Genomic DNA, 72,089 nt, shown 5'->3' with positions numbered 1-72,089 from the left:
TTACAATGCATCAATCAATTACAATTAATTATGCCTTTTAGGAAAAATATCAATAGCCAATTTAACAATAAATGTTTTTAGACATTCATTGGCTGCATTTGCTGACAAAATCATATGAACCACCAAATTCAAGTTATTCAAGATTTTGAATATGTTATAGTTTTAAGACTTAACAGATCAACTGACAATAATGAAATCTGAAAGAGTCTGAGTTTCAGGAACTTTTGGATCATTCCCATGGTGTTCATGACTGGACTGTTTTATCTATAACAATAAATTACAGAACACCACTGATGAAATGTGTCCCTCTCTAAAGATGTTTTGCCATGACTATATAGCGACTCAATCTGGGAGGACACAAGCATATTCCAGCTGAGGGTAACTGTGTCACTTACACCTGTCATTCAAAAAATATAAAGAAAATGTACCAAATTTCTAAAATTACACAGACCAATCTTTTGTAGAAAACTGACTGAATGTTCCATTGTGTATACTTAACCTTTGAAAAGAAAGAATTGAACTGATTAAATGCAGAAATGCTCTTCACCAGATATCCAATTAAATTATTAGAACCAAAAGCCAGTTTGTGTCATAGACTAGGTGCAGTCTGTGATAACTCAAGTTGGAAGGACCTTTGTTTGTTGTCTGGCCCAAACTGCCACTAAAAGCAGAGACAGTTGAGGTCAGGTAGCTCAGGGCCTTTCCCATCAAGTTTGAAGTATCCCCAAGGACAAAGTTTCCAAAACTTCTCCAAGCAACTTGTTCCAATGTTTGATCGATTTTATTGTGAACTTTATATATATCTCTCTAATATGAACTTCCTGTGTTTCAACCTGTATCTGTTGCCTCTTGTCCCACCACTGTGCACCTCCAAGAGGAATCTAGCTCCATCTTCACTATACCTTTCCATTTGGTAGCTGAAGAAACACTAAGATCTCTCTTAGTCTATCTCAAGATCAAACAAAGTCCGTTCCCTCAACCTCTCCTCACATGTCATCTGCTGCAGGTGGTGAGTCAGTTCCTCAGATTGTCATTTTTGCCTTTGAAAACTTCAAGTCATAAGGAATCTCCTCTAGTCACCACAGCCTTTCAAAGATGATAGCAAGAGGCTTCACAATAACGTGAGCAAATATGTAGTCCCTAAGAAAATTAGTTGGATTTGCATATACAAAACATCTATGCAGCTTTGACGTTCCTCACATCTCTCTGTACGCTTGTCCCAATAAGATTAATTAATCATATAATGATTTCACCTATCTTGTCATAAATTATAGTAAGAACAACTAACACTTCAATTAAAAAAAAATTCTCCTTTGATTTTTTGATCTCTTTGGATATAAGGTTCCTTGACGTCCTTTTAGACATCAGAATGGATTTTTGCTTTACAATAATCTGTAGAAATAATATCTTAATATGTTTAGATTTCTATACGATAAGAAATAACTATAAGAAATTATACAGTCTGTGGAATTTTCAATTTGATACATTAATTTTCAGTAGCAGCAAAAATCTGTTTTCATTGTGATGACCAAAGGGAGCAACCCAAGGTAGGTAAAAAATAAATCAAGCCCAACATTTTCCTCAATTTACCACATTACCATTATCGAGATTCACAGGACTAATTAAACAAATTAGAAGTTCATTTAAATTTTTCACATTGATGAACTTGTATATCTTTACTCTCTATGCAGTAGAACATGTCACAGATTTCACGAGACAGAAATAGACCTGACATACATGCATTGTACAGGCTAGGTTCATGGGTGAAAAAATTTATCTACCATTTTATATTATTTCTCTTACCTAAATTTTTGATGAAATAAAAAATTGTCTATCTGTTAGTCCCATGTGTGTCCTTGAGAAAGGACGTAGTGACCACCAACAACCTGAATGAGTTTTAAGTAGTTAATTCAAATTTTGAAGGTAGTTGCAAATCTGTGAGCGCATGAAGTATATGGGATCTAAACACCAACAGAGTGGTAAGAATTGTCACTATTTGACTTAAGGTGTTTTTTGCTAAAAGGAATCCAGATTTTGCAGATTCTTGTAGAGTGCTGTGGTGTTCATAGATGATTTAATACAGTAGGTGAAGTTCAATCAGTTAATGGCTCACTGAGTATATATTGTAATCTGGAGGATTAGTTTGGTTTTTAGACACTTCTAGACATTATGTTATACTCTTCATAACTGTAGTAATATTTTTAAAGAGATTATCAGCTATATGCTTTCTTCTAGCCTTTTTCATAAGCTAGAGTTCATTTATTAGATATTTAGCTTGATTACTGTGTAGCTGTTTTCTTTTTCTACTGTTTAGATACTTTTTTTGGGCACAAGACATTTTTCAAGATAGATTTTTGAGATAATTTAAGTACTTTTTTTTGGTATTCAAGTAATTTGAAAATATTTTAAGATTAAGTTCGCCATAAGTAAATACTCACTCTTAGCCCATGTGAATGAGTCCTTTCACAGAGTATGCCTGGAGCAGACTGACATTCGTGAATGATGATTGTCTGTTTTATTTGGGCATTTTTATGCTACTGACATATGTCAAATAAGATCAGAGGTTCTTCTATCTTTACAGCTATTCTTGGCAAAAAAAACACCTCCCACATTTCTTAACTACAGTTCTCCATCTTCAAATTTTGTAGATACATTCTGCACTTCTTTTGATAGTATAAGATTTTATCTTTGTTTACATTCTAGTGATTTCCGGAGTCCAGTGCTTCAGTTACAGTGTCATATAATAACTGGATTACCCCTTGGATGTTCAAAATTAACTTTAGGTTATGAATTCCACCTGATTTCTATAAGTAATTACCAATGAGGTTAACATGATTTCTTGCCAGGATAAGGCCAGGAGCATTTAGCTCCTTGCATTTAGTTTATTACTCTTGTAGGCCAAATTTATGTTGCTGACTTAGTAAGGCAGCTAGGCACATAATGAAATATTACTAAAGTAAAGTTCATACTTAAATGTACTTAGAACCCCAGAATTAGGACCTCTTCCCTGATTTCAATTTTTGTTTTTCTTTCATGCTGGCCTTACTCAATACTTCATTAGCAGTATACATACTTTGAGTCATCCATTTGCTTCAAAGATCTGCCCAGTTCTGTTTTCACCTAAGAATAAGTGAAGCTTTCATGTTTCTATCCTTCCAGTTTGCACAGCAAACCCAAACACTGCAGGTCATGGGTTTTTTTAGGTGGAATAGGTTCAGATGAATGTTCAATAATTATTTAAGGTTTATTCCCATTTTTGCTAAATTGTTCATAAGCCAATCTTATTTAACTGGTAGGAACTATCAACATTTTCAGATTTTGTAGCATTTGCTATAACATTGTGAATACTGTATTGGATGCATCAGATGTTATTTAACTAACTCTGTGATGAACATATTTATGAATATGTCTATATCTGTCTCCCCCAGACAATTCTGTGGTGTTATTAAAACACAATATCAGTGGTTCATCTGTTTCACTGTCGTGCTTTCTTGTAATTCAACTGAAGAAGAAATGTATTAGCTACTCTATTGTTCTTGATTTCATTACAATTTTTGTAAGTTTCTCTATTGTTCTTCTTGTCAAAATTTTTAATCCAGAAACAAGTTCAGTAACAAATCTTGCCTTTGTTTACTCAAGCAGTGCTGAATTTGCAACACTGTAAAACTATAAATCTTATTATTAGTTAGTACATATATGTACGATACCTTGTGGTCCCTTCCTTTTACTTCACTGGAAGTGTAAGATCAGGTGTGCATGGACTGTATCATATTTCTAATTTTACTGATTTATGAATCAAAGGGACATCTTCATTTGACAAGTAACTGTATCAGCTATCTAAACATAGAAACCTACAAGGGTACCCATGAAAAGCAGGACCCAATCCTCAAAAGGAGCATTTTGAAGTCTTATACCTTGACTTTCACTGTAGAGATGAACTCCTGACTGACTGCACAGAGAGAAATAGGAATTACCCCTTAATAATGGATGCATGGGTTTGAGCTCCTTTGAGTAGCAATGGCCTAATATTCCAAAGGAGCACAAAAAGCACAGTAGAGCCCTCAGATTCACTGGGGATAAGCATAATATAAAGATATATGCTTACGTTCCTTTGGCAAAGCAGTCTGTAAATCACGGAGGCCAAGATGAGTTGCCTTTCTAATTAGGTGTCCTATGTGACAATTCGCTCAAGCATCAATATAAAGACTGTGCAACCAAGGAGGATGAAGATGCTTGGGGTGAGGAGGGGAGGAAACTTGGTCCTGAGGCAGAAGAGTCATGTGCCGGGGCTAGTCCGCCGCTGCAGTACACTGAGGCTGTAGATAGGCTTGTATCCTGCCAGCCCCAGGCAAGCCTCATGGGCAGTAGCACTCAGTATGCTGAGGTCTCTAGACTGAAAAAGAAACCCTTCTCTGTCTTCCTTTGGGCAGGCAGGAATGCTCTTTGGTCATCACATCAACCTAGCAGTAATCCTATTGCCTTTTTTAATGTGTAACAAATGTGTAACGGATGTTTCTGCATGGGACAGAGTAATGGTTAAATCCATTTCTGTGGACTTCATTTCATGAGCTGGTACCCAAGGCATAGCTGTGTTACACAGCGGTGTCAATCTCTTCCCTGTTAAAGGACCTGCCACATGATGCCAGGAAGATCTAATATTTCCTGAAGGAACTGAATTTGTTCTGCATAGTTGCCTACAAAAGTATAATTCCTTAAATGCTTCCTTGTTGCCCTCAGAAAAAAGCTAGGCATGTGCAAAACACTCTACTTAGCCTCCTTCAGGTCATGGTCTGAGACCCACGCAGACATGGGCAAAGAGCAGGTTGTGCGTCAGGTGAATTTTTCTATTGAACTTCCATCCTTCTTTTGATATCCTATATGCTATGGGATATCATAGTCACATCGCAACCACCGTGTTTTCTAAAACAGTGGCATTTTGATTCATCAGTCCTGCATTTAGTCCTCTACAAAACCAGCTTACTCACATGTTGCGTAAAGAAGAAAAGGTCAAAATGGTCATTTGAATCTGACGTTTTCCATTTAAAATGCACAACTTATTCTATTGGCCTTAATTTTGGTAGGAAAATCTTGCCTAAAACTTCACAGAGACCACTCAAGTCTAATTATTTTTGCCAACTGAAGCAATAATTTTTTATCTCTTCATTAATAAGGAAATTATGGCAAACTTCTTCTTAACTTTAAAAATCTGTAGAAAAGCATCTTTTGAATGAACCGAGAATGTTTGTGTAGATTTTTCCTTTTTCTAAAATGTACATGTACAGCAAATGAAACTGATAAGATCGTGGCTGTTACTTTTTTGGGGGGGTCTGGTGTTGTTCATAGTGGTCTGTGCCCAAAGTACTGCTGATGACGTGGATGAAAGTCACAGTTCTTCACTTTTTTTTACAGATACGTGATCTATCAACCCTGTTCTATTTTGTACTATAGTGGCTCTGAAAAAGGGCATTTTATGAGGTGTCCCTTTTAGGAAACATTGCATCAAAGTGGGATTAATTTTGGTGGTAGGAACAATATGATTATTAAGTGTGAAAAAATATGGAGTCTTAATTGCAAGACAAAACTTTCTTTTACTGGCTTCATTTCCTAGTGCACAACTTCTTCCTCCTGTTTAACTGCAAAAGAAAAAAGCTGATGTAAATGAACAATATATTATATTCACATCATCATTTTAGAATTAACTGTACATAGAGATTTTGATAAAATCATTCAACTTTTGGTGTAAGTACACATCTGCTGAAATAATTCCAAAACAACACAGAATAGAACATGACTGATGTTGAGGGTCTTTTGAAATTATATGCTTTGCAGTGTAATTAATTATAATTGGCTTCTTTGGTCCATGGTTCTTGACATAATTTAGGTACAACTGTGTGTAAAGTGATACTCCCACTTAATCAGCTATTTCTTCTTATTGCTTTTTTTTTTCCTTCTTTTGGGGAGGATAGAGACAGAAGGAGTGCATAGTTGTTATTTTTATAGCCAGTAAATGTTTTTCTTCCTCTGCTCTTCCTTATCTAACTGCTCCAGGGTTGCTGTAAAGGACTTTCAAGCAATATCTCCTTAGTTGTCTTCCCTCCTTCCTTCTTTCCTTCCTTCCTTTCTGAACAAAAAACTTTGCTGCCATAAATATGTTCCTCCCAATTTTTTTGGTAACATGCTCTGCCTGATAAATACCACTTTTGGCCAAAGCTGGTAATGCGATTATTACATTTCTCTCTTGCATTAACGTAATGTTGATTGTATGATGCCCCTATTCAAGCCAAGTGTTTTTCTCTATCATGTTGTTTCCAAAGTTTGCAGAGCTATTTTCCAGGCCCAACAGAGATATATTAGGCACTTTTTTTTCTTTTTTTTTTCTTGGGGGGGACAAAAGTTTTAAATTAACCACCAAACAGAAAAGCCCATAGGAGCTAGGCATATATTACTAATCTACTGGTTTCTAAAAATTGCATTTTGTAGGCAATTTGTTGAGAGGCCTTTGAGAATTTTGTTATTTATAAGAATGTTACAGTTCATTTATATTTTATGCAGACATAAAATATCTTATTCCCAATTGCCAAAAAGGAAAAAATATAAACCAAACAACTTACCCACTCCCACTCCTCTAGGCAACTGATGGTAATAGTGTCTTGTGTATTCCTTAATTTTAACAGAAATCCATTGAAAACTGTTTGTTTTGCAACTTCCGAGATGATATTCTAACCCTACTGAATTTACAAAAACCATAGTAGTTTATTCATTTTTCTTGGAGGGAGGGCTTGTTTCATTGGTGTTTGTTGTGTTTGGTTGATTTGGTTTGGTTTGGTTTTTTTTTTTACATTTTGGTTTCTAAAACAGGCTGCCACCAGAATTCTGGACTTTTAGCTGTGCTATCAATATGTAATGTTTCTGATACTTGTTTTTATATATATATATATATATTAGTGAGAGTTCTTTCTTCTAAATGGAAGAATATGAAATAATCACAAGTCAAACAGTCTTTTAGACCTTTCTACTGGTGGTTTTAAGGTCTTCGATGCCTGTAGAAGTAGATGCGCAACTAAGTCAGTGTACTGGGTCTGGCTGGAGTTAACTGCCTTCACAGCAGTCCCTGTGATGCTGTGCTTTGCATTTGTCGTTAAAGCAGTGTTGATAACACACAAATGTTTTGTCTATTGCTGAGCAGTGCTTTCACAGCCTCAAGGCCTTCTCTGTTTCTCACTTTGACCACCCAGCAAGTCGGCCAGGGGTGGGCAGGAAGGTTCATAGAATCATAGAATCACAGAATGGTAGAACAGTTTGGGTTGGAAGGGACCTTTAAAGGTCATGTAGTCCAACCCCCCCAGCAATAAGCAGGGACATCTTCAACGAGATCTGGTTGCTCAGAGCCCCGTCCAACCTGACCTTGGATGTTTCGAGGAATGGGGCATCTACCAACTCTCTGGGAAACCTGTTCCAGTGTTTCACCACCCTCATTATAAAACATTTCTTCCCTATATGCAATCTAAATCTACCCTTTCAGTTTAAAACCGTTGCCCCTTGTCCTGTCACTACAAGTAAAAAGTCTTTGTCTTTCTTACAAGTCCCCTTTATATATCATAGGCCACAAAGAGGTCTTGCCAGAGCCTTCTCTTCTCCAGGCTGAATGATCCCAACTCTCTCAGCCTTTCTCCACAGGAGAGCTGTTCCAGCCCTCTGACCATTTTTGTGGCCCTCCTCTGGACCGGCTGTAACAGGTCCATGTCTGTCTTGTACTGGGGACCCCAGGGCTGGATGCAGTACTCCACCTGGGGTCTCATGAAAGTGGAGTAGAGATGGGGAAAATCACCTCCCTCAACCTGCTGGACACGCTTCTTTTGATGCAGCCCAGCATACAACTGTCTTTCTGGGCTGCGAGCACACATTGCCAGCTTATGTCCAATTTGCCACCCATGAGTGCTGCCACGTCCTCCTTTGCAGGGCTGCTCTCAACCCACCCGTCCCCCAGCCTGTATTGACATTGGGGATTGCCCCTGCCCAGGTGCAGGACCTTGCACTTGGACTGTTGAACTTCATGAGCTTGTCATGAGCCCACTCTTCCAGCCTGTCCGGGTCCTTTGGGATGACATCCCTTCCCTCAAGTGTACTGCCTGCATCACGCAGTTTGGTGTCATCTGCAAACTTGCTGAGGGTGCTCTCAATACCACTATGTCATTAATAAAGATATTAAATAGTATTGTTCCCAGAATGGACCCTTGAGGGACACCACTTGTCACCGTTTTCCACTTGGACATTGATCTGTAAGTCTTTGGATGCAGCCATTCAGCCAATTCCTCATGAGTCTAACAGTCCATCTGTCAAATCTATATGTCACCAATTTAGAGGTAAGAATGTTGTGGGGGACCCTATCAAAGGCCTTACAGAAGTCCAGGTAGATGACATCTGTTGCTCTTCGTTTGTCCAATGATGCAGCCGCTCCATTGTCAAAGGCCACTGAGCCTTACTGAACACTGAGGTGTGGCTGAATGGTCAGCAGTTCTCAGGGTCCTCCTTTTTACCCTTTTTAAAATGGGTATGGTATTCTCTTTCCTCCAGTCACTGGGGACCTCGCCAGCTGGAAGGGGACACAGCCAGGATGGCTGACCTGAACTGACCAAACAATGCTCCATACCATATGACGTTGTGCTCAGGAATAAAAGATCGGGGAAAGGAGGAAGGGGATGGTTATGGTGTTAGTCTTCTCTGTTATGTGTGCTGAGGTCCTGCTTTCCAGAAGTGGCTGGGCATCTGCCTCCCAATGGGAAGTAGTGAATAAGATCTTTTTGCTTTGCTTGCACAAGCATCTTTTGCTTTCCCTTTTAAACTGTCCTCTCGTTCCATGAGTCTTCTTGTGTACCGTCTATTTTTTTCCTCATCCTGTGGGAAAGGGGAGTGAGCAAGAAACTGGGGAAATGTTTAGCTGCTGATCAGCTTCAACCCACCACAGTTGGGGATCAAAAAACAGAAAAAAAAGTGACATCTTAAAGAAATTAAGCCTAATATAGGTTACTTTAATGTATGCAAACTATAAAATACTCCTTCTTTTTAGCATATATGTGTGCATATCTGTAAACATCTGTGAATTATTTTTTTTGTTTTTTGCTTTTTAAAAAAATTAAATTTATTTCTGCAATATTTTATCATAGTGATGCCTCTTCTTCAATCGCTTTGAGATTTTCAGCTTGAAATAGTGAACAAAACACAAATTGCTGCCACACCAGCTTCAGCATTAATTTCCAAAGCAGTGACTATCTCCATTCTCTCCAAGGACTGGGTCTGCAGATTGGTAGAAAAAAAATCTGACCTCTGCATGTCTCAGTTTCCTTAATGTATGTCCTGCTCCATTCCCAAAGGACAGCAAACAGGACATAGAAAAGGAACTTTCAAAACTGTTTGAATAATATTGCATAAACAGGTTGTTTTGTTTTTTCCCTTCATTTCTGTAACTTCTTCAATTAGTGGGCATTTTCAAATTATTTGTGAATGAACAAATATCCATTTCCTAACCTTCTCTATTAAAATAAATAATTCTATCCCTCACATGCTATAGCCTGACCTCATTAAGAAAGATTCTTTTTCTCCATTGAGTATTTATCACCTCAGAAAGCATTACAAAATTCTCTATTTAAATGACACAACAAAGAATCTCTTTGCAGATCTTTGTGATGCGAGCTCTCAAGTAGTTTAAGGATGAAATATTATTCTTCTTCTGAATGCCAAAGGATTACCTTGAGTGCAAGGTAAGCAACAGTGACAAATCCAGGGAAAATACATTTTTTTCAACAACTTGTAAAAATGCACAAGTTATTAGCACCTTTGGGGATTATCAGCACACTAAGATAGAAATTGTATGGTCCCATAATTCCAGCTGCAAGCTACCAGAAATTCTACAAGGGTGAGAAGAGCTAATGTAGGTCTTGGCATTCAGTCTCAGTAAAGACTTGATTGGAGTTTAGTTAGCCTGCTTGCCATGTAGGTCAGATATTCTGCCAGCTGATTTCTCTTTTTTACTGTTTTGTCATATAAGAGATGAAATTTATCTTCAGGGCATGAAACTAAATCCCAGAATGGTTGATCTGCAGTGACATGGTGGCACAGTTGCCAATGGGGGTTAAAAAAAATAATCTCCTTCTGTGTCAGTTTGAACACAGCAACAGGTTCCAAATAATCCCATTTTTTCAGCTGATGTGTCATCCCTGAGCAAGATCAATCAGATATGAGCTGTGTTCATGTAAAACATTGCACTGACTTTTCTTCTGGCTTTGATGATGGACCTTTTTTATTTGCTTTTTAAAAAGCACTTTAGAACATTTCAAGAAGATTAGCAAAATCTTTCAGCCCTATTCATTTTGTACATATGTGTTTAAGGTAAACATATACTGTTGAATAGTGCTTATAAAGGTAGTAAGTTGCTGAATTTGAACTGTCTTTGACTTCACAATGCAATAAACTTTGCAACTGGCAATTTGAAATGGAAAAGAATGTGAAATTCTATGAAAATAATTTAAACAATATAGAATTATTATTTAAAATAATAAAGATATCATTATTGTAGTCATCACTGTTGTTTTCAAAGTCTTGTCCTAATTTCTACATCTGAGTGAAGCTATCTGTTAAATTTGATAGTATGTCTTTCTAATTCCATTAGAGGACTTTAAGCCCAACTGGGCTTTTTCTAAAAAACATTCAAACCACTCTTTTTAGTATGAATAAAGGAGATTCAAGTTTACTGCAGATCTACATCACCTCTGGCAGAGAACTGCTACCTGCTTGATCCCCATTAGTATGACTCAGTGTAGCATATGTACTTCAGGTCACACTGGCACAGTAGCAAAACATCAATCATGTATTTCCACTCTGTGGTCTCACACACACTTGATATTCACCTTCAGAATTGTTAGATGTAGACCCTGTACTTCCAACGAATATGCGAAACAGAACTTTCTGAAATAGCTTGTTACAGGAAAGAGAACAAAAACAGGTCTACTTGTCAAAGTCCTTTACTTCTGCCCACAATCTCACTGTATTGGTGGAATTCCTACTATTCCAGAAGTTAAGTATGCGTGTGCCTAATAGAAAAAGGAAAGTAAGACAGTTTTTTAAATTAGCTGCTGGGAAACAAGAATTCATCAGAAAATAAAATGCAAGTTAATTTGATCTGAGCAATAATAGAAACCATGACATTCAGAAGTCTCTTGATGAGACTTTACAGTAGACTAGAAGTCACACTGGCTTGCTGTAAGCATTAATATAATCAATGACTGTTTCTCATTACTGTATATCCATCATACCGTTATTACTTTTCAACTTAAACTGTATTTATATAGGAATTATTTATCTCCTAGCTTTACAGTTCAGATGAAATAAGCTACACAGTTCATAGTTCACAGATGACCTATGCAGGAAAGAACTGAAAATCCCCTAAAAATATTTAAAGTGTGGAATATGTAACCTCATTTCAGGATTTGGCCTCTACCTTAACAATATCTGGGTCAGAAGAATGGAAGATACACAGCTTTATATTGGTGAATTCATAAGGCAGCTGCAGCTCCAGTGCTATTGCGGAGACTGCACAGTGGCTACAGTGCTGCATAAATACCTAGGAAAAACATCTTTGTATTTGTAACTGGAAACACGTCGGCAAAGAACTGATTATGTTGCTGTACCGAAGCAGAGAAGCAGCATGTTTTGTTTATGAATTGTGTGCTTATTTTCCTTTCATTTATTTTTTGTATATTAGTTCAAACAAGTCTATATGTTCAGTATTAGAAGGGTTTTCTGCACATTCCTTCCACTCCAAAGTGGAGTTTTCTTTCCAAGTTCTTATAGCATACTTGAATTTCCTTGTGTATTTTTCATCCAATGTTATTTGAACAATCTGAATTAGAGCTCTGTTGCTTTTCCACTCTCGTGGTTTGAATAAATATTTGGGATAAAAAATAAATTAAATTACAGTGTATAATATATTAAACCAAACCATACTGTTTAGCAAAATTTGGCTACTACAGGGTAAAAAAAGTCATTCTACGTTATCTCACAAAGGGTAGAAATTAGTATTTTGAAGGAATTGTTTTTCTGGAGAAAAATTACAGTTCTGTTGAGATTGATTCAGCTCAGAAAACTTCTGGTGCATCTGCATTTGGAAATCTCATTTAAACTGAAATTATAATGACCAGGTTTTCAGACATGAATCTACATTCTGTAGAGAATAAGGTTAAATATGATATTTACTTCACAAATCTTTGTTACAGGTATGATATTAAAGCCTGAGAGTGAATTTCAATCTATTAAAATACAATGGCCACATGAACTTTGTCGTTATGTTTTACCGGTCATAATGTGACGATTCCATGGCTAAACTGGCACACACTTTCCAAATATTTACAAAGTCTACAGATTTTTTTTTCAGACAGGACAAATAGAAAAATGAAAGGAGGAAAAATGAAAGACAGCTTTGGCAATAATGGATGCGCATGCAAAACAGGTAGCTCCTGCTGAGAGAATATCTGTCATGACTCTACTAATTTTCCCCATCACTAAGAATGGAAGGACATATTGTAAATAAAAATGAGGATGACCTGGAGGGGAAGAGAATCTATTCTGCTGAAACTGATGTGGAACAGATAATACTGTTATTTGGAAACCAGGTCAAAGAATGATAAGCATAGACTAAAATGACTGATGTATGAACATCAGGAAAAATAGATTCTTCTAATTGTAACCATTTGTAATGAGTTTTTTACTGGAATCACATTCAGCATATTAATGGAGGTATTTGATTTTTAAAATACTGAAGGACTTGCTATATATTTTTAACAAGATTATCTTGGCACTGTTATAAGAACTCTAAGAGAACAGTATAAAGTGAAATTTACCATTTGCTTTGACACTGTAGGGACTTTTTTTGTAGCCTTACACCCTTTCCTTATCTAAAACAGATCCCTTACCTCTCTTCTAATTTTCCTTCTTTATCTGTGTGTTAAGCTTTGAAAGGGATAGAGAAACTCAGTTTAAAGCAGAATTGGTGTCAAACTATTGCAAAAGGAAAATTTTCAGCAAAGCATGTTTCCTTTTAAAACATATTATTATTATTTGTAAACGGGAATATGTATCAAACATCCTAAACTTTCCCTGAATCAAAGACAGGATTTTCATTGAAAAACTACTAAACTGAAGTGGATTGCTGAAGGACTCTGATATCTTCTGATTTGGGCCTCTGGAGCAGTCATGATAGTATACTTCTAGGCTTGTGGTCATGAACAAAGTTCTGAAGTTTGGAAGTCCTGGGTCAGACTCTGAGTTTGAATTGGAGTTAGATTTGGAAAGCATCTGGGTCCATGACATAAAGGGGCTACCTTTAGAACATAGGTCCCAGTGTTTCTGGAGCCTTAGGGAGAACCTGGTGTCCAAAAGCTCTGGAAATGTCAAGTTTTTGCAGTGCTCACTGTAGAGTTGGTCTGAAATTAGGAAGTCTTTAGACTGGTCAGGACTGAGGAATCAGCAAATCTTAAAATCCCAGCGGTGGTCTCCATGAGCAAGAGTGACTTGAGAAGAAAGTAATTAAGATTAAACCAACAAAAATGCCCATTTCCCCGGGATTTCTACAGGATTTTCTCCTTCCTTGAATTATTTTTATTTGATAAATTAAAAGTCTGGCCCCAAATCAAATTTAAAAACCAGATGCCTTTCCATGAACTGGAACGCTATCTTTCAACCAAGTCTATCTTCATGTGTCTTCTGAAAACAGCTACTGAAAAAAAATTCAGCATGACCTGGACAGGCTGGAGAGTTGGGCAGAGAGGAACCTTACGAAATTCAACAAAGGCAAGTGTAGGGTACTGTACCTGGGACGGAATAACCCCAGGCATCAGCACAGGTTAGGGGCTGACCTGCTGGAGAGCAGCTCTGTGGAAAGGGCCCTGGGAGTCCTGGGGGGCAACAGGATGACCATGAGCCAGCAATGTGCCCTTGGGGCCAAGAAGGCCAATGGTATCCTGGGGTGCATCAAGAAGAGTGTGGCAAGCAGGTCGAGGGAGGTTATTCTCCCCCTCTACTCTGCCCTGGTGAGGCTGCATCTGGAGTACTGTGTCCAGTTCTGGGCTCCCCGGTTCAAGAAGGACAGGGAGCTGCTGGAGAGGGTACAGCAAAGGGCTACGGAGATGATTAGGGGACTGGAACATCTTTCTTATGAGGACAGGCTGAGGGACTTGGGTCTTTTCAGTCTGGAGAAGAGAAGACTGAGGGGGGATCTTATTAATGCTTCTAAATACTTAAGGGGTGGGTGCCAGGAGGATGGCGCCAGTCTTTTTTCAACAGTGCCCAGTGACAGAACAAGAGGTAACAGGCACAAACCTGGTCATAGGAAGTTCCATCTAAACATGAGGAGGAGCTCCTTTTCCTTTGAGGGTGACAAAACACTGGAACCAGTTGCCCAGAGAGGTTGTGGAGTCTCCTTCTCTGGAGATATTCAAAACTCGCCTGGACACATTCCTGTGCGACGTGCTCTAGGTGACCCTGCTCTGGTGGGGGGGTTGGACTAGATGATCTCCAGAGGTCCCTTCCAACCCCCGTCATCCTGTGATTCTGTGAGTCTGTGATCTGACCTGATTACATAGACATCAACAGTACTTTCTAGGTGTCTTAAACAGGAACGGGTTTGAGCCTTAAGTGGGTCATATTTGTAAAGTGGTAAATGTCATAAACTCCTTGGGGTCTCTTCTTTAAACTGATTAGAAGGATGATACTTTGAGAATAGCACCATGCACAATAGCACAATTTTTTAAAGACTGAATGTGTTTTCTAACAAGATAATTAATGTCCTTGAAAAGAGGAAGCTCTAAACCCCCGTTTATATGCACTGTAAGACAGTAAATTACTTCATGCAATATATTGTGTCAACACAGTAGATAAACATTGCTGCTCACTTAGAGGAACCTGCATTCTCTCTTTTAAAATGGTTTTACAGCTTCAGTCGTTTGCATGATCTCAGTGTTTCTAGGTGCACTGTTGTACATGAAAGAGGCCAAAAAAGGAAGGTTTTTCTGTTTTCTTTGGTTTATTTTTGGGTTTACAAAATAAAGCCCTCTAGTAAAAGCTTCATGCTTAAGCTCTCTCTTTCTGTAGTGCTGTTAACTAACACAGCAAACCAGGTAAGAGGAAGGGAATTTTCTGTCCTTCGGAGAGTGGGTGAAGGAAATCTGCATAAGCTATATCACCAGTTTGACTTGTTGTGACTTTTCCTGATAATTAATGTCGCTGCAGAACAGGGATCAACAGGTTGTATACTTCAGAGATAATCACATCTGTGTAAGTTTCAATTTCCAGGAGAAGACATGACAATTAACGCTCCTAATAAGCTTGAGAAGCTTAGTATTACAACAGAGTGTATATTTTTAAACAACTTTTTCTTGAAAAGACTTTTAGCCCTGTTCATGGACCATATTGGCACCTAAGAACCATCTGTAGCCAATACTGGTGGAGAGAAACTGTTTTCCAGTTCAAACTCTTTTCTATAGAGCATGTTTATATTGTTTATTTCTGTAATTGTTTCCAGTTGCATTTAATTAGCACTGGAAAATTATCACTTTGGAGGTTAAGTACTTAAAAGCCAATATGTTTCAGTGGAAACCATTTGTTCTTCAGAGCAGATAATTGAACACAACCTTAAAGAAAATAAAAATGAATGTGTTCATATAATATGTTTTGCACTGATTTGATGATTAAAAAGACAGATACTCACAGCACCTAATTTCAGACAGTGAAACTTGTAAACCTGTGAAGCTCATAGGACTTCTGTGAGATTTGTGGCAATGCAAATGTGTTCCAGCCTTCACCTAAGTAACCTGCCACCAAACCATAGTTTATCTACCTTTTTTAAAGCTGAGAGACTTACGCCACCATTACTTCATGTAATGTGCTTTATAACTGATTTTGATACTCTGAGTGTAGCCTTTCAATTTTTCTAGCTATTATAGCTAGGTGACAGGGATTAGTCACATTTTAGCAAATTCTGTTTTCAACACTTACAAAGGAAAAAGGTCCATTTTGTCCTCCATGAAATGCAACAAATTTAGTGGCATAATACTTCCTTTTTCTTTTTTTTTTAGATAGTTTCTTCTAGCTGCTATTCCAAGAGCTAGTATTCTGGATCTTTCTATTAACTGTTTGTGCCACTCTGCATTGTGCCATTTGAAGAGTTTGATTCCTGTGCTTTCTTAATTCTGTAACCACTGTTTTGTCCACCATCTTGCATGGATAATACTGAAGGGTTTAGAATTTTTCTTAAGGAAATGGAATTTTACTTAAGGAATGGTTGAATAAAAGCCAGATATTTTGTTTATAATTCAGTAAATATTTGGCACATCTCATTTGCTTCAGGAAGATTATTTCCATGGAGGCTGAAAATGTGCTAACTCCTTGGGGAGGAAGACACAAAACATAATTTGTAAATCAAAATCTTCTGCAAATGTAAACAGAAATCGTCTAGCATGTTTATGGAGCAAAACCAATTAAAGAATTCCAACTAATCTCCCTAGGAGCTCAGTCCTTTTGGAAAATGCTTGTCTTTTAAGTGTCTAAAATGGTCACTAACAGTTGGATACTAGGTTATGCACTTTTTGGAAACACACTTTATGCACATCCCTTGCTCCCAATGGGTGCTAAGCTGAATGCGTTGTTCTGTGATTTTTTGTACAGTTGCTCATTACTCTGTGAAACAGTATTAAACAAAAAGAAGATTTTTAATGCATAAAAGCATGCTAATCAGAGCTGCTTTATTACATTTCTGTGGAGTAAGTGTGCTAATGACTGCATAATGTGTTTGCACTGCAATGTGATTTCACTTCAGTTTGTTTGAAAGCTTAATTGTGCACAGCTGCCTGGGTTTTCATGACGGACAGATGATACTCAGTGTCTCCCTGCTAATCGAGTGTCCAGGAGGGACTTGCGGTGTATTTTAAATTGTTTACTTCAATTTAGTTCCGATAAAAGGTATTGTGCCATCATCAGCCACTGATACACCTAATGAATTGGTGCTGTGATTTTACTTTGTGTGCCAATTAAATGCTAAATGAATGTGAGCCAATGTCAGGATTGTGAAACATTTATTATGCATATTAAATAAGAGTGCATTATTAATATAATTCTATGTTTATAAAGCTTCCTTTGTGTAGGGATCTCAAATCCACTTTAAAAGTTTAGGACATTCACTATCATCAAGGCGCTGAAGGGAAACGGAGAGACACTGGAAACAACTATTTAAATTTATGCAACTAAATCTGAACCTAAATCTATGTATCCTGAGTTCAGACTCAAACTTCAAACATCAATCATATTTCCAAAGTCTAGAAAATTCTAAACTTGCTATGTGCCATAGATTAAGCTTGTTGTTAAATTGAGTCATCAGAGTTAGTCTGATAATAATAAAATGTGAAGATATCCCGTGTTATGTGGAAATACAGTGGAAATAAAACTGTGATTAATGTTTCTTTAAGATTTTGTGATTTATAAAGTATAGGGAATTCTTGTCTAGTCCAACACCCAGGTACAGTCAGACTCCCGCAATATATGTCAGGTCAGCTATGGAAACTGATGGCAAAGCCTTTAGCTAGCGATTGTTAGTTAAAACATTTTAGTTTCAATACCTACCACCGAGGATAAAGTAAAACATTTCACTTTTGGGGGAGGGGTTGTGTATGATTGCACAAGAACAGTAACTTGGCAAATCATCATTAGTCAATTGTAATTTGGATTTGACAATGTCTTCAGGGGTATATTTTTTAAAACATTAAGTAGTCATTGAAAGGGTAGTAAGAATTGTCTTTGATTGACATACCAATTGAAGTGGACCTCAGCTAAATCTTTAGTTAGAATACATAGACATGCAGAGATGCTCACTTTCTTGTTGTTTTTGAGCATTGTTTCGATACCTTTTCTCAAATAACCGGATTCATCTGTCTGCTGAAGCACCACTTTCCCCAAAGATGTAACTGTAAGCATCATATTTAAGGTGAGCAACCAGTTGATAGCAGTGTAAATAAGTGTAAAGCAATGTAAGAGGTGTAAAATAAGTCAAATAAAGAGCAGATATAAGTCAGTCTATCACAGAAAACTTTTACTAGAGAATTACGAGAGAAATCATTACTCAAAAATATTGGATTGATACAGAAATGCCTCAAAATGCAGCCAGTAAAAGTTAAAGGAAATTATAATCGCTGTATATTCAGTGGCTCATTTGACCTGGTATAGCTTTATTGCAACAGACGGAAACTGAAGAAATACTAACGTGGCTACAGTGCTGATGAACTATTAGACAGAACTACTTTTCAGTCACAGAATAATTTAAGCATGCGAGTTATTTGCTAGTAGTATGCTCAGTCAGTAGGTATGAAAACAAATTAAGTTTCATTTACTTTAGGCTGATATATAGCATATGCTAAATAAGCAAGATGCCAGACATGATGGCTAGTCCAAGCATTTTTCAGTATATTTCAGATATACTCCTGAAATTCTTGTTCTGCTTCTAGCTGATTGCTGCACCACACTGGTGTTGGTGTCTTTGTGGACTTCAGATATGCAACTGAAACAGAAGAATCCTTTGTGAGGTAAGTAATAATGTTAATTTGTTGTCACATCTTCGTTTCTTTGAATTTCTTGGTTTCTTGCTGTATGTACTTTTCAATAGCCATTGGCTAGACTCATTTTGAGCCAAAATGCTGATCCACTGTCAAGGTACAGGTCTCTAAGAGACAATTTGCTTAGCAGTTTGGTTATATAGAGTAACTGAGATTACAGGATAAGCACCTCCAGCTTTTTTATTTCCATGAGCTTTCTGGCAGAACGCCTCTAAACTGATTGTCTCTGAAGCCGAAGTCCAGAAATGAGCTCAGAAAAGACTAAGCCCTCAACAGGATCTTAACTTTTTAGATGTGAGGCAGACAAAAGGACATATCTGCTGGCAAGATATCATCCAGATAAGACCTTGGTAACACTTGCCCATCTCTGGCTGACTAGATTATTCTGGTTTGAAGCTCATATCAGCGGTGGACAAACTTTGCACTTTTTGTAACACGTTCAGGGAGGAGACCAGAGGGTAGGAAAAACCTCTGAAGCAATTAATAATTGGATTTAAATATGGAGAAAGTCAAAGAGATTGGATCAGCTGTGGGATCAGAAAAGCCATTGGTAGGTATCCATCCATTAACCTCAATCAGATTTGTTTCTGACTTGCACCTGGCCTCTGGAAAAACTCTTGTTTAAGATTCTGCATTTAAATGCAACAATCAGTACATGATTTTTATTCTTCCAGCGTAACTATTGAGATGTAAATGAGGACTGTCTGTATCTACCTGTATGTCTGAGTTTTGTTTTTGCATATTCTAATTCATTAGGTTAAAAATAAATGACAGTACTCCATTTGCTTCAGCAGATTGGGCATATTAATTCACCTATTCTATGACAGTTACCGGTAAATAACATTGATTTGCTTTTCATTTGCATAGTGAAATATTCAAGTAGCTTGTGGCTACTAATGATTCTTGAAAGGAGTTGAAACTGTGGTCAGTACAGTATTTTCTTTCTTACTGACAGTTCAAGTGTCATGAACATGCACTAATATTTATTGAAATTCAGCTTGACTCTTCAAGAAAGAAGTGGAAGACCTGCTACATTTCTGTACCTTTTAAAACACTACTTCTTTGTTCCTTTGTCCTGGGTACGTGTGACATTTTCTTTTTAAAGCTGAAACATGGGAAGGCAAATGTACCCTGTAGACCCGGTACTAGTCAAAGAGCTGTCTTCTTTTTGTTGTTTCTTCCGGAAACGATGCTTTGAAAGAAATCACTGTTGTAGAACCAATTAGGTTCTTTAAGTGGATCATTTCTCAGTCACTGGAATAATGAATTCCCATTTGCTCAAAGAGTTGCATTCACCCTTCAGTGGCAAAACAAACAGGAATTCATTGCCACAGCTAGGCAACCAGAATTATTTATGCATTCTTTTCAGAACCTTTCTTTTTTCATCTTTATTGGAATTCACCATAAAGATTATTGTTTAATGAGGGGGAAGTTCAATTGGAGCCAAACGAAAAGGGACGAGCCTTCTAAGCCAGAGTACATTTTTCAGAAGTGTCTTATTTGTCAGGCTGTTGCAAATTGGCATTTGGTTTGGGGTTTTTTTAGTTAAAACACAAATGAAACATTTGTTTTCTGGCTTTTTACATTTTTTAAAAGTGTTTTGGACAGAGAAAGATGAAACTCTGTTCCTCAGAACCAATGAATTTTAAAGTGTAATTTAAAGGTGTTCACAGGATGAACCACCACTGTGGTCCTCAAACCTTTCCGCTTTTTCCCATCGTAGCCCCGATAAGCACATAACTGTCTACTATACCTGGTAAGATTTATTGGGAAAACAACCCTCATGGCTATGTCAGGGTTAATTGAATCATAATCAGACTTCTTCTGGAAATCAAATTTATGCCTGAACTGCAGTCATCTGACCATCTGTAATAGCTATCTAAATGCTAAAATGAAAATGTAATTGTAGTGTTTGCTTCTTTTCAGCTTGTTATTTATACATATCATTTATGAGTCAGAGTTCAGAGAATACGTAGTTAACAGCAAGATCACTTTATAACATTAGTGTCTTTTGCATCTACCTTGCAGCTGAACTTCCCAGTAAATTCAGTTAGGTAGAGTAGCCACAGAAAATACAGCAAATTATATTTGTTTTCTAATAAAGGTCAGTTTAATTTTGAAACTTATTTAAAATATCTTTCTGTAGATGCTTTTGTATAGCTTGATATTGTCTTTCTGTCATTTTAATTTAGGGATTTATTTAGAATATTGTAACAAATCGAGGTCATAGGGGCTTTTGTCCCATTTCCTAGACAGCCCTTTGGGATATGGCTGTCCTGACTATACCCAGTTCAGGTAAGTTAGCTAAGCTCCAAAATTAGACTGGAAGTATGGTTTATAATTTAGAGAAACCATACAGGAAAACTCTTGTACTCTGAATATGATCATATGGTTTAACTTTTTAAATTCATTCACCTGCAAGTTATCTGCCAATATTCTGCAGAAACTAAAGAAAGAAATTAAAGTTAAGGAGCTATGGAAAGAGTGTGTAAGGTTTTAACTCAGCTGCTGTTCTTTAAGAAATGGTTGCCCCTTTAACAAATACTTTTAGAGACTAAACACTGTTGAAAAGGACTTTTTACAGATGTACTGCGTCCTTTGTCATGAGAAAACACAATTATTTTAAAAGTTTGTTTCTTTTCTTTTTTTTTAAGGAAATCTTTCAAATGTTTAAAAACAAATTCCATGTGGACGGAAAGAGTGAATATATTTTTTGCTCATTGACTAGAAGACAGCAAGCTTACCTGAGCGTTGATAGTCCTGTTCACATCTCTCGACCCTAAAGAAAACAATATTTCCCTCTTGTGTTTGATGACACAGAATTTTCTTCCAGTCTCCTCATTCAGGAGTTTATAAGTGTGACAGTGACTTGTCAAAGAGCGTGCAAGATGCTGTCATCCTATATCATCGTCATTCATTGGTTCCAACTCAGTGAATTATTTTCCCAAAGTCTTTTACAATGTTAAACAATTTCACATAGTGCATCCATTTGCCAATTACATCTTTTACTTCCCCTGCATTTGTTTCCCATCACTTCTTTATGTCAAATGACCCCCCTTGCTTTTGAGAGGAGTAATTGTTTTCTCAGTAACTGTTGTTCAGTACCAATCAATGAAAGGCTTCTGCCCTGCATTCTTGATTAAGCATTAGTTTCCTATTGGAAAAAAAGTGTTTGCTTTCCTTTAACGTTTTCACAGTTTATTAGTGGGATTGAACTAGGTTAATAAGAGCGTGTTATGAATCCGGACAGTCCTACTACATGACTCCAGCACACAGATGATACTTCTCATAATTTTTACTGATGTGCACAACAGTATTTAGATGAAAGAGGCAGGTAGACAAAAATGTGTGACACTGCTCCTCTGATGAAGAATTAAAAAACATTTTTAACCCCCCAGTGTTTGATGGAAGAGAGCCATTCCCCACATACTCTTGACAGCTGTATATCTCCATGTGCATAGTTTTTCAACTTCATCTGTCATTTGGCCTCTGCTAGCGCTTTTTTTTTCTGACAGAAAAAAATTATACCAAGGGCATGTGTATACCACTAATGATAAAATAAATTTGAACAGTCCAAGTCAAGAAATAGGGTTCGTTCATTAACTTCCACAGATAAAAATTAAGTAGACAGTGTTCATCAAAAGAATATGAGATAAATTTCTCTCAGTTGAATTATTCATTATTTTTATACAATTGATTTTTTCTCCAGCCGTATGACTGGAGAAGTCTCTGTGACTCTGACATTTCCTACCATGTCAGTGAGAAAACAAAGCAGAAAAATCCCCATTTGGAGCCCCACAGCACACTGGGCACCTTCCTCATGTCATCACTAGACTTACCATACCATCCTCACAAAAGGCAATTTGTCTGTATGGTTTCTCTTGTTTTCTAACTGTACTTTTTTGTTGTTTGGTGAGAAAATGTTGAAGGACTGTCAGAAAACCTGCTCATGTGTTTTGTAAACAGTGTAAAACATAGCAGCCATATGCCTGCCAGGGATTTTAATGGGACTTGAAAGGCTAAAATAGTTTCCTTCAAACAAGCCTAAAATCAGTTAGTGGAAAAAAAAAATGAATTGTTGAAGAACAGTCTAATCTACTGCTTACTTTTCAGAACTCTTGATAAACTATGTTAATTTATTAAATTACAGGTGAAGACAAAAAGCCTTCCAGTTACAAAAAGGCTCCTGTAAACCCTCCCACAGACTCAGAAACCACCATGAGCTCTGTTTCTTACATCTTCATTATCCGCCTGAGAGCAGTGTCCTCCTTACTGTAAATGGATTTGCATCCTACAACACATGTTGCAATAGTCAAGAAAGATGTTATGTTTTTCAAGGCCATGTACATTGTTCCAAATATTTGCTTTCTGGTACATTCAGCATTTTGCTAATTCTAATTGCTGTGGAGGGTCTTATTTTGTTAATTACACATCAAGTGTAGTTCACTGCAAGAATTTTTCTGTCTCAGACAAATGTGGAATCAAGGAAAGGAAATCTATAATCAGTGTCTTCCACCCAGGGTGGGGTAAAGAATCACATTGGTGTGTTTTAAATCCCATATGAGAGCAACGTTACTGATGAATTCCAACAAAAAGCTATGGTACAGTCTTTTGTTAAAATGCTGTGATGAATCTCAAAGCTATTTAGAAGTGGGGAGGATTCATGTGAAAAGCTGATAGACACCAAGATTTAATATCCCATGATTAGCAACACATTTAACAATAGTGGGAGAGCAACTACAACTTTCTATAGAATTTAATATCCTCTCATCCCCTTTGTAAGCTATAGTCAGGAGCTCTCATTTCCTTTCTGCTATATATAAGAAACAAATTTTCTTGGTTCATCTTTTATTATAATATCCATATGGTAAGAAGAAAAATCAATATCAGAACAATAATAAAAAAAAAGAGTCAGGAAGAATCATACAAAGACAGTTAATGTCCACATTATAGTAGTTTGTGTCTGCATTTGAATATCAATTTTTGTAAAAAATGATTTCTCACTTCTTATGAAAATCTTTAAAAGTTTTCTGCCATGTTAGTCAAACCACTCTTGTGAAGGGTGAAGCAGTTAGGGAAGTTTAGGTACACATCTTACTTAGGAAGGAAAAAGAAAAGAAATTATCAACTAGGAACATTTGAAAACATTAATCTAAATGACAGTCTAGAAACCACAGTTAGTGCTTTGCCTCACTGTGATTGTCCATGTAGAAGTGTTACCACTCCTTTTCCCCATGCTAAAACTGAGAAGGATTTCCCCTTTTTTTTTCTTGTAACATTATGAAAACGTGAAAAAAAGGTTTTGAAATATGAGCTATAGACTGCTTAGGAATCCTTTTGACTTCAAAGATCCCACAAGACTAACGGATTCCGACCTGCTACTACTATTTTTTGATTACATTTCAGTTCTCTTACAGTGGTTGGTTAGAGAAGAGGGTAAATGAAATTTACAGCCCAGCTGGAGGTTCTTCTTACCACACTTGATTTGGCCTTTTTTGTTCTTTTCTGCATGTATTTATTATCTTGTTGGCTTTCTAAATACAGTAGTAGGCTATTTAAAAAAAGGGAACCCCCCCCCCAATACATAAACTTAGTATGTTGTTGAGTACCGTCTCGATATTAATGTCTGAACTGCAAGACAAAACCTGTGTATTAATATATAAAGAGCATGATTAGAAAATAATTTATCTGTGTATAAGAAGCAGCTAGAGTACAGGAAAAAAATTGGTTTGAAATAACACATTTAATCCATTTGTTATTCAAACAAATATTAGACTTTAAAGGTCTGCAGTGCTAAGTGAAGTAAGTAGCCACCAAATGAGTAAACAATTATATTCAAGCTTCATTACCCAACCTTCTTGGGAATTCGGTACAGCCTATTTCTGAAGGATAAGGTTGACTCTTTACATTTATTTCTTGGCAGCAATGCAATAACTGAAATTATTAATGATGGCTTTCCATGCATGTGCATGTTCAACAAGAGCAGAACTGAATTTGCCAGTGGCAAAACTCAAATTCTTTTGTTGGAATAACCTATGTGCCGTCTATTGTCCATCACAGAAAATTACAGCGACAATGAGAATAACATGAGTCTCAGAAGTATAAAGATAATTTGGTACAATAATTTAATATGGTTATTTGGACCTTAGTTTCGATGATATAATCAAACAAAAAGGCTAAATGCCTATGAACATTTTTAGAAGATTCCTTTTATCTTTTTTTTGATGCATGGGTATTAATGTTCCTGCAGAGACCTGACCCAAGCTCTACTGAAGTTGATTTAGGCACTTTTTTTTTCATTTTCTTTGGTTCAAGCCCTAAAAGGACAATAGTTAGTGGGGGAAAAGCTATTTTTCTTTTCCCTGAATTGTTTTACTGTATCTCAGGTTCTTTTACTTTACCTCATACATGTTTGAATTTTTTAATAATGAAGATTACTGATCTGTTTGGGGTACAATTATGTCTGTCACGATGCATTTGCAGGCAAGTACACTGGAGAGGAAATGCAGAGAAAGGTTTGTAACTGGATAATGAAATCATGACTTAAGTCTAGAAGACATGGACTATGAGTTGGATTATTTATAGCTTAGTTTACAGTAATTTGTGGCTTTTGAGTGAATTTCAAGAGTCGCAAATCAAAAAGTATAAAACATCCTTCTAGATAGCTGTCATAAAACAAAGTGAATGACATTTCACAGTCCTTTTAACATATTATAGAAAATCAGTATTTTGGAAGTTTAAAGCTGTATTTCTTCCCCATTGGAGTATTACATCAAATAATGTATAAATAGAATTTTTTATTTAAAAAGAATGAACTAAAAATTTGTGCAAAAGACAAAAATCCTACTGCATATTCAAACAGTAGGAATGAAACTGAGTTTTTTTCAATTTAATAAAATAAAAATGTCCATTTTATAATTACACAAACAATGCAGACTTGTTGAAGAGCTAACAAATATAGGATACTGTAAGGTCATGTTAAAATAGTACTTTTACTCTGCTAGTAGTAAAGTAATGGGAAAATTAGAAAACAGTGATATGTGAGATCACATATAATTTAGGCCTAACTCTTTGAAATCTTAATGAGCTAAATTTACCCTCTAGATAATGGGAGGCTAAATTTCAGTCAGAATTATAAAACTTAAATAAATACTATTCTTCTGGAATAAGTAACTTCATTGCTGGTTGCTAGAATTTGGACAAATCTCACCTTTCTTCTTCTTTAAAACTATTTGTGGAGAAAAACTTGAAGTATTAGATTTCTGTAGTAAAAATCATTAAAAGAAATTAAAAGATGTTGGTTTTAAAGACTTGTGATTGTTAAGCTGATGCATGCTTGATGTTCATTTAAGTCCAAAACCAAGTTTTTTAGGGAAGGGAATTAAACTGCTTCTTTGTTGTGCTGTATTGTTCAGAAGACTGAAAGGAATAAATGAACGAATGACGGGTCTTTAAAAACTGCTGCAGAGTTTGGTCACACACTAGTTGAGCAGTTAAACTCTTTAATTTCTATGAAGATGCAGATAAAGACATTTATTATGGAGGCTGCTCAAATGTGCTCAAAGAGAAATAGAAAACATGCAACTTCTAATCTTACAAGAAATACATAGAAACAATGTAGTAAAAATATTAAATCACAAAGTTTTATTCCTTTCCTCAAGAATGCATTTGGGAAAAAGAAATTTTAAAAAAGGTAAATCTAGTTCTAATGAAAAGATGATAAATCGTATTATTTTAAAGATGAGCTGAAAACTGAGATCTGGGTTTTTTTCTCTGTTTCCATTGGAATACTTGGATGCTGTGTGATATTTGAGGTCTTCCTAATTCTTGCTGCATTTGTTCTAGATCAGTTGTGATAAAAGCAGGACTAATGAGTACGATAAGGTGTTTAGAGAATAAGTGGGGATGTTATTTTTATTTTCTACTTGAGGGGATTGTGTTTCCTCCGGCTAAGACAGTGCCTTACTCTTCCCATGCCCCATCCATACACAAGCTGTCTAGCTTATGTTTCCGTGATCTTCATTTTCATCCTCATAGCCCCATGAAAAGGAATATAAAAATCCTAAGACATGTCAGATCCTGACAACTAATGTTTTTACATGAATGATCTAAGTGACAGAGAGTTTGGGGATCCTTTCTAATTCATTAGAATACAAAACAAATTCAACTATTCAGTACAGTTAAGAGACAAAACATTCGATTTCAAGTTTATGTGCTTAATAGTATCAATTTTTAATTTTTGTATTCTCCCTCAAGAATTCAGCTCTAAGTATGGAAGGCTAACTATATAAATATGTATATCTGAAAAAAAAAATTTAAAATATGCAGACCTTTAGGAGGGGTTGGTGAAAGAAACTCTGCAGCTTCTATGATAAAGACAGGAAAAAATCTGTATGTCTACTGTCCTTGTCTCTGCAGAATGTTCTTCTCTCTGGTGAATAAACATTAATTTGGCTGAACTACAAGAAGATTTGCTATAATTTTAGAAGTTGTTAGTTGAGCTGTCTGGAAAAGAACAGAGATGCAGAAGCAAAGTGGTGTTTGAAAACATCTTCAGTCTGCATTAAATTGAGGCCTGGGCCTTTTGACGAAGAAAAATAAATCCTAAACCTTACACAAGCTCTCAGAACAGCCAATAGTCTAATAATTAGAGCATGCACCTGCAACCTGGATTCAAGTCTCTGTCCCATTTGCTTTAGAGCAAATACCTCCATTCAGATCCTCCATATCCCATGTAAATGTTCCATACTCCTAGCAGGTTTCCACTGAAAAGCCTTCTTACCAGAAATGCCATCCCAAGCTGGCAGTGAAAGATCCATTGAAATCAGACACTTACACAAAGTGGTTTGACACTTTGGTAATTTCTAAAATAAATAAAAAATCATCTCTGTGTATTATATAGATATTGATATATTTTAATGTATTTCAATTTTACAATTGATTTCCACATTTGCTTCAGTTACTTCCATTTGTATTATCAGCTGGATCCCAGTTTCTTTGGGCCAGGGATTATTTGGGTTGTATTGCATGTGTGTACGTTCAGTATCTTATGCAAATTGAGCTATCATAAACAGTAATGAACTGTTTGAAAAATAGTGACAGGAAGTAAGTCTTTATGGCATAAAAAGTTGTGCTTTCTTTTTATCTTATCAGCCTTACCAATAAAAAGAGAAGTCTGTTCTATCAACTTTGTGTAATGTTAGGAAGATACATTCTCGTATAACCTAACGGGTACATTGCAAATACAGAGTTATGTCTGTTTTATTATACCAGGGCAGTTAAAACACTTTTTTCTCTGTAATTCATTAAAATCTGTTGTTTCCATTGGTGGTTTACAGATGATACAATCAATCAAGGAGATGAAAAAACATATTGTTCATAAATTCTGATTCAAAGATTATAAATTGTATATTCTGTGATGATGAATCATGAAGTAAACATAGTGGAGTGGAGCTCCTGCATCCTCATCTGCAAGCTGCTTGGAAGTGCTTCTCAGCATACTTCCTCTGTTGGGCCAGAAGGCGCTGAAGTGATGTGTTTCTCATTCTCTCTCCTCCCCTCCAATTTATTACTGAGTAGCCTCAGATTTCCCTTGGATCCATTCTTCTCCATTCATGTAGGATTCCTCATGCCACCGTCTTCTCTCTGTGCTGAAATGGTAAAGGAAGGGTTGTATCTGTCTTGCTCTGTGTGCACCTGTTAGAAGTGAAGATGAGCCAGCAGTGTGCCCAGGTGGCCAAGAAGGCCAACGGCATCCTGGCCTGTATCAGAAACAGTGTGGCCAGCAGGAGTAGCGAAGTGATTTTCCCCCTGTACTCGGCACTGGTGAGGCCGCACCTCGAATACTGTGTTCAGTTTTGGGCCCCTCACTACAAGAAGGACATTGAGGTGCTGGAGTGTGTCCAGAGAAGGGCGACGAAGCTGGTGAGGGGTCTGGAGCACAAGTCTGATGAGGAGCGGCTGAGGGAACTGGGGTTGTTCAGTCTGGAGAAGAGAAGGCTGAGGGGAGACCTCATCTCTCTCTACAACTACCTGAAAAGGGGTTGCAGAGAGGTGGGTGTTGGTCTCTTCTCCCAAGTGATGAGTGACAGGACAAGAGGAAACGGCCTTAAATTGCTCCAGGGGAGGTTTAGACTCGATATTAGGAAAAATTTCTTTACCGAGAGAGTGGTGAGACACTGGAATAAACTGCCCAGGGAAGTGGTGGAGTCACCATCCCTGGAGGTGTTCAAGGAACGTGTGGACGTGGCATTGTGGGACATGGCTTAATGGGCATGGTGGTGGGTTTTTTTTTTTGGTTGATGGTTGGACTTGATGATCTTACAGGTCTTTTCCAACCTTAGTGATTCTGTGATTCTGTGATTCTGTGCTCAGCCTCACTGCTGGCTGAACCTGGGGACAGCGGCCTCACATCTGTTGGGCTACCAGATTCAGCAGTCTCCAACATCTGCAAATTTCTAATCACTCGTTATTCCCTGTGGAGTGATAACCTCTAAGTGAACTGGGCTCAGATAAACTAGCTAAGCACCTGGCCAAGACCAATTGCTTCCTTCCCAGAAGCTCTGAATCCCTCTTTGCTAACATCCCCAAATTGGTTAGTCCATGGGCTTGACATGCAGTGAGTGATGCACTTACGTAAGACTGGGAGGGAGGGGTGAGGGAGGGAGAGGGAAGGGGAGAGAGAAGGAGAAAGGGAGAGGGAAAGAGGAAGATAGGAAGAGAGAGCAGGAGAGATATATGTTGTCAGGGAGAGGATGTTTGTTCTTTTAGCTGGTTTTGATAATGATGCTTCATTGGCATATCTACTAAAATGCAGATATTGCTGAATGGATAATAAAATAGATGCCTTATTTATACTTTTGGGATTTTTTGTGTCCTTTCAAGTACATGTTAGTTATAATGAGGCTAAAGATTAAAACATTAATACCATGGTTTTGCTTTAAAATAAATCAAAGATGCCCATTGATTGACAAAAATCCAGCTTTTAAAAAATCCTTTTAAGCAGAAGGTTAGTGGGAGTTTTTCCTGTGATGTTAATTGGTATAAGATCTGGCCTGATATAAGGGAAAACTATTTTAACGCAAGTAACTACTTGTCTTTCAAATCCAAACTGTGAATCTAAGTTTCGCCCATTGCTACCCTGTTTGCTTTCAACTCACAGGGGAAATAGGTACAAGGTGTAATGGAGGAGCTTTTTCTGGGACATTTCTGAGTTTGGCAGGTTAAAAACCCAATCATGCTGTTTTTGAAAGGTCAGAATTTTCAAAACATTAATTCTAATAAGTTTTCTTATAACTAAAATAACTTTTTTTCTTTTTAAGTTATCACAGAGGAGATTTATTTATATTTTTTAGACCTGGTTGTTTTAAAGGTATCTAGTTAAGATTGTTATCTACTCTATGATGTGATGTGCGACTTGTGACATGGCAATTATGGATGATTGGATGCCAGAAACTCCTTGAAATTACTGTCAAAGCCAGCTCAAGATTCAACGGCTCAGGACTGTTTCTTGAAAAAGGGAGCAAGGGTTATTCATCATAGTGTAAAATCTCATATAGCACCGTGAATGAAAGAAGTGTGAAAATATATTGCATAGAATTCAAAAAATGTGAAATGAACTTCTGCAAGCATATTTTGCTGCTGAATTGAGAGGGATAGTTGTACGTGGTACCGATGTCATTAATAGATTTTGAGCATAGCGATAGCAATTGCTAGCAAAACTTAACATGGAGCCACTTCTATAGATAATAAACATTCATCAGTTTACTTAAATAGGATATCTTTTAGTATTAAATAGGATAAATAATATTAAATAGGATACCTTTTAGTCATACCAGTTATAATCCATTTCACATTTATCAAAAATTGTGGGAGTGAGCAGGAGGGGGGGTTAGCTCATCTCACGGATGTTTTATTCATTTCTCTGTAGTCAGGAATTTATAATTTTCAGGGGCATGATTTTTTTTTGCTTGATTTTTGCACCTGGGGTATAGGACTAGGTATTTTTACTGTCAATTCCAGGTAGTCAATTCCAGGTATTAATATTCTTGTGATTTACAATATTTTTACACTTGCTTAGCACTGCTGCAAGTGGCTGCACTGATCAGTGCAGTGGAGATTCAAAACCCATGTCTCTGGGTACTGCCTCGAAATGGAGGTTACAGAACTACCTCAAGGTAGTCAGTAAAAGTGAATTCAGCAGCATATCTGTTGTGCATCCCACAGAGGAAGCTGAATATCGACTCTTCTAGCACAAATTCGTCTGCTGCCATGGGAGGGACAACAATATCTGGGGACAGCAGCTGCTGTTCCCTGGTAGGATGAAGTTACCCTTCCCCTCGCTCACTTTCACCCTACACAACCTCCAGTCCTCAAAGCCCCTCCTTTCCTTCTGAGGGGCCTCTAGCAAGTGTAATCCACCTCTATTTCTGGACCCACCTCTATTTCTGGACCCATCCACCTCCTCAGGAGGTGTTGGATGTAGAGGCAGATAATGCTAGCAGTACCAAGAGCTACTACATGAAATACTTAGGTATTTCCATGGGGAATGATGAGTGACTATATATAGGGAACTGAAGGAAGGATTGTTCCTTGCTTGGTTTCCTGTGTGCTGAAAACTTAAAGGGAGAGAGAGGAAAGGACAAACCCATGGAAAAGGGGTATCCCCATTATATTTTGTAGCACTCCAGCTCTGTTATTTCCCTTAAGCCACACAGACTATTTAAAGTCTTTCTATTACTTCCCTTCTTTTGTCAGGAATGAATTTTGCACTGCCAAGAGAGTTTGAATTGGCTATGGGAAAACATTTATTCCAGCCTGATTCTACTTGGTTTGAGGGGCAGGTGTTTATTGCAATAGGCGTTCCAGTATCACTCTTGGCATGCTCAGAGTCCTAACTGTGTAACAATCTCACAAGGGTTTTAGTTGATCCTTTTTCCAGTGGGGACATAAGCTGTACTAGTATAAGCAGCTGCATGCCAGTTTAATTGTGTTCTATCCTAGTAACTATTACGAGTCTATGCGGTATATTTTCTTTGTATAAATTCAGAATAATAATTTATTATAAAGAAAGTTTCAGTCTTCATAAGCACATATAAAAAATTCAATATTAAGATTGGGGAGGATTCCATGGCAATGTCAAATAACAACAAGAGAAAAAGGAAATGAGGAATTAAACTGTCAGGGATTGATAAAAAAAAATTTAAAAAAATCAAACCAGCATTTACAATTAGTGTAAGATGACAACAGTGCAAGATAAAAAACTAAGGACAAAAATACTTATCCTCATTTGTGTTGAAAATTATGCTATGCCTACCAAAAATGTCATCACCTTTTTTTCCACTCTAAGAAATGTGATAAGAAATTTAAACATAGCAAAATTAATTGACAATAGTTTTAGAAAGCGTGATTTTTTAATAGTATATAATTAATCTGTGAAACCCACTGTCTCCAGGAGGCATCAATAATCATATCATATTAATGGATTTTAAAGAATACTTAAGAATATCATGACAGCTACCATGTTACATGCCTTTGTACATAATATAGACTTTAAAAATAATAAAAATTAATCTTTTGATCTGCATGTTGTAGACTTCAAAGATGAAGGAAATACTTTGATAATTAAAGGTAAACAGACTGTCATTTTGTGTTACATTAGCTGATAGAGAACAGAAATCGTAGAATCATAAAATCATAGAATAGTTTGGGTCAGAAGGGACCTTTAAAGGTCATCTAGTCCAACCCCCCTGCGATGAGCAGAGACATCTTCAACTGCATCACGTTGCTCAGAGCCTGTCCAACCTGACCTTGAATGATTCCAGGGATGGGGCATCTACCACCTCTCTGGGCAACCTGTGCCAGTGTTTCACCACCCTCATTGTAAAACATTTCTTCCCTACATGCAATCTAAATCTACCCTCTTTTATTTTGAAACCATTACTCCTTGTCCTATTGCTACATGCCCTATTGAAAAGTCTGTCACCATCTTTCTTATAAGCTCCCTTTAAGTACTGAAAGGCTGCAATAAAGTTTCCCTGGAACCTTCTCTTCTCCAGGCTGAACAACCCCAAATCTCTCAGCCTTTCCTCATAGGAGAGGTGTTCCAGCCCTCTGAGCATTTTCATGTCCTTCCTCTGGACCCGCTCAAACAGGTCTATGTCTTTCCTGTGTTGAGGACTCCAGAGCTGGACGCAGTACTGCAGGTGGGGTCTCATGAGAGCGGAGTAGAGGGGGAGGATCACCTCCCTTGACCTGCTGGACACGTTTTTTTTGATGCAGCCCAGAATGCAGCTGGCTTTCTGGGCTGTGAGCACACATTGCCGACTCATGTCCAGTTTGCCACCCACGAGTGCTGCCACGTCCTTCTCTGCAGGGCTGCTCTCAATCCATCCATCCCCCAGCCTGTACTGACATTGGGGATTGCCCCTGCCCAGGTGCAGGACCTTGCACTTGGCCTTGTTGAACCTCAGGAGGTTCATGTGGACCCACTTCTCAAGCTTGTCCAGGTCCCTCTGGATGGCACCTCGTCCCTCAGGCATGTCAGCCGCACCACTCAGCTTGGTGTCATCTGCAAACTTGCTGAGGTTTCACTCGATCGCACTGTCTGTGTCATTGATGAAGATATGAAACAGTACTGGTCCCAATACGGACACCACTTGTCACTGATCTCTATCTGGACAAATGCTTGATATTTTCTCAACTATCATAATTTTGAAGAAATATTAATGTTAAAATAAAAACAACCAAATTTTCAAAAGAAAGCTAATCAGATAAGTACAATTAACATATCCTCACGTGTATTTCTGTATCTAGTGAACTTTTGCATTAACTGGCTTCACAAGCAAATGTCTCCTGGACACAAATTCTATCTCTCATTCTCTGGAATTAAATTCACCTTTAAAATTAAATCTTATTTATTGATGAGATACACTTATATAAAGATGATAAAACATATATAAAGAAAAAGACTTGTCAATAAATCTTGAGATACTGTATTTACTCTCCTTCATTTTGGAATATGTAAGATAGTCCTGGCATGTTACATATCACGGCCATAAAATGGGACCTGCTCTATCCTTAGAAAGCAAGACACAGATTAATGATTCAGAGGAGAATAAAGAACTTTCAGATCACTACAGGCTATAACACACTTGGAAAAAGAGTTAACACGGTTTTCTAGGGACAAGAAATACTGGATGTGGACTAATGGAGTAGAACCTGAGAGATGATTTTGTTACAGTGACATGTTCACAACACTGTCATTAAGGCTTCTTTAGAATATTTGTAAGAAACTTAGAGGTTTCTGTGATTTAGAGCCTTCCAAGTCTTAGAACCTTCTTAGATTCAGGAAACAGATTGTCAGTTTGAAGGTTGCTTATTTTTTAGGGATTTAAAATTGATACCTTTTTTATGTGTATCTTTGAGTGATTTTTCCTTACCTTTTAACAAAAAAATTATCAGTACTTGAGGGAATCAAATTATTTTTCTCTTCTGTCAGACAGTACAATCAGTTGATTTACAGAAAAAACATTTACTCTCACCAATATGACAGCTGTTTCGAAGGCTGTTCATAAAAGGCTTTCTTCTGAAAAAGAAATTTGATGAAATCCAGTCTCTAGCAGAAAAGCAAACTTAAATCTGATCTCCTTCTCATATCACTGTTTGTTGCCTCAATGTGTTATTGCAATTTTGAGAAGCTACACTATAACAGATTACCAAACTGATTCAGGTTAAAAATAACTCTTTATCCAAAGTGTTATTTTTAATCTGCATTGCTTCTTTTCTGTTTGTTTGGTTTGGTTTGGGGTTTTTTTTGTTGTTGTTGTTTGGTTTGGTTTTTTTTTTCCTTTTCTCATATATAACTAATGAGTTATAATGAAGGAAGTAACAGCAGTACAGGACAAAAATGAATGGCTGGCAGCAGTAGATAGAAGCGAACAGATTTCAGAAACTGTCTGAAATGCTAAATCCAGTATCTCTTCAAAACACCACCTTGCATGTTCTTGTTCATAATTATTGCAGCTGATTGCACATATCTATACACACACATACATATAAATAGAAACAAACCACTGAGTAGTAACAACAGATTATATTATTCATAGAATTTGCCTCGTGAATCTTCACAAGATTGTCTCTGAATAAGTAAGCCCAGTGAAATTGGACTGTTAAGAATTCATCTATCTACCAACTTCATTTTTTCATTGCCTTTTTTGCAAAAAATAAGGTTTTCTTCTGTTAAGCAACCTGTTACATTTTTTAGGCTGCTCAGTTGGGGAATCAATAAAGTAAAAAATCCTGTTAGATATTTTTAGCTGGGAGGACTTCATTGAATTCCTCACCTGTAAATGAAGAAACTTATTCCAGCTACTTACAGAAGGACCCTTGGGATATGAACTCCTGTTGCTGTCTTTTTTTTTCTTTTTTTTCTGTCTTGTCAGTTGTTGCTTGTATTAAATTATTGATCTTATCAGAAAAGGCATTTCCATGTACCACAGAACCAGCAAATCAGCAACAGAGTGTAAATTCCATTGTTCTTTTATATTTCTCAGTGCATTTCATCCTTTTCATTATAAACTGTCTTATACCGAATTTTCCCTTTTGAGCTCATTTTTCCTATTATGCTATTTCTATTCATGCTATTTATATTTTCTGCCCCTAGTAGTTTGAGTTTTTGCATCCCTTTCTGACCAATCTTCAATTAATTATGAATTTCCTGTGCTGCTCTCTAGATTGCTATTTTTTCAACCATGCAAGTATTCCTGATTACAATGAAAGTGTGTAGCAGCAGAATCATTACTCCTGTCACTAATTCGTCTATTCTCACTCTGCTGAACATCCCCATCTTTATTTCTGGATTGATCCTGGGATTAGTTATTCACAGCTGACTGTCAGGTGAAATCACTATTCTAGTCTCTACTATTGAATCTTTATTTCATTCATTTCTTACTTCCCAGAAAGAGCTATGTGCCATTGTATTTCTGAAATCTTGTGAATAGTAAGATGAACCTAATGCATCCTCAGTACATTCTTTAAGGTCGATCAATTTGAATAATAAATTAAGTAGATGAAAACAATAGGAGTTTCAATGACCAAGAATTTAGTCCTTTAATCACAAATTCTGTTTCTCTTCAAATGAAATTTAACATTTACAATGACAGAATCAAATTCATAGTGACAATAATTTATAACCTCTTTTTGATGAATTATTAATGACCTGAAAAAGTTCACAAAGTCAATTCAATGCATAGTTCCACAAAAATTGTACTGGCAAAAGTGAGGAAATGATGAGGATATAGGTAGGGATTTATGCTTAGCAAAATAAAGGCTAATAATAGTGAATGCAATCTTCTCAATGGCAGAACACATCATAAATAACTCAGATAGAATCAAGAAAATTTTTCTTTATTATAATTAAGGACATCAATCTATCACGTTTCTTAAAAATGACAAACTGGAAAAATGTATTTATCCCAAGCAAAATCCCATTGGTATTTTCTTAAGACAGCAATTATTTTCATGTTTAACCATATTTTTAACTTCTTTGAAAGCTATAAGCATCTTTTGTGTGTTTAAGTATGTGGTTAAACATTTCAAAAGTATGGGCTTTGAAATAAGATCAGATCCTTGTGAAGCGCCTTGAAAAGGAAATTGAGGTCTAGGCCTTTAGCATGATGCCTGTGCAAATGCAAGATATTTAGGAGAGAATGATGATGACTGAGAAAGGATCTGTAGAGTTGTGTGTTTCACAAAACCAAGGAAGCATAGAACAAAGCATCAGCAAGAAAAGAAGGTCACTTTCTACCCCTTTGTTGACTTCATTTTAACTTTACTCTTGGGGACAAAGCAAAATCCTCAGTCAAATTGTAAGAGTCTGGGCTTGCCAGTAACTTCAACATGGCCAATTTACATCTGTTAAATGGTCGTCTCTCAGGTGGTGTTACACCATTATTTAAACTATTAAACTTAAGCATAATTACATCTTAACAGTGAAATTACTTAAAAAACCCATTTCAATTTACTGGAGCATAGTTCAGTTTGTTATAAATGCCTTTGTTCTACAAAAAACATCTTAGTGCCATTTAGACGTTTCTACTTCAGCTGCTGAAAGTTTGTCTTCCATCAGAAAATCTCTGTGTTGCATGCTGTTTCGATCACCTGCATATAAGGGAGATTAATGGTGTACTACATACCGACGGATCGAAGTCTCAAGCAACTTAAAATCACTCTGGTAGTCCAGTAATTTGGCAATAGGTGTATCTATGTTACTGCTTTATTTTGGGTAAGGAATATGCTTTTAAGACAAATCAGCACCACTCACTGTTGTGTGCAGAGCAGTCTTAGAGTTGGATTTCATTCAGATGGAGCTAAACAGAGAAGTACGGTCCAGCACTGCACTTAGTGTGATCCAACCACCAGTAGTGTACACAGACTAGATGTCTGAAGTAAAATCTCCTGAAATGCATATGCTGTTGGACATTGGGTCCTTTCCATTACTCTACAGGTGTCCTCCAGTTGTAGCAAATTATGTGCTACTGTAGATCTAGACAGTAATTACTAAATCTTATCTCTCATGTCTAAAATAGTGGGAAAAGGAGGTTCTCTACAGTTTTAATACAGAAGATTTATTCATTATATCCATAAGTAAAATATGCTCAATAAAAAGGAATTTTTATTAGATAAAAACTTGAAAAAGGCCCAAGGTTTCCAGGCTTCCTGCTAACGAGAACCAACCACGAAGCTGAAAAGGACTCATGGGCCTTTTTAGCTTCCTCTTCTGAATCCAGGTGCCGTGGGTTCATGATTTCCACCCTTCCAGCTTGTCAACAAAGAATCTGGAAGCCCTGAAAATTGTATCCCAGAAGTTTAGAGAACTGCAGATGTGCAAAGCAATCCGTATGTTAGTCCTAAAGTCTGATGTACCTGAGGGCCCTGAGTTCTTCTTCTACAATAGTCTCTTAAATCCTCTGCTATCCAATAGCAGAATTGAAGTTGCTTAAACACGCATACCTCTTTCTAGCTTATCTCAAAAGTAATGTCCTCTCTTCCTCCTTGCCCTTCTATCTGCCTTCCACGCAGCTGACTGTCTTTTCTTGATATTTTCTTTTTTCCAGGCTTCCATGGTTCTGTCCTTACCAGGTTTTCCACCTACCTCACTGATGTCTTGGAGCATCTCTCCAAAGATTCATAACTGTCACTCTCACTGCTTTGTTTTGGTTTGGGTTTTTTTTTTTCATTATCAGTGTTTATTTTGTCCATATCAAAATTTGCCATAAACAATAAAACTGGAAGAGATTATGGTATATTTTGTGTCATAGCAAAATAATTCAAACAAATTTTAACTCTTTAAAAATATTTGGGGGGAGAGAGGGGGAAGTTGAACTATTTGAATTGGAAGTTATTGAAGCTTTCTAGTAATATACTTATTTTGCTTCCTTTTAGATTAAAAGGTTTTGTATAATGTAGAACAAATAGAAAAGTCTGGTTGTCTTTACTAAGATTGTAAACATGGTAAATACAGTCCCTCTGAAGAGTAGAAATTAACTTGAGATTTTTCTATAAGTATCAGAAATTCAGGTCAGATCCTGACATATTGAAGACAAAGCAAAGTTAATGTAGAGAAAAGGGATGTGAAGACGGAACATGCAGCTTCTTTTTCTGGCATTCTTGTTACTTGCAGTCTTGCCTCTGGAGAAAACCACACTTCTCCAAGTGCTTTATCACCTACTAGGCAAGATATTGATTTTAATTGCATTTCTGCTCTTGGGTTCATCAGCAATATTGCAAAAAGAATTGCGTTGTTCACTTTATCCAACTTGCCTTGTTTTTTAGTCTATTTTTCAGTTGTTAGGTGGTATATTTTTAAACCAAGAAAAAGGAAGGGGACAGAGGAAAAGGGATGCTGGCAGCAGTAATATCAAAGGCCACATTCCAGATTTTTCTTCAGGATTCAATTTAAGTGAACATAGGTATTCAGGTCCGGTCTCCTCTTTAGATTTTTCAGATCAAAATGCATTTCGAAATCACAAAAGCTTAATATGTACCCTGAGATCACAGGGATCATTGGGAAGTCAAGCATGAAAGTAAATCTCACTGGAATCAGTTAATCCATTTTGTCATATTATCATTGTAAATTTAAGCAAACTTTAAATTCATTTGCCAAAAAGCACTTAAAAAATAATAGACAGAAAATCCTTTTCTCACATTTTTTAAAATTTTTATTTATTCATGAAAATTTCCTGAGCAACTGTCTCTAACTGACACTGCTTGAGCAAGGGAGTTGGAGCAGATGAACTCTGTAGGTCCTTTCCAACCTCAACCATTCTATGCTTCTGTGATTCTGTGTTTCCTTCTTTTGTATCAATTTTAGATCACAAATCACATTTCTTAGGTTGTCCCTCATACTGGAAAGGAATTAAGAATAAACACATCCAAAGCTGCCTCATATTTCTTCTAATCCCTCTTAAAAAAGAAAAAAAATCTTTTGGCACAACATTGGTAAAACTCAATGGCAGTTAAGCCTTTACATGTTCAGATTACATCCTATCAATCAAATTAAATCCTTGATTTCACAACACACCCAGTTTGGCAGCGATATTCTGCAAGATGTACCAGCCTCTGCACTGCAGCATGCCAACATGCTTCTTTCTTGAGCTATGCTTGAACAGGATCGAGAAAGCTCTTCTGGATGTAAAAAACATAAAACTGCTGGAAATTGGTTATTTTTAAAAATTTTGTATCAGTTTCCTGGAATAGTTCATAATGAGGCTGAATGTTGCTAGATAGTATAAACTGAAGTGTGGGATACACGAACCTGATATTGTCACTGAAGTATGAGTAATGACAACCTATTATTTTTTCAGGATTTCCCTTTACTCTTTCTTTCTGTCTATATTCCTCTCTTGTGTATATTCACCTATCTTACCTGTAAGATGTACACATCTTATTTTATAATGGTATTGAATTCCATAGATTTTGCTCTGTGGTGGGTCTCATAGTAACATCAGTGTTGCAAATCCATGATGATATCAGAACCGTGGGAGCTGAGTTCCCTCTGTTGAGGTGAAGTTACTGAAACCTGAGGGCTGACGCTGAACTGACATAATTAGTGATTCCCCACATTTGTGGACTGTAGAAGCCTAGGCTTAGCTGTCAGTTTTTACTGTCATTGGGAAGCCATGCATCAAATCGGTAGCATAGACTTTAAAAATGTGGTGTTTGCTTTGGCAGAGCATTTCCAGCTGGTTCTAGTCAATGGTGCCATGGGGTCTGACTGTCACAGGGAATAGGTCACCTTTTATACTGTTGCAGCCTGTAATCTTTCATGGGAAGTAATAGAGCTATAAAATTGCTGAGTATATTTTAATATTAATTATTTTTTTTAATATGCATAAAACAGAAAAAGGTACCTGTAATTGCCTCTCCACACATGTGATGTAGTTACCACAGGATATGAAGAATATTATAAATTGGACTTGGACTACAACAACATAAAAGATCACGTCATTTTCTGCACCAATGTTTTATGAGAAGGTAACGTGCATGTTACAGGGTGATGAGGAATGATTTAATGTTCTGTACTGGACATGTCCCCTTGCATCAGCTTTCCAGCACACAGTATAACTACAAATCCGAAGCTTCCTAGTCCTCTTCTTTTTTTCAGTAATCTTGCAGAAATGTCAGAATTCATACCACACAATAACCTGTGCAGAAGCATATTCCATAGCCTTTTAATGGCATGGAAGTATTACAGTATCACGTGTTAAAGAAATTGTTATGAAAGCTCAGACAGTATTCATTCCGCCTGGCTTCCCTGCAGATATGAGATATGCATGTATCTATTTCCAAGAATATCTCCCAGAACTGACATTCCCTATTATGAGGAGAGTCTGTGCCTTCTGACAAGGCATTGGAAGAAAACATCTTCCTTCAGTGAAAACATCTACATATGGACCAGGAGGACATAACCACATCCTAGTAACTAATCTTTGCTCAGGACTGGTTTCACTCATAGCTAAGTTTATTTGGTTCAGCCTCTGTAAGTGGCATTATTGACTACAGTCAAACTATTCAGAAGAAAGTGCCATACCTGTACAACACTTTTCATGTTGAAGTAAATGAAATAGTTAGTAATTACAATGAGGACAGAATTTAGTAAGATTTAGCTTCTGTTGAATGGTTTGCAAAGAAATACTGTCAATTTTTATGATTGTATTACTGTTCTGAAGTACTTTAATTTTCATAAACATTTCTTATTTTTGGAAATTGAATGACCTGCTTATGAAATAGAGATATTGTTCAAATTCTAACATAAAAGGTTAGGTAAAATCTGTGGACACATAGGATCACGTTACCTGTGGGAAAGAACAAACAAACAAACAAAAACCCACAAAGGAGGATGATTTATGATAGCCTAATAATTTTTGAAATTATTTTTATTAATTGGCTGAAGAAAAGAATTCTCAAAGGAGATGTAGGGTGAATGCTCAAAGTAGGTGTAGAGCTAGATGCCCTCCCACCCAAATCCCTCTTCCTTGAGTTTGATGTAAGTGTGAAAAGCATTCCTTGTCAAAAACAGATTTGTGGTCATATGCAAACTCAAAATTGACAGGGACAATAAATTGTGGATATCATTGCCGAGAAAAATGGTGATTCAAGAAAAAAGGGAATTTAGAGCTGCTTACCATGATTCAGTGTGGAAAGTCAAACCAACTGTTTCAGTCACTGTAGAGTATGCTTTGAATATATGTAACTATGTTCTGAAAATAACACACTATATTCAAACCTTGGCAGACTATTTAGATATACTGTAAACATTTATGTGAGCATCGACTATTTTTCTGTTGTCTTAAATTGACAATATGACAATGACTAAATTCTGGAAAATTACGGCTTTATAAAACTTCCATTGATTTGCAGGATTAGGGAAAGAGAAAGTACAATCAGTGGTGTCCACTTAATTTATTGTCACAGTGGAAAAAGAAGATTCCAATGAATTATTTCCCATTAGATTCTATAATAGCTAGAGGAGGACACAAAAAAAATCTAATGGAAGAAAGAAGAACATGGTAGAACCACACTTTAGCTAAATAAGCAATGCAGAACCTAATAGTGAAACGAGCCAGCCAGGATCTATACCTCCAAAGACTGGTGGCATTTAGATCTGAGTCTTTCCAGCACTTCGCTTCAGACATGTCTCTGTGCCCACATGGAATAATGTTTCTATATTTAATTTAAGATGTAGACATCTTTAGGAGATAATTTTGTCCTCCAATGTTTTTAAAGCATTTCAGTGAAGGGAAATTACACTACTTTTCTCTGTCCCTTCTTAGTTATGTATAATAACTCTGCATAAAATCAATGCAAACAAGTGGATTGCATGAAGTACTGAACACCTCCAGTTCTATTTAACCCTCCAAGAACAGTGTCAGGAGAGCACTGAGTTTAGTCATATTCAAATTTTATTATTCTGATTCCTTTTCATTTATATTGTTTGATACATTTACAGAGAAATAACATACATAAACTATAGCCTTTTTGTAATGTAAGCCTTGACCCTCTGAAACATAACCTATTCCACCTTGTTGCTCATGCTTACTGGTCACGCTCAAAAAAAAAAAATTTTTTTTTTCTCTCTTGCCCCTGGAAACAATCACTTTCTTTCCAAATTTCTTGTGTAGCCCGTAGCTACTAAGTTGAGGAAAATTTCCATATTGCCAGGGTACATCTGTCTCACTAGGGATACAGGATACAACCTAGAGCTTATCTTGGGGCTTCTTAATACCATGTATTTTATGCTGAGTGATGGTATGGGTCTTTTTGCCCTGGGAAACAAAGAAACTACAAACAAGCAAGAAAGCAAGCAAACAGGCAAACTACATTCTGTACAATGTACAGGATGCTAAGATTCCTGTGATACATTCAGTTAGTAAAAGTTGGGTCTTTTTCAATTTCTCTCACCAGCAGAATTCATCAAATCATTGATCACAACCCTGTACATTTTATGAGATGGAAATAAGGGGTTATTGCTAAGACTTTTTAATAACTCCTCCACAAATTTAATATAAGGATATTTACAGAGCCGCCCCTGATACAGCAGTTGCTGACTACTCTAACACCACACCACATTCGAAGGCATAATAGAGAGCAAGTCTTTGGCATTCTCCAAAAGGCTTTTTTCTGAATTAATCTTTTCCGCATTTGCTAGGCCCTACCAGAAATGTGGAAAAAGGGTGCTTCCAGTGCATGTCCAAAAACTGCAGAAATTTTTAGACAATACCCATTTGCCATAGACCACATTCTGTGTCCTGGGCGGGGTGGGGGGGGTGGGGGGTGTGTGTCTCTCGCCCACTTCTCCTGGTTCCTACTGATGGGACACTGATCCATGATAATCATTTTAGAGGCATCACTGCTCTGGATGTATATCATAGTCCAATACAAATTCTTTCAATGACACAGAACTGATCTTTGTTGATTGCGTTTAGAATGAAGTCTTTAGCTTCTAGACAAGACTTTTCCCTTGACTGCAAGTAGCCATAGGATTTGGGACCTGATGACATGAACTCAGCAATTTGCTGGGTGGCATTCACCTGAAAAGAGTTGGAGTAACATACAGTCACCCAGGCAACTCACGAATATCAAAGTCTGTGTTGTGATAAAGGCAATGGTCTTGCATCCGAAGAGATCATAAATCTCTGGGCACACATATGCTGTGGTGCAGCAGGCTATAAAAATGTTAGTGCTGTGTTCCAGGGTTACACATCCTTTGGCATGCTTCCATGAGGCAGCAGCAGTATCCTCAACATGTCATGAGCCAGAGAAAAAGAGGAAACTACAACTCATCTGGTTCTCTTACAATGGTGGTGTTGGGAAGATTGAATTTATATTTGCATATTTACCCACAGAAAGTTTAAAAACTGTTTGGCATTTTGTGGGTTTTTTCCTTATGCACTGAGGCCACAAAGTGTCTTCTTCTGCCTATAATAATGAACATACTTAGATATCTGTCAGCATTTATCCAAGAGACTGGATGATCTGAAGATTCTTGCTTTTAAAGGAGGTTTATGTAATCTCAAAAAAGGTTGTTAACCCTCTGCTGAGAATGCCAGACGGCAGAGTATCACAAGTATCACCTCCAGAGACCAGTTCAGACCTGGGATACACCACAAGGGCTCTTTGTTCATCCCTGAGGGTGTAAATGGCCTGGCAGGTTTCAGCAGAAGACTGGCACAAGAAAAACAATAGTTTGATGCTGGCCTGCCCAAAAAATAGGGAATAAAGAGCCCCTGAGGTGGGTGTATTTGTGTTTTGATCTTCCTGAAATATGCTACTAGAGTGCTGAAATTCTCAAAAATTACTTTTACATGCCCAAGGAGGTATTGTTTTGCTGGGGACAGAACCTGCAATATCACAGTAATGGAACTTTTTGTCAGGTGTTGCTTTGTAAGAAAAACAGATGGCATTTTTCCTGCCACCAAAAAGAACATCTCTGGGGATGAGCACTGTGAGCACTTTGGCATAGGAGCTCTTGCCATGAAGGCCCATTCATGTTCCCATACAGACCTGAAAGTAAAGACCGGTCTCTTCAGGTGGCCCATAGTTTGTTGTGTCATGTAATATAAATATGCAAAGGTGGCCCTTGCCAGAAGATTCCAGTGATTTTCATGGTAGTATATGATACAGCCAGAGAAAGTGCACCCATTGCATTCAGAAGATGTCAATGCTCTATCAATGACCACACAGCCATCCGAGCAGGCCCCCACTGCCATATCACAAAATCACAGAATGACAGGGGTTGGCAGGGACCTCTGGAGATCATCGAGTCCAACCCCCCGGCCAGAGCAGGTTCACCCAGAGCAACTTGCATAGGAATGTGTCCAGGCGAGTTTTGAATGTCTCCAGAGAAGGAGACTCCACAACCTCTCTGGGCAGCTGGTTCCAGTGCTCTGCCACCCTCAAAGGAAAGAAGTTCCTCCTCATGTTTAGATGGAACTTCCTATGACCAAGTTTGTGCCCATTACCTCTTGTCCTATCTCTGGGCACCACTGAAAAAAGACTGGCCCCATCCTCCTGGCACCCACCCCTTAGGTATTTATAAGCATTGATAAGATCCCCCCTCAGTCTTCTCTTCTCCAGACTGAAATGACACAAGTCCCTCAGCCTTTCCTCATAAGAAAGATGTTCCAGTTCTCTAATCATCATATCATAATCATGTCATATCATCATATCATAATCATATAATGCATGAATACTTTGAATATTTTCCTTTCTTGGTCACATGTGTAAGCCATTCAATAGAGTGGGTCAAATGTCTCTTTTTCCTCTGGTCACAACCACCAGAAGGGAGAAGTGTTAGGTTTGAGGTACATAAACAAGCATGTGGCCAGGTGTGTAGGGAACAACATAGTATTCAGGAAGGGGTCCAAAGAGCAATCTATCTTCACATTTTCACCTTTCTTATACATTATGTGATGGGTCATCACTATAATCTCATTCCTGTATGATCATATTGGCAATAGTCACATGTTTCTTTCTGCAAAGAAAGAATCTTCTCCTGATTAGCTGTGTGCCATAAGAATTGGGGGTTTTTGTCTCAGGCAGCATACTGTCCACCCCTCTAATACTCTGGTAATGGAGGAGGGCCTACACATGAGTTTGATTTTCAGCAGTGTTGAAAAAATGGGTAAAGTAACCTTTGCAGCCTTTCAATTCCAAAATCTGGGGAGGGCTGTTGAGTTTAATGAGTTTAATTCTTAAAAAATGTAGAGTCTATGAAATGTATACTCATGCTGGGGACATGTTTACCCAGGAGTTTACCACCATGGGAGATTACCTGCTTGTCCATTTTTTCTTTCAGAAGCTGTCTGACAAGGTGCTACCATGGTATCCTTTGGTGTTATGGACAACAAATATGTAGCCCCAAAACTGTGTTCATGAACAATCAAGTAAAGTTTAGGAGGTGTCCTCTTTAAAAAAAACCATTCTCCTTCAGCTTTCTTTTCTATCGCTTCTTCTTCAGTCCATGGTGCGTCCAGACCTAAGTCCAAGGCAGAAATAGACTTCAGATATGTTCCAGTTCCCTGAAAACACTCCATATTGTAGAAAATATAAACTTGCTTTGCTGCTTGATTTTTGATCACAGGCTGCTGGTTTATGTTCTAATTCTGCTCATAGCACGGTCAGTACTTCCAGCCTTTAAAATTGTGATGCTTTTCCACATAGGCCTTTCAGATCTAATATAAAATCATAGCCAAACAATCAATTTGTTCTTTAATAGTCAGGGCCTATTTGTACACCCCTATATATTTGTATATATATTTATGCATATATGTGGTGGTGTTCTGTGGTGGTAAGGAGAGGGGTGGCCACTCAGAGGGCACTCTGCCATGCCTGGGGTGCTGACAAGATGAAGGTCACACATTGTTTTCCTGACCTACGAGTATCACAAATTCTGTTTTCGTGGTGCTGTACCCAAAAGCAAAGGCATCTTTGTTCACTGTTCATCCAGCTCCTGAATTGGCTTTTCCTTACTTGTCTAGTGACAGTTGCTATGCTGGGTACAGATAAGAAAAAAACCCACAATACTGTTACTGTAATAATAAACCTAAGTGCCAAAACCCAATCTTCAGTCTTGCATGGTATTTTATGATATTGCTTTTCCATTTCCTTGATGAATAAGCCAGCACAGATCTTAAAGGAATAGTAATTTTGAGACTTTTTTTTTTTCCCCTCACAGAACCCTAGATTTTCAAAATATGCTGAAATAAAACATACATTCATCTTCTGGAAAGATATTACTTTTTAACTAATGTTGCCAATTGCTGAAACTGCCAATTAGTGTAAGAGGCAACAGGTCATTAAAGAATAATAGAGACATATTTCTGAGGGGGAAGAGAATAAAAAAATCACTTTGGAATAACTTTTGTGAACTTAGTTCCAGATTTATTTTTTTTTCCTGGGCATATTAAAAAGAGGTTTCTGTCATGTAGGTCATCACATGTAAAAACCAAGGCATTTTTATAGTTCTTACTAAGCCTCTACCACAGTTCCAGTGTATATTATCAGCAGGTTTTGCCTACAGTTTCTGAGACAAATCTTAACAGGGACTCTCGATGCCAATGCATCAGACATTATCACAAGGCTTACACAAAGCAACTGTGAACTCAGTGTTTTGCAATAGGTATTTAGTATTTGCTTTTACTATACTTTTTCATCTGTTTTCTTTAATCAGTAAATAGATATTTATCAAAGGCTGCATTTACGTCTCTGGTCAGAGCCCTTTGCCAAGGACAGCCAAGTACTGGACAGCTAAATGAAGGTGGTAGAGGTTGCATGTGCTGTGATTTTTTTCTCTCTTGCTCGGTCTATTTTCTACATCATATGTGGAAAACCGTATTTAAGGTGGTGTGGGGCATACTCTGTGTTAAGAGATATTTTAGGAGTTTATTCATGCAATGTTAAGCATTCCTAGAATATCTTATTATCTAAAGCCTGAACAAGATGACTAATTTTCATAGGGCAGAAAGCTATTACTGTTGGAAAAAAAATGCTTATTTGGAGTGAAAAAATAATAAACTATAATCTCTGCTTCTTACCACAATCACTTTCCTTTTAGTCTGTCCTTGAGGTGGAGGAGAGCTACAACCTCTCTGAAAGTAAGAGCAGTGATCTAGTCACCTTGTTTCATATATTTACATGAAATACCTATGCATATTGTCTGGCTGTGTAATTGCCATGATGCAAAACACTTCTATACTGTTGTTCAATACACTGTTTCATTATAGTCATCTTTGGGTTCAAGGCAAGCTAATATTAATTATGTCCTGACTAGTGCAATTTCAATTTATAGGTGTCACAATTCTCTTGGTGGCTACACAAAGGATAAGGTCTATGAGGATATAATTTGATTCAGTGCTACAATTTGTTTTTCTTCTCCAAAGAATTACAGAGAACACGTCACAAAAACCTAAGTATAATTTGTCTATGTGGCTGTGCATATTCTTAAGATAAGTTGTGTTTGCCAGATAAGTGGATAGTTGAAGTCAAGAGGTGAATTTAGATGTAACTTGGCATTTTTGAGTCATATATTGGGGGACATAGCCATAGTAGTTAATACACAAATAGTGAAAAACTTGGTGAAGCATGAGGAAAACCTGCAGCCATATCAGCCTGGAGAGATTAAATAGTTTTCTTTTTCCTTTTTTCAAACTCCAGTTAACTTTTTGTGAGAATTGGTTTGATTGTTTCACCTAAGACTATTGTATTTTATATTCGTGGCTCATCATTTTATACACTAAATCCACACTATTTTGAAGGACCTCTAACCCTTCAGGAAAAGCATGACTCTACTGTCTTGATCACATTTAGCTGTGATTTCCCTGCTAGGAAAGCAAATCTTTTTCACAGTTATCATCTGCCAATCCGTTTCCCTTTTACACTGTCTGTCTGTTTTAGTTAGAGATATTCTAGGATTTTTAAAAATAAATCTTTATAATGACACAACACTACACCTTTTTGGCAAAAACAAAAGACTATAAATTTGACATAAGTTGTATCCAGGATATGATAAGAATCAGGCCATTAAATCCAAAGAGTGGTATGAAATCAACTAAATCTATTTTACCATTAGGTAACAAAACGAAGTAAAAACAGTAGCTTATCTGGTTTTTAACAAGCTCTGCTTTGGAGCCTGAATCTTTTGTGTGAAATTCCAATCTACTCAGGAGGGTGGAGAGAGTCTCTGTCAGACAGAGCTTTAGAGTTAAGATCCTGCCAAAACTTCACTTGTTGATCTGTGACTCTGTTTTCCATCTATCAGAACTGCTGTTGCCAAAAGAGTAAGCAAGATATTGGAAATTAAAAAGATATTTTTCCATAATTTTGAAAACGTCTTCATTACAAAATCATAGTTCTATGAAACCCCATTGCATTTTTTCTTAATTTTATTTTAGATGTTACATGGGCTGAATACTACTAAATTGTCCACATCATTTTGTCTTCATGATTTTTTCTTAGAACTTAGAGATAGATAGAAAAGAGAAGTTTTACATTTGCTGTACCCACAGAACACTTCGATCACACTGCAATTCATATAACACTTGGAGTGAATTGTGTTGTCTGTGTCTGCAGGCTGGATAGAGCCATACTGATTTACAAATAGCATATTAAGCACAGACATGCATTGAGAAGCAACAGTAATTAGCAAATACGCTTACCTCAAAGTTCTACTAACCTGGTCTGTGTTAGATGTGGCATGAATGCACTTGTCTTCTTACTCAATGAATCTATCTTTCGCATGTATTTCAGTCCAAATTTCCCCAAGTGCTGCGTTTACCATATCATATCATGGCAAGAGACAGACAGAGGAGTGAGGCAAGTGTCACCTCATCGATTATACACTTTGAATTAATTCGTTCATCTCATTAGCAAACATACTTGTATCTTTGAATTTTTCCATCAGTTCTAGACTTTTTTTTTTGCTGATTACCCTGTAGTGCTGCTGCTCATAGTAACAATATCAAATGCCTCATGATGAGATTTTTTTAATACTACCTAACTACTTTCTCTGAAATTGATGGTAAGATTAAATATTGTTATGTTTATAATTTCTTACAGGGTATTTTTTTCTTGTTTGAAATGGCAATTAAATTGGAAAAAAGTAAGATATTCAGAAGCATAAAGATTTCAGTAACGAGCCAATATAACTTGGTTTGGTCATCTAGGTCTTTTGAAAATCTTCCCTAAAGTACTTGCTCAAGTGAAAGGAGCCCCACAAGGAAAAAAGTAGAAAACAAAATATACTTTTTATCCAATGGCATAATTTACACTGTAAAGAGGGTGTAAACTCTATCTTCTTTAGGCCTCTTTTGCTGAAAGACATTTACAGAAATTTTGCTATAAACGTTGATAGCACACGAATATAAATGAAGCCCCAACTAGTGGCTTTCCTACAACATATGCCTACCAGACCCACTTTCAGCTAACGCTTCTCACTGTGATATGAATGATTTCTCTTAACTACTGTGTTTTCCAGTGCTTAATCCCCTATAATCAATGTGATGTTACACAGGAAACACTTGTTGCAGGATTTCAGGCAGATCCTAAAGATTCTAAGACTAATTCAAAACAGTTACAGTCATTAAACCCTCTTCTAAGGATAAAACAAAAACAAGGGCTAACATCACTACCTGCTTCCATCCAAGCTTGTCTGAAGTTTTTAAAGACTTTGAAAATAAGTATTTGTCGTTTATAAACTGAATCATGCAGAAGCCGTAAGAAACATCTAGTTGTTAATTATTATTTTTAGTATCATTTTTCTGCATTTCACATGATGATTGACAAAATCAAGGTTATAGATGCTAGAGATTATCTACAGATAATCTAAACTTCACGTAAACCTGGTGGGGTTTATAACTGAGTGAGAAAAGTTAAGTACATCTACCAAGAAGTAATAAAAATCTTGAAAGCCAACTGATTCGTACCCAAACAATTTATCTAAATTACCATGGAATACTTCTGGAGTAAGTGTGTTACCTTCTGCACAAGAGAACTGAATTGTGTCAAATGCCCTAAACCATTCCAAATAAAACAGTCATAATAGTAGTCGCTGAAGATGAAAAGGACGTTGTTTTATCTATGACTTGTCATAGTGGTCACAAAATCTATTCAGGAAGCAGATGCCATACTTCTGATAACCTTTCTAAACTATTTAAGATTGAATAGTGCATTTGAAACACCACAACCTGTATTATGGTATCACTGATAAAAGGAATGAGGAAGGGAGTGGCTGTTATAAAGCCATTGAATATCATCCGTGTGAACTACTGATCTGAGCTGTTTGCTCCAGCAGATAGTAAGCTGGCTGTGTACTGATAAGTTTTGGCATAACCTCTTTTCACTCTGCATGATCTTTGCTACTGACAGAGGTTAGGAGTACAAAATATATGTCAAAATGTAGCAGTCAAAAGCAGGTGCTGTGATTTTTTTGCCTGTAGAAGACATAAGGAAGAAAAATACTATGGATAGATTGAGTGGAGAACACTAAGGTTTAATACTGTTATCTTGAAAATATTCAGGATGGATTCTACCCTGCAGCTGTGCGTTGTAAACGCAGCACTGAACAACCCAAGTGTAACCACAGGCTGCCTGGTTGTGCTGCGGGGTCCATCCCCGCAAGCTGGCCAGGTTTTGCTGATGTGACAGTATTTGAGAACATCATCCAGCTCTGGTGAAATTCTATTAGAGTTCAAGCAGTTGCAGCCAATAAACCTGTTCATGAGAGTAACAGTAGTAAAATTATTGAATCATAGGTGGAAAATAGAAAAGGATAAGATAATCAAGACTTTTTTCCCTTCAGCCAGTTTAGCACCTGAGTTATTTATAAATGTGCCAATTGAACTATTCAAAGGTCTGATATATGTAACTTTTATAAAAAAATCTGTATGTTTACCCTAGCATATAAGCATAAAGAAATTTTAGCAGTCTTGAAGACAACAGAGGGAAAAAAAACCCGAGAGGATTTGGAATGGTAGGGAATTAAATGTTTTGAGTAGTATTGAACACTGTACATGCTCTCAGCCATTACCAGCACAAAGTTATTTAGCACAGGTGTTCATGTAATTGTGATACATTACCAAAATTAACAGTGATCAATGGGCATCAAACATTTCTGCTTTTGTATTTGAACACTCTCTTTTCAATACACAGGGTTATGGTATGAAAAATGTAACATAACATACCCATGTAAGAAGACCTGATGATGGGTTTTCAAGGCACGTATTTCTTCACTTCTTCAGTTGCTGTATTACTGGGTTTTGTAAGAGACAATTTAGTATACAAAAACGCTCCATGGATTTTTACACACTGAATTTGAGCCAAAATGTTCCTCAGGCTATTGCAGTATTGGCAACGTTCCCTAAATGTGACTTGCAAACGTGCAGCTGAAAACAATACAGATGTAAATGAGTGAAAATCTTGTAATTCTAATTCTATAATACTTTTATCACTCAATTCAGATGCTTGTGGTTCATTAAAAAACACAAAAGAAGTGCTATTTTTTTCAAATATATTTTATTCCTAAAAGTCTTTCAGGCATTTGGGCACACCAGTTTTGATCTACTTTATGAAACTATTACAGAAAATGTTACCTTGGTAAAAAGCTGTGAACTGCAGTGTCTGGTCTGATTAAAACCTACTTTTACAAGCCGGTGATAAGCAGTATAGGGAATGTATTCCAATGAAATGACTGTGTACATACCTGGCACAGATGAGGGGGATAGGCATGGCTAAGCTTAGTGTCAGAGATCCATCAAATATAAGAGGTTTTCCATAGCTCAGTGAGTAGGACCTATGCCTAGCAAGAGGATCTTAGTTCTGTCTTAACAGTCGCCATAATGATATATTCACAATCATAATGTTGTGAATGTATCTCCTTTTGTCATCTGCTTAACTGCCCAAAGAAAAAAAGCCAAGGTGCTGAAGGCTTTTCATCACTTCAGCAGAACTCTGCTCTACCATTTATAAGTGGCATGCAGTTGAATTTTGATAGGCTTTGTTTAGCTGGCACAAACTGTAGGCTGTATAAATCCCAATGGCCTCAAATTCCTTCATTTATTTTACAAGAATTAGAGCAGTTCATTTTTATATAGAATATTTGTTGTGTGGAAAAGCTCCTTCAGCTATTCAATGGTTATGTTCTTACTTTTTCCAGTCAATGACAAAATGTTACTGGAAAGGCAAGTTAATTAGCTTTAGTTGTCTGCTGTAAGAGAAGAAATTTAATCTTAAATATTAATTCTGTCAATTTAATAGAAATGCCTTTTAAGAGCTGTCCAGAAAAAGAAGAGAAAACAGAGTTGCTTGTTGTGTCTGCTCATGTACTTGCACAAGGAAGGGGACAACTCTATAGGCTGTTCTGGGTTACACTGTGTTTCTCAGCTGCAGTCCTTCTGAAGCCATGCTACTGGAGGTAAGAGTTCGGTTCACTAGCAAAAAGTATTGCTTTTCCCTGCAGAAGGTTGGCTGTGACAACACGGTGACATTATTCACCACACCTGATGAGCAGTTTTCAGTTCACAGACTCTGCTCCAGAACTTCTTCCTGTGTTTTAGTTGAAGTAGAGATTTTTAGATCAGGTTTTTTGGACTGATCATTTCAGTTATAGTGACATTTTCATCACGGATTTTCTCTGCTCTTAACTGATTTCTGCTCATACTTAGACTTGCTGATGGATGACACTGCAAAAATGCATTTGAATTATCTAACTCAGTTACCTGGGTATTCCTCTTAATAAATATTAGCATGAATAATTTCAACAATTTTCCATAAACATTCTTGCAAACAAATATTTACATTCTCAAATGCTTTTAAAAACTCATGGAAGAGTGACAAATAGACTATTATTGAAATTACTTTTCTTCAAATAAATGTTCCAGTGTATATTTTGTGGTGTTGGCCCAGATGGCTTGTCAATCTGTGTTCGTTCATTTTTCTTGTAGTTCTGAACTTCAAAGATAATTTTTTCAAAGACATTATTGTGATGACTACAGTAAACATAACTCACAGGAAGAAAAATCAGTGACACAAAGCTAGACAATTTATTTACACAAGCTGTTTATAAATTAAAGGCTGATACAGCTATCAGAAATATACATATGGAAAAGATTAGCATACTAAGTAAAATTACAGGTACAACCTCTTAATACTGATCTCCCAAAGAAACAAAGTATCTTTAAGCAAACTACAGCAAATATATTGTTTAATTACCAGTTACAGGAGAGGAAAGACAAATAAGTTATGTATTAGCCTCTATTATCAAGCTCTAGACAAGAACAGTATATTGAGCAGTCGTAATTTCCTCTGCTGCTGCAGCAAAAGAAAAGTAACAGGGGGTGAAATTGGCTTCATTTTAGATAGGGAATAACAATTTGCAGCTCTTCAGTGTTCATTTGTGAATTTACAGAATGGTCATCCACTGGCAGAAAAGAGAGAATCACTTTGTCTCTGGCAAAAAAACCCTGGATTTATGATGTTCAACGGAGTCACGTGGATTAATAGCCAACACAAACTACTTAGGAGTATACTGCTTACCAGCCTCAAACTCTCCCAGTTGTTTCTGTTTCTTAAATACTCAACAAAATATAAAACAGTATCAGCTGCTACTTTGCTTGGGAAGGCATGATAAGATTTAATGTTAATGGTGCTATTAAATCAATTAATACATAAAAACATATCTAGAATTTAAAGTCCAGACCCTTAACATATTCTTTACCTATGGCTTCAGCCCTGTCCCTAATTTCTACCTGAAATTCATTCTCAAGCCACATTCTCATGTCCATTTCTTTTTCTGTCAGTCTTATTTTTCCTTTATGTTTACCCTGCTAATGCGTCTAGAGGGGAGAAATCATATCCTGATCATTACCTTTACTTTGCTCTGAATTTCATTGAAAGGAAAGGTAATAATTTTTTCTCGTTACATGACCAGAAAAAGTGCCTGTTTATTAAACAGTCCAATGAACTACTTTCATATAACTGTACAACTATTGCATGGAAGACACTATTGTAAGTTGTCCAGTTCTGTAAATTAGTGTGGTGCAAAAATGATTAGAAATAATGGATCAAGATGGAACCTCTATTCCAAACCTCTGCCCCAAACATCTGAAAGCAAGTAGACCTGAATGAAATAGGTTATGAACAATAAACAGGATGTTTTGCCCACAGTGAACTAATTCCAAGATATTTTCTTTTTAAGACTTGATCTACTTTGGTTATAAATTGGGAGCGACATGCATCCTTTGTGTTAAACATATCCTTTTGTTTCCACCAAGGAGATCAACACGAAGTTACCCAAATCTTTGCCCTCTGAGAAATCAGGAGTAGAGACTTTAAATATGAGAAATTCTTTCCTCTGAACAGGCTTTTATCTGAGTTGCTTGCACTAAGCCATTTAGGATGCAGGGTCTGATACCTGAACTGAGTGCACAACGCTCCTCTTTTCTGTATTATCAATTCCTTGCGCAAACAGTTGCATACTGGAGAAGAAAATGTGAGTGAAGAAGGAGAAAAGAGCTTGTTCTGCTTTTAGAATGAGCTTTTTATATCAAAGTTTTACATTTTTAGTGCACATAGGGTAGGTTTGTGGGATGAGATTGTTAAGTTCTAGGGAACACTATTGTCTATTGAATATATCTTTCATATTATTGAAAAACTAAATAAATGGTCAGGGAAATGAAAGAAGAGAAAGAAGACTTTCAAATAAAGCAGTAAATGCCCAGAGAATTGGATTCTATCCATGACTGCGCTATAAGATTATATAAGATGCTAAGAAACTCACTTAGATGTTTTGGAGGTAGTGAGTAATTGTGTCTTCCCATTCTTTACGTGCTGAACTGAATGTTCTGAGATTTAACAATCTCATAGAGGAATCAGCTTTTCCCATTAAGGATGTCTGAAGGACATTTCAAAATCTCATTGCTTCAGTGGGTACCTGCATGTAATTTTCTTAGAATACTTTCCTTAAGGTGGATAGCACTTGGGATTCAACTAGGACCTCCTAGCTTTTCGCAGGGAAAAAAAAATGCTGCTGCCTTAGTTACGTTGGTATCTTCAGTAATTATTTCTATTGTAATCTAGTAATTGTGTTTTCTCAGCACATGGAGGGATTAACATCCTGTTAACAGGATTAATATTCCTGTTTCTTTTGTCTACTTTCCCCCACATCTAATACCTTCTGAATACTTTAAAAAGCCAACATTTCATGAGGTCATGGTTAATCAAAGTATAGGCTTGAGAAAAGTAGAGTAAGTGCATTTATTTTTCTCCTGCCCTTTCCTCTGCATGTCTTCAGTGTTCAGAACCAAAAGCCAAAGGATTCATGTTATATGCTTAACTGTACTACTACAGATGTATAAATTTAAAAATACAGGTTTAAAATTAAGAGACTGTTTGGGTTTTTTTCTTCATACCTATAGATATATATGAAACTTTAAATACATATTGTGAAAGTGAACCGATGTATCAAATTTTTGGTCAATATATAACCAAGACTAAGGTGGAAGAATTTCTGTGGAATTGATAGACAATCCAGTATTAAATGCACTGGGACATGGGCCCTAACTCTATATTAAAGGTGTCCTGAACATTCAGAGTGATGACTTCTTGCTCTTACAGATACCTCAGCAATGCTGCAAACTATTAAGTGGTGTAAGAAGCTCACAGCCACCTCTGCCAGCCCGGTGCCCGTGGACCCGGGATCTCTGCCCAGGTTGAGAGGTGCGGCTGCCACCTGCGCATCCGCAGGTTCAACCGGTAATGAAGCTGAGCATGTGTTCCAGAGACATGCAGACATGCACATCTCTTGAGCACTGGCATGGACCTTCTGTCCTCCTGGCACTCCTGCCCAGATCCCAGGCTCCCTTACCCACTTCGTGGGTCCCCTATTGGCTGGCTAGTCTAGCTTGGTGCTTGCTAGCAAAACAGGAACCCATCCCTCATGCACTCCTCATTTGCAAGTCCCCTTGGGTACCAGCACAGACCCCCACCCAACTGATAACCCTGCCTGGACCCAAAGGCCCCACGCTTGCCAGCTGGTCAAGCTTGAAATTTGCTGGTGAATACACACGCACACTCCACTCAAACCCGGTTTCGGGGAGATACAGACCCTCGCCCCCTCCAGCAGCCGTCACCAGGCACACAGGCTGTGACCCACAGTCCTGCTCCAGCCACTGGTGCTGAGCCCCTCACTCCCCTCACTCGCGTTGGTCCCCACAGCAGCTGGTTTTGGGGACACACACCGTTCCTGCCCCTGTGGCCGGAGATTAAAGCCTCCCGCTGTCTCCAGTAGCTGCACTGGGCCCCCAGTGGCTGACACCACAGGCCAGGGACACCTACACCCCTGGTCTGACTCCGGTAGCTGGCACCCAGTCCACTCCCACCGGTCCCCCCAGCAGTTGGCACACACACACACACAGCAGGTAGAGAGGGAGATATGCAGAGAGATAGTTGAGAAAGGGTTTAATAAGAAGATGTAGGATGACAGGACAGACTGTGGTGATCAGGCGCAGGGCTCAGCCAGACAAGCGCAGTGACCAGCCCCGTTCTACGCCCAACCAGCCCCTGTTATACCCCCTTCTGCCTCCCACCTTGTTCCTCTCACCTCCCCTTCCCCTGCACGTCCCCCATGGGTTTGTACGGGTCTATCCACTCCCGCACCCCTCCCAGCCCATGACCGGGTCCCCCTGGTCCACAGTCGAATCAGTGGCAAAGTCCAGGCTGATCTTCCTGGAAGTGGTGCCTGGAGTTTCTCCATTGCCCACCAACTAGTGTGAGTGGCGAGCTTTGTTTCTTGTCATTGTCTACACCCTTGCTTTGTCCAGTCTGTGTCTCTGAATATTTTGTTTCTGGGTTCTACCTTTTTCACTCAGTTTCTCAGTTTATGAGGTCCTGGAACAGATAACCTCGCTGGAATAAACACTCTTACACGCCCTCATCAATTAGTGTGACTGACCGGGTTTGGTTCTCATCACTGCCCCCCTTATCATTTGTCAGTCAGGTTTGTGTCCTTGTATGTTCCTGTTTATGGCTTCCTCCTTTTCTTTTTTTCCCTTTTTTGCACTGAAAAAGGCCCTTGACCAGATGCCCTTAAAGGAGCAGGCACTCTCCTTCCACATACCTTTACACAAACAGCTTCAGTTGTGCTTCATTTCATGTTGTTATGGAAACAACATGAGTATAAGGCCTCCAGCATGAAATGAAACTTAGATACCAGTGCAGGGAAAAAAAGTCATGTATTCATTACTATGTGTTTCTAGCATTTCATATGGAATGTTACCGGCCCTGTCAAGATATCTGGAAGAATATTTTCAAGTCATGCTGGCAGTGAGTATTTGCTTCCAACTTCCGTCTCAACTGAAATTCAGAAAATATTTGACAGTCAATGGTCATTTTCAAAGCACTCTATCTGTGATCTCTTTGATTCCACTGTTAATCAGTAAATGTACTTGAGCTTCTGCTGACATTGTGCTCTTGGGATAAGACTAGATTTGTAAAATATTAGTGCAGTTTTCTATTTAGGGTTTTTGCTCATCCTTTGGAGCTACAGCAGGCATCAGTAGAACCTCACGTAACTTACACTTTCCAACAGCTTTTGACACCACTTGAACAGCCTTTAGTGAGAATAGCCTTACATAAATCATTTAAGCTGGACAGTAGGATATAAGAAGTGCTGCAGAGCCCTGATTAGCAGAGGTATGAACTCTCATACTCAAGTTTCTACAAATAGCACGAAGTTCTTGTATTGGTCTTCAGGTTTCTAGATTATCACTACTTTGCAACTTCAAATGCAAATTCATGTTAAAAACCTTTTTTGTTTTAATATAAAATATTGTATTTTATTTAACATGTAGGTATTGGAATTTTCAAGAACTTGGGGAAACAAGATTTTGCAGGGGTTTGCTTAGTCTTTGGTTTCTGTGAAAGACAGATGAGATCAAGTGCAATTCCCCCAAATATTAAACCAGGGAAATGCTTTCACATATTCAAATCAATAATAAAAAATTAATGAGAGATAATCTATATCTTACTTGATAAGGCAGTGTGATACCTTTGCAAACTCTTTCAATTTCATGTTCCCTGATAATGAAGTTAAGTAAGGCAATCTTGAAAAACACCCCCTTTGAATCTACTTTGAAGGCAAAGTTACTCTTTCCAGAATGGTGAAGTCAAAACATAACATGAAATGTAACATACTTGTTCTCTTTTTACCTTTTTCTCAGCTATTGAGGTTCATGTGTTCCCCAAAACTTACTGCCCAAGTTTGGTGTACTCTCAAATGCCTATGTTCCAAGTGGCTATCATAAAACTCTCCAGTAATGACTTCGTTATGACATAATCTGGAAGGCCTAGACCAAGACTTGTACATGTCCTTGTGGCAAAGAATGCTGATGGTATCCTGGGCTGCATTAGACAAAGTATTGCCAGCAGGTCATGGGAGGTGATCTTTCCCCTCTTCTCAGCAATGGTGAGGCCACACCTGGAGTACAGAGTCCAGTTCTGGGCTCCCCAGTACAAGAGAGACATGGACATACTGGAGAGAGTCCAACAAAGGGCCACAAAGATGATGAAGGGACTGGAGCATCTCTCCTATGAGGAAAGGCCGAGAGAGCTGGGACTGTTCAGCGTGGAGAAGAGAAGGCTCAGGGGGATCTTATCAAAGATTATAAATACCTGAAGGAAGATTCTAAAGATGACGGAGCCAGGGTCTTTTTAGTGGTGCCCAGTGACAGGACCAGAGCCAATGGGCACAAACTGAAACACAGGAGATTCCTTCTGAACATCAGGAAACACTTTTTTTACTGTGAGGATGACTGAGCACTGGCACAGGTTGCCCAGAGATGCTGTGGAGTCTCTATACCTGGAGATATTCAAAAGCCATCTGGACACAATCCTGGACAACTGCATCTGGACATCTGCTTGAGCAGGGGGGTTAGACCAGATGACCTCCAGAGGTCCCTTCCAACCTCAAATGTTCTGTGATTCTGTGAAGACAAAAGTAGTCCCCTTTGCTAAGCCCTCTATGAATTTAACAAGAAGAATCTCCTCCCCCGGACTGCACAGTCTAGCTTTATTGCAAGAAGTCTAAGGTGAATTAGACATTTCAGTACAAACACAGTTCTCAGGAGAAATCCAAGTAGCATGCTGTGTGTTCATTTTCACAATTAGTTTAGTAGGTTTCTAGCAGGCAGTAATTTTAAATGACTTGACTAATCTGACTAATACAAATGAAATCCCAGGTTCATAGTCATGAAATTCTGTAGCAGATCATGTCTTCTCCCACCCCCACCCCCAACGATACTCAAATCATGTGTACATGTGTACGAGCGAAAGTATGTGTTCTTTTGGCCAGGAATTGAGGCCATAAAATTGTTACCTTTTTTAAGTAATGGTACATAAAATATCTTGGTAAGAATTCACTGTTCAGTGGGTAGATTTATTTATTTATTAATAGCTATACCAAACCCATTAGAAAATTTAATGGCTTATTTAAATAAGGAAAGGATCAAAAAGAGAATGAGGAGTGGAAGCCATCGTGCGGCGGGGCAGCTATGACGTGGTCGCCATCACAGAAACATGGTGGGACGACTCGCATGGCTGGAGTGCTGCGATGGAGGGCTATAAGCTCTTCAGGAGGGACAGACAAGGAAGGAGAGGCGGTGGGGTGGCTCTGTACGTCAAGGAGTGCTTTGATTGTATAGAGCTGGATGATTGTCACGACGGGGTTGAATGCTTATGGGCAAGGATGAGGGGGAAGGCCAACAAGCCGGATATCCTGCTGGGGGTCTGTTATAGACCACCCGACCAGGGCGTAGAAGCTGAAGAAGCGTTCTACAAGCGACTGGCAGAAGTCTCACAGTCGCAAGCCCTTGCTCTTGTGGGGGACTTCAACTTACCAGATGTCTGCTGGAAGTACAGCACAGCTAAGAGGAAACAGTCCCAGAGGTTCCTGGAGTGTGTGGAAGATAACTTCCTGACGCAGCTGGTAAGCGAGCCTACAAGGGAAGGTGCCCTGCTTGACCTGCTGTTTACGAACAGAGAGGGTCTGGTGGGAGAAGTGAAGGTCGGAGGCCGTCTGGGGCTTAGCGACCATGAAATGATAGAGTTTGCAATTTTTAGCCAAGTAAGGAGGCGGGTGAGCAATACCGCTACCATGGACTTCCGGAGGGCAGACTTTGCCCTGTTCAGGACACTGGTTGGGAGGGTCCCTTGGGAGACGGTCCTGAAGGGCAAAGGGGCCCAGGAAGGCTGGACCTTCTTCAAGAAGGAAATCTTGAAGGCGCAGGAGCAGGCAGTGCCCCTGTGCCGTAAGAAGAGCCGGCGGGGAAGACGGCCGGCCTGGCTGAACAAGGAGCTTATGCTGAGGCTCGGGGAAAAAAAGAGAACTTCCCACCTCTGGAAAAAGGGGCAGGCAAGTGAAGAAGAATACAAGGACCTCGTTAGGTCATGCAGGGAGGGAATTAGGAAGGCGAAAGCCCAGCTAGAGCTCAACCTGGCCACGGTCGTGAGGGACAACCAAAAAAGCTTCTATAAATACATTAACAACAAAAAGGGGGCCAAGGAGGATCTCCATCCTCTACTGGATGCGGCGGGGAACATTGTCACGAAGGATGAGGAAAAGGCTGAGGTACTTAATGCCTTCTTCGCCTCAGTCTTTAACAGCCACACCAGGTATCCTCAGGGTATCCGTCTCCCTGAGCTGGATGACAGGGATGGAGAGCAAAATAGGCTCCCCATGATCCAGGAGGAAGCAGTTAACGACCTGCTATGCCACCTGGAGACTCATAAGTCTATGGGGCCTGATGGCATCCACCCAAGGGTGCTGAGGGAGCTGGCAGAGGAGCTTGCCAAGCCGCTCTCCATCATTTATCAACAGTCCTGGTCAATGGGGGAGGTCCCGGATGACTGGAGGCTTGCCAACGTGACGCCCATCTACAAGAAGGGTCGGAAGGAGGATCCGGGGAACTACAGGCCTGTCAGCCTGACCTCAGTGCCGGGGAAGGTTATGGAGAGGCTCATCTTGAGGGTGCTCACGGGACACGTGCAGGATAACCAAGGGATCAGGCCAAGCCAGCACGGGTTCATGAAAGGCAGGTCCTGCTTGACCAACCTGATCTCCTTCTATGAGCAGGTGACCCGCCTAGTGGATGAGGGGAAGGCTGTGGATGTTGTCTACCTGGACTTCAGCAAAGCCTTTGACACTGTTCCCCACAGTATTCTCCTAGAGAAGCTGGCGGCCCGTGGTTTAGACAGGTACACTCTTCGCTGGGTAAAAAACTGGCTGGATGGCCGAGCCCAGAGAGTTGTAGTGAATGGGGTGAAATCCAGCTGGCGGCCGGTCACAAGCGGAGTCCCCCAGGGCTCAGTTTTGGGACCGGTCTTGTTTAATGTCTTCATTGATGATCTGGATGAGGGGATAGAGTGCACCCTCAGCAAGTTTACAGACGACACCAAGTTGGGAGGGAGTGTTGATCTGCTTGAGGGTAGGAAGGCTCTGCAGAGGGATCTGGACAGGCTGGATCGATGGGCTGACACCAACCGGATGAAGTTCAATAAGGCCAAGTGCCGGGTTCTACACTTTGGCCACAACAACCCCAGGCAACGCTACAGGCTTGGGGATGAGTGGCTGGAAGGCTCCCCCACAGAAAAGGACCTGGGGGTGTTGATCGACAGCTGGCTGAATGTGAGCCAGCAGTGTGCCCAGGTGGCCAAGAAGGCCAACGGCATCCTGGCTTGTATCAGAAATGGTGTGGCCAGCAGGAGCAGGGAGGTGATCGTGCCCCTGTACTCGGCACTGGTGAGGCCGCACCTCGAATACTGTGTTCAGTTTTGGGCCCCTCACTACAAGAAAGACATTGAGGTGCTGGAGCGTGTCCAGAGAAGGGCGACAAAGCTGGTGAGGGGTCTGGAGCACAAGTCTTATGAGGAGCGGCTGAGGGAGCTGGGGTTGTTTAGCCTGGAGAAGAGGCGGCTGAGGGGAGACCTTATCGCTCTCTACAACTACCTGAAAGGGGGTTGCAGAGAGGTGGGTGTTGGTCTCTTCTCCCAAGTGACTAGTGACAGGACTAGAGGAAATGGCCTCAAGTTGCGCCAGGGGAGGTTCAGGCTAGATATTAGGAAAAAGTTCTTTACCGAGAGAGTAGTGAAACATTGGAATAGGCTGCCCAGGGAGGTGGTAGAGTCACCCTCTCTGGAGGTATTCAAGGAGCGTGTGGATGTGGCATTGTGGGATGTAGCTTGATGGACATGGTGCTGTGTGGTGTTGGGTGGGTTGGTTTTTGGTGTGTTGTGCCTTGTTGTTGTTGTGTGGTGGTTGGCTTGCATGGGTTGTTTGTGGGTTTTTTTTTGTTTTTTGTTTGTTTGTTTGTTTTTTTGTGTGGTTTTTTTTTTTTTTTTTTTCCCCCCCCAGGTTGGACTTGATGATCTTACAGGTCTTTTCCAACCGTAGTGATTCTGTGATTCTGTGATTCTGTGTATAGGTGTATGAAGATGAAATGTACAGTATGTTAAGTATTTGAATTAGTCATGGTTTGGTAATGTCAGACAGTTTTAAAACACAGATGATGAGCAAGATATTGCTATTCCCTAGAATCTCTGGTATTTGAATTATATAGTCCAATTATTTTAATTGTATTTTTCTATAGCATATTGTAAAATCAAAAGTAAGCAGTTTAAATATTGTATGTACTTTACTCACAGTAGGGATTTCTTCCACCTAAATTGTCTGGAACTTTTTAAAACAGTTGATAGTTGTCTTAAATTAAAACAATCCATCACTATTGCAGTATACTAAGCCCCAATCCTTCAAATAAATTGATGCAAATATATGTTGTGCCAAACATGCAGCTGTAGAGAAACTTATTTCCTCAATAATTTCATGCAGATTCTAAATCTCTACACTTACACAGTTCTGTTATTCTGATAGCATGCCTCCACCACTGCAGTTATGAACAGGGAACTCCCTAATGTCACTGTAATTATCTAACAGAGAAAGATTTCCTCCTACTCAATACCCTTTCCTTTTTCATTTGACCTTCCAAAATTTTCTTCAGCTCTCTCTTGTTCATGTGTCCTTATAATATATTGAAAAAACCTAAAATATATTTTCCTAAAAATATATTTTCCTAAATTATATTGAAAAAACAAGCAAATTAAAATAGCCCTTTGTAGTCAAATAATTTTAAATTTTGCAGTGGCTGTATGCTTTCTTAGTGCACATGTTGCTTCCTCATATCTAGTCCCTGATTGAACTGCATGAGCAAGAGGCGTCCTTTTTTTCTGAAAAATATGAAGATAAAGTGACTAATCATCTGTTCTAGACAATCCAAGCCTATCATTCTGAATGTCTTTCTTAATTTTTCTGATATTCAGTAAATTTCATTTAATGAAATTCATAATTACACATGAAAAATAAAAAAGGTCCTTTTGGCATAAAAGAACAAGACCTGATCACAAGAACTTCCTTTGTTCTGGTATCTTAGGCATTTTAGGATCTTAGAAGCAATTAACTGTTGTTGGCTGATTTAATCAAATGCACTGCTCTTAAAGCATCCCAAGGGCCTGTTAAATCATTTTAGGATATGAACAGCCAAGCTAAAGCAATCTCCACTCTAGTACCAAATAAAATACTTGCTGGCAAAACACAAGACTGTCTTTTAAACCATTTGGTGCTGCTAGCTGAATATAAATGTAGGTGGGGTAACACTGCTGAAAGACTAAAAAGCTCAGCAAAACAAAACAAAACAATTCAACTTATTCCTGGGAACACTGAGGCTCAAAATAGTTACTTTTTCTTTATAAAGTAATATCATTTTATAGATACATATGTATATGTACCATCTTGCATTCCTTTCAAAGTGCAGTTGACAGCCTCATGACATCATTTTTGTTCCAGATCTGCAGTTCAAACCATTCTGAGTTTTTCTGGCTGAAATGGACACTCTGTTAATAAAATACATCACAAGTGGAAAACACATATCAAGGCTGCTACAAGAGGAGACATTTCTGAAGTTTAAATCATAACTCCTTTTTGGACAGTTAACCTACATTGTTAGTTAGCCATAATGTACATAAGTAAATTCTTAGCAAGAAGAGTTAAACTTGCTCCATTAAATAATGTATTTATATTTGCGCAATTTTTTCTCTACAAATTGAGTATGTTATAAGTTGCTATTGTCTATATTTTATCCATCAGTAGGCATCGTTTTGTAAGATAAAGAAAATGGCTGATTTGATAACACCTTCCACCTACTGTGAATTTATCACAACAATATAATTTGCAAATATATCCCCCACTACCTTCTAATTCAGGAACTAAAACTGCTTGAAAGTACCAATTACTTTCATAAAAACTTCTCTCTCTTGTGTACTTAATTCCTTAATCGAATTAGTGAAGTACCATGTACAACTCATCTACATAAATATTAACAGAAACCTTTTTTGACTTATGAACATCCCATAAATAGAAACAGACTATGGAAAAAAATAAATTCTTCCATTTCTGGACTAAAAATTTCCTGCTCCTGAAAGCCATCTGTTTTTTCCCAATTATATCATTTGGACTAATGCTGGAGAAAAAGTTACAAGCAAATAATGGAAGATACCATTTCCCTCCACAAATCTTTTTTAATTAGTTATGATCCAGTCATGGGGTAACACTTGGTAAATGAAGAAGATATAAGTAAAAGCATTGTTTCTTGCTTTTCCTGTGAAAGTGTGTATTTTTAATATCAAAGAAAATCAGAAACATTTAAGAAGTTGCTTGAAAAAAATCTTGTAGATGTTGACTGCAAAGCCCTAGATCAAAAGATAACATTGATGACAGCCATAGAGGCTTTTTGAAGAACGTAAAAGCTTAACAAAAATCTTCATCTGTTTCAAGTAAAGAAAAACATTTTTGCACCCCTTTTAAATCTTCTGGAAGCTTTCTGGCTTCTCAGAAAGAAGTAATTTTTATTAAAAAAAGACTCAACTTTGACTACATGTGCTTTAGACAGGCCATGCTTTATGTTTTATGTTGATAGAAGGTTTTCAGTATTACACCTGATGGATTTTCTACAAATAAATTCTCAAGGATTAGACTTGCTTTATTGCAGATCTATTTTCTGAGGCAAGTGGCAATCTAGAGATATGTCATTTATACTATTACAGACTTGCATTTCTGCTGAAATGTATGGTGTTATTTCCTTAGATGATCTGTTTTGACAGTAGAAAAATGTATTTTAAAAGAGGAAGATTGTCAATGGTCAAAAGGGCTATCAGCACAGTTCCTTTTTTCCTTATTTATTTAAAACTCCTAACTAAAGTAGAGCAGATATGGATTTGCTAAGTGAAACACATAAGATTTATTCTACATTGACTATGAAAGTCCGATCCAGAAGAGAGAAGAAACCAGCAGCGTGAAAAACATTTAGCGCACACACAGTCCTTTTCATCTTTCTAGTCCATTGAGTTATTACCAAGAGTGATGTAGAAGCATAAGGAATAAATTGATAATCTAAGTCTTATTATTCCTAACTCGAAGAACTTCACTTGCAGAGGAATTTCAGTTTGCTTCATTTGCTATGTCAAGCTGCCTAAAATCACTATCATGCCCACCACAGTCATCTCATGAGACTTCAAAATTTCTCCAATGTGCTGAATAGGACTTATGCAGCCAGCCCTCTTACCTGCTCTCCATTCTTTGTAGACAACTTCTGAAGAGTGTAGTGGCAAAAGAAATTTGAGGAGGAAATAAGACTTATCTGTGAAGCAGTCACCTGATCAAATATTATAGAGACAGTGCATGATCTGACTTCCAAGTAGACTTAACCATTGACATATCCTACCCTTGTTTTACCAATTAATCTCTCATTTTTGCATCCAGCACAATATCAATTATTATCATCAATATATTCAAAGGAAATGGGAGGCAGTAATTTTCTGCTGATGATTTTTAGATAAAAGCCCATTGATCTCTGTCTGTTGTGACATTTTCTGTGGCTTCTGGGCATGAATGTCTTATGTTCCCTCTGACTCAGCTACCGGAAAAAAATCATCCCATCTTTTAGACTTTGACTCCTAAGGAGGTGTGTTTGATTGAGCCAATATGTGGTCTCAGCTTTGTTCACACATTTAATTGCAATTATACAATCCTTGTACTTTGTTAATAGACTTAATTGGTTGGCAAGAACAGCAACTGTAATAGAATTATTTCTCAGATCTATACTAGGAAAAATACTGCTGCCTATTTCTTAGCAGAGTAGAAGGCTCACGAAAGTTGGGTGGCTTGAATAAGAGCAGAGCTGTGAATGCTTCCTACGAAATTAGTTTATTGATTCATGTCGTTAGATTTTTGCTGTGAAGGATTTCCATACAGAAGTCATATTGTGAAGCAAAGACCACAGTCTTCACGTGTTGAAAATTATTTTGCAACAATGCTTTCTAATCTCAGTAAAATCACTTCTTTTTTTATTTTTCATTTCATCAAGTCATTATTAGGAACCCACTAGTTTCACTGTTAGAGTTCTTATTAAAACTAATAGTTTTATTTTTAACGGGTTAACTATAGGTATCTAAATTGGTTTTAGTGTATACACTATAGTAGAAACTAACCTAAAATCTGATCAGGCAATTAACTGTATCTCCCCAGTCCTTGGCAGAGGAGCTCCACAAATGAGCAGTCTGGAGCACAGGTCTGATGAGGAGCGGCTGAGGGAGCTGGGGTTGTTCAGTCTGGAGAAGAGGAGGCTGAGGGGAGACCTCATCGCTCTTTACAATTACCTGAAAGGAGATTGCAGAGAGGTGGGTGTTGGTCTTTTCTCCCAAGTGACGAGTGATAGAATGAGAGGAAATGGCCTCAAGTTGTGCCAGGGGAGTTTTAGGCTGGATATTAGGAAATACGCCTTTCCTGAGAGAGTGGTGAAACACTGGAACAGGCTGCCCATGGAGGTGGTGGAGTCACCATCCCTAGGGGTATTTAAAAGATGTGTAGATGTGGCACTCAGGGACATGGTTTAGTGGGCATGGTGGGGTTGGGTTGATGGTTGGACCTGATGATCTTACAGGTCTTTTCCAACCTTAGTGATTCTGTGATTCTGTGAAATGCGTGGGTGTTTTACTTGCTTTGGTCAGTGTGTCAGTTTTTAATTCTGTTTCATATTCCTGCTGTGGAATATTAAAAGCATTTTAAAAATATACTGCATTTTTTGAGAGAAAGAAGGTAATAATTGAACTAAGAAACAACACTGATATATATTAGGAAAAATTGAAATTCATTACAGATAAAATGCAAGTATGGAAAACACGACATGTCTTTCATTACATGAAATTAAGAGTAATCATATTTTTTGTCATAAAGCATTATTTTGCAACTTTTAAGAGACACTACGCTATTCATACTTGTCATTGACTCATAACAAAAATGCCAGTAACCACTGGATACTTGTCTTTGGGTTAATTTGGTCTTCTACAAAAAGAAAAATGCTTCTCTCTTTGCTCCCGTTCTTTTTTTTTTAAAGGGCAGTAGAACATTTTGTAATAGGAGACGGTAACTGCTTCTAACCATATTACCATTTATTGTCAGTAAGATACTTATCATTGTAATAGCCAGATCAGAATGTAATAACTCTCTATATCACTGTTAAGGATCCCATTAATTAATTAGTAGAATTTTGTTATGGTAGAGGAAAGAAATATAGATTTTTCTTTTAAAAAATTTAAATCCATATCTTTCTTCTTTTAAGTCTATCATATAATCATATGGTAAACTAGTATGAACCAGTCATACACTGTTGATCCAATGTAGGTTTTGCTCAGTATTTTGCTTCATGAATATAAGCATAGTAAATTAACTTGTAAGGGATCTGGGTTATCATGGACTACTTCCAGTCCCCTGAGAAAGTAATTTTACAATGAGCCCTGTTCCTCGTACCTATGGTGCACTGTAGTCTGCAGCATAGTGAAGTCAGTGGAAATAAGTCCCTTTGCAACCTGTGGAAAAAAGTGTTGGTTAAATTGGGGCATATGGAGTGTTAAGTGGACATTTAAAAGAAAAAAAAAATATATAAAATGCCATGGTATGTAGCAATTCTATCTCGTTAGTGGCAATAAATCCTGGTAAATCTTTATGAATGCTGGTGCAGTGGTGCACAATCTCATTTTGTTTACATGGAAGTTACTGAAGTACAATAGATATAGGATTGCATAACTTGAATGTGGGGGAATCATGTTTTGGAAGTAATTTCATTTTTATATCATCATTTTGGTTTACATTAAAAAAAATCAAAAATATAAAATTCCATCACACCTCAAGAGTTCCAAAGAGAACTCAGTGCAGGAAATACTGGAAGATGGTATTTCAGAAATAAAATGTGATCCCTGGGTCTAAACAAAGGGGAAATTGGAGTTCATGTTAATTCTGTGGACGCTTCAGGCTCTGCAGCAGTGACTAGAAGTAGCCACAATAAAGACCGCTTTTGGTACCATAATTATGGTTCTGGGATGCTCCAATATTAGAAAGCCCCAAAGTTTTGGGGTCTGCTCTTCCTGGAGTCCAAAACCATCAGCTATCTGAAGGTTGTCGTTGCTTTGTGGTGCATGGACTCTGTCTTTGTTCCACATTATCAGTTCCAACTCAACAGCAAAAAATCTGAATGCTCTCAGGCCCCCTTTAGCTGGCTCTGGATGACATTTAGCACTGCATGCAGACTCTCCTGCTTTTCTGGAAAATTGTGCTATATTTTTGCAGATCTTTGAATTTCCCAGATTTGGGGACTGAAGCGTCTGGTTTTTGCATAGAAGAAAAAGGTTACCTCTTTGACACTCTGGTCGATACAAACAAACAAGAGAGAAATATCATAGTTCATATGGGTCCAGTTTTTGTTTCCTATTTTCAAAAAGGCCCATCTGGCTGAGGAGAAAGGAAGAAATTCAGAAATTTCTGTGTGCGTCCATGACTGATTCAACAACCTGCTAATTTCACAACTGCTGCATATTTATTACAGGCAGGCAGACTGTGCTGTCAAGGCACTCCAGTCATGCAGCGTAGTTTAATATTTCTAAAACTGTGGGAGTACTCTTTCCCTTACAGTGCAGTCTGTCTTTTGGCCTAAAGATACAGTAACCATGTCACCGTGAGATACGTAACAGTTCATCAGTGCAAATTTCACTTCTGCTGTCATTCAGATTTGCAGTGATGGCGAGATTATAATATTTTATCACAATGCTCTTTTTATTTTATTCCTTTCGGCGACATACAGTGCTGACTTGAACTGAATTACTAGATGTATAAATTATATTAATAAGACATGATATAGTAAAGCAGTCAATCACTTACCCGTCTGGACGGAGCTTAAAAACAGAATATGGTTTGCAGTTCTCTAATCATGTACTTCTCCCTCAGAGAAGGTCTCTCTCCTCCTATTTTAGAGCCAGGCACAGATGCAAATCCTAAGGAGGAAAAGGCATGACAAACTTAACAAACTCCTTAAGTCACAGAATCACAGAATCACTAAGGTTGGAAAAGACCTGTAAGATCATCAGGTCCAACCATCAACCAACAAACTCCGCCATGCCCATTAAACCATGTCCCACAACGCCACGTCCACACGTTCGTTGAACACCTCCAGTGATGGTGACTCCACCACTTCCCTGGGCAGCTTATTCCAGTGTCTCACCACTCTCTCAGTAAAGAAATTTTTCCTAATATCCAGCCTGAAGCTCCCCTGGCGCAACTTCAGGCCATTTCCTCTTGTCCTGTCACTAGTCACTTGGGAGAAGAGACCAACACCCACCTCTCTGCAACCCCCTTTCAGGTAGTTGTAGAGAGCGATGAGGTCTCCCCTCAGCCTCCTCTTCTCCAGGCTGAACAACCCCAGTTCCCTCAGCCGCTCCTCATAAGACTTGTGCTCCAGACCCCTCATTGCAACTGTTTTCATCAAGTTCAAAGGAGCTTAAAAGTCAATTTATAGCTAGTTGCTACAAAATGCTAATGTCCAGTTCTGTTGCTCAGATCTGATATGATTCTATTCATTAGTGGAATAATGTAGCATCATGCCTCATCATATCAAAGACAAACCACTTGTTCTATAAAAGACAAAAATTCATTATAGAACTTCATAAAATTTTTCACTGCTTTATCTCTCTACATAACATGAGGTCTTTCAGTACTAAGCTATCTGATTACAGCTGTGCTTGCTTCCTATTCTCCTTCTCTAAAATCAAGGGAAAACCATATGATTGAAAATTATATTAATAGTTTGAGGTAGTGACATATAAAAAGTCAGTTACTTCAGAGGATGTGTAACATCCATTATCACCTACCTTTTCTTCAGCTTACTATTGCGTTGGTCAAGTAATCAATGCATGTAACTTGCCCAGCTCCTTAAAAATTATGAGCCTCAGGAACTTTCAAATAGCCATCCAGAAAAAAAACAACAAAAATCTTCTGTCTCAAAATGTTTCTACCCCAGGATAAATGGGAAGACCTTGCTCTGCTTTTTGGTATATAGTTTATGGTAGTGACCTCAATACTTTTCAGTAACTACGTGTCCTAGGATTGCTGGGAAGACTCTAGGTTCTTCAATCTTCTTGTTTTCTGGTCCTGGAAATAAACTGAAAGGCTTTGTGGAAAATCTAAGACCAGGTGGAGCACACTGACTGCAAAATAATCCTGTAGTTTGTGCCACTGTTTAAACTAAAAACAGGATTAAGAAAACATAAAAGCTGTCTCTCTCAGCTGCACCCAGCAAAGCTGTCTCTCTCAGCTGCACCCAGCAAATTCTGATAGACTGGACCCAAAATAGAGACAATAACCAGGAGGTCTAATCTAAAGCTGTACATATGTATTTGAATAATGATTTCCATCTGACAAGATTTTCACACCCATCTGATAAGGTTTCTCTCAGCTGAAAGTAATTTCTTAATGCTAAGTATTTCCTGTCACCTTTTCCATACATATTTGTAGAAATTTTAAATGTAAACACTGGTTTCACTGTGCTACAAAATATTTGTAGTTTACAGAGCTTGAAAACAATGCCATAACTACATTGTATGTGTTTTAAACTCACTTTATATTGAGTGGTTATGTAGTGTGAGATATCTGTGATTTGCCATAAACTGAGGAAGAAACATTCTTGTCCTGGACTTATTCCCTAGGGAATTCTTTTGACCTTGCTTGTTAACAGAAGGTTTGTAGTGAGATGCAAATGAATGTAAATTGTTGACGTTATGCTACACAGCATCAGGCAGTGTAATGGTCTTATGTACATTGTAACACTCTGAAAAACCATAACAGAAGCTATCATTTGCATTCTTTAATCTTAGATTCAGAATTTACTGCCTTCCACCTGTGAAATACAGCTCCAGCTACTGTATATGGGAGAAACGTGCCAGAGGTAATTAATGACATGCTGTTTAATAAAGTAATGCAACTCAAGCCATAAAGTTCTGGTACACTTAAAAAACTGTAGGCATGTTTTTCATTCACAAATTATGTTTGGTAGAAAGAGGAAAATCCCCAGTGATTTACTGATGAAACTGAAGCTGTGTCCTGCTGTAAGCAATTCCGTGTGCTGTGGTATATGTGCCTTTCCAGTTATGACATATGATTGATTTCTTTTGTAATTGGGCATCAGGACTGCCATTTGCCTGAAGTTTAGTCCTTATTTAAAATACCCAAGTGGAAGATTTAAAATAGAGTTCTAGAAACTGGACTGAAGTAACATGTACTAGGAGCGGTTAAAATAAGTATCAATTATAATGGAGCCATGGGTGCTGGCTCAGATCCATTCCTGCTACGTGCCCACAGAACAGCTTTACATAAGCAGTTTAGCTGTCTAGCACATTAAATGATTATTGCTTCACTGCATACATTTGGGGGGTGAGGGGAGAAGACTGACTTGTTAATTAGGT

The sequence above is a fragment of the Gavia stellata genome, chromosome 10 (genome assembly GCF_030936135.1).
Source record: "Gavia stellata isolate bGavSte3 chromosome 10, bGavSte3.hap2, whole genome shotgun sequence".
NCBI lineage: Eukaryota > Metazoa > Chordata > Aves > Gaviiformes > Gaviidae > Gavia > Gavia stellata.
This window is presented reverse-complemented; position numbering follows the sequence as displayed.